This window comes from Pogona vitticeps, chromosome 2 (assembly GCF_051106095.1).
Source record: "Pogona vitticeps strain Pit_001003342236 chromosome 2, PviZW2.1, whole genome shotgun sequence".
NCBI lineage: Eukaryota > Metazoa > Chordata > Lepidosauria > Squamata > Agamidae > Pogona > Pogona vitticeps.
The window spans coordinates 27,872,400-27,944,488 of NC_135784.1; the positions used below are offsets into that span (position 1 = coordinate 27,872,400).

A 72,089-nucleotide genomic window follows, 5' to 3' on the forward strand; every position below is an offset into this window, starting at 1 on the left:
GGATATTTATTTGTTCTTATAAGCAGCTTTTCTCCAAACAGAAGGACGCAAATTAGCCCCCCCCCCCTATACACATTCAAAATCTTAATTCTCTACAGACTTAAGGCCTGTAAGGAACATTATACAACATGGAATCTACTCGCAAGAATTAAATTAAGACGATTGAGAGCATGAAATGCAAATTCTAGGCAACCCCAATGCAGCTCACACACACATGTCCTTTCAGCTCACCACAATACTCACCTGAAACTCTTCTGTTTACACGGATTTATTATTCATTCATTCATTTTATTGCTAACCCGCTTCCCCACCACCCCGAAAGGGATCCATGGGTGGCTAGATTGTTTTAATGTGTTTTAATTTTTGTAAGCCGCCCCGAGTAGACGTTGTTTAGAGGGGCGGGGTAAAAACTAAATAAATAAATAAATAAATAAATAAATAAATAAATAAATAAATAAATAAATAAATAAATAAATAAATAAATAAATAGGTTACTCCAGAAGAAGACAGGGAGGGAAAAACCTAAGCGGCCCATTGCACCTCTCTAGGAGATCCTCCTCTCTCCCCGCACTGCCTCCCTTCCCGTTTTTCATTCCCTGGCCAGCTGTAAGGATAAGCGCCAGCGCAGTATAAATCTTCCCCACAAGTAAGAACAAATCACACATTATGCAGGCGGCAGCTCCTATATTCCTCTATCTAAGGAAAGAAAGGGAACTCACCCAGCCAAAAAGACGCAAACTAAGAGAGAACGAGCCGTTTCTAGTTCCTGAAGACGCGATCAACCTTCACCCGACCAGGTGAGAACTAGAAAAGGGCAAACTCCCACGACGGCTCCAAAGGAAAACTCTGTTTAAAGGCCCCTCTGTTCCCGCCCCTTTATTGCTTTGTGGGGCAAGGGAGGGGCGGGGGACTGAGGTCAGGTGGCCAGAAAGTGTCGCCGGGGAGAAAGCGCAGAGACATACCAACACCTCCCCCCCCCCCCCCGAGAATTCCTCGTGACCTGCCTGACGCCTTGCAAAAGCCGGGCGATCGACGTGCACACGTGCAAAAACCAGCGGGACCAGACCTTGTGGTGGGGATCAAATGCAGCGCCAGAGAGAGAGATCGTTTGGCGGCGCTCGGTGGGCCCCCTTTCCAATGTTCTTACGTAGGTCTGAGAGAACTTCAGTCCATTAAAATAAAAGATGGGTCCTCTTGACTTTGTGTGCTTTGTTGTTTTTACAAAGGATGGCACCGAACCCCTCCATCCATTCAGGCATTTCATGAGGGTCCAACTCCTGGACGAGAAGAACTAAGAAAGGATCTGGTGTTGTTGGGAGCCAGCAAGGTAGCTAAAGCATGGGTTTTTACATGAGACCTCTTCTAAATTCACATTTGATTCACAGATCACATCACATACATATTCGCAAACAGAATGTGGGGTGTGTGTGGAAGACCCAGAACTCCTACTTTATACCACTAGAGTGCAAAAACACAGATTCAAATTTTCTACATTTTTATATCAGATCAATTCCACATCGTGCCAAATTCACAAAACACACCCAGGCCCACAAATTTAATTGTATAGAAAAATCATAATCTGTTATCTTTATACCACTGCCCAGATGCAAACACATGAGTGAGGCACAGGTCGTTATAGATTCATGAAAGTTTTACATCAGATCTCCTATAAGCCATTGTCAAATCCTATGTAGATCACACTTACGGTGATAGACCCCCCCCCAAAAAAAAACCCACAGCTGCTATGATGCACAGCAGCATAAGATGATGCAAAGACACAGATTTTTAGCATAGATCCACAATCCATCAGACCTATTTGAAACTAATTCTGAATGATAGGGAATCTCCATGTGCCCATGTTTTTGCTTGAAAGCTCTCATTGACCTTTATGGATGGGGAGCCAGCTTTAACTCTCATCTTCAAGCAGCAGGCTTTGAAATCACTGAATTATTTTATAGGCATTTAGAACAGATTATTGAAACAAACACACTGTTAAGACAATGACATCACATTTTTAAAGGCCATCAGCACTCTATGGCAAGTCCACTTGTTCTACGATTTTGGACAGCTTCCCTTTGACTAGCCCTCTCAACCCCCCCCCCCTTTCAGTCCTTTCCCAATTTCACCACCACCCTCCACCTCAAGACATGCGGATGAAGACACAGAAGATAAGGTCCCCTTTTGAACTCATGCAGGAGTTCCCTGAGGGTTGCAAATGCAAGGAGTGCCCCAGGCGGCCTGATCTGATCCAGGTGGAGAAAAAGAATCAGAAGCTAAGAAGAAATTATCATCTTCATTGTGATAGGTTAAACCTGATATGATCCTGCCCATTCTGGAAAGCATGCATGTCAATGGTTTTGACCATGGGTGGGCTAGGCGGGAAAGGCAGTAAGAATTTTGCTCTGAGAAAGCCATTGTTTCAGACCTTGGTCTCTGAATGTCTCTGATTACTGCTTCAATGGAGAAAAATGCACAGCCCTATCTCAAAACCCCTAAGAACAACTGTAACTAATCAAGCTAGCTAACCAAAAGGCTTTCAACACATGCAAGAATGTGCTAATCAAAAAGTTATGATCAAAGAAAGAAAAAAGGTTTAGCAACTGCAGTGGTTTCTTTTTCCATGATCCATCAGAAAAAGGGATGGGTCAAAACCCAAATAACATTAAGGATGCCCCAGGAAATAAAAGTACAACAGCTTGTTTGTTTCCATCATATAAGCAAGGTTTTTAAAAGTCACTATCCTCAACTTCATCTACATTCTGAATGCTTGTCCCTTTTTATCAGATATAACCTTCCCTCTTAAAAATGAGCTCTTTGCTAATTATTGATCTAGTTCATGTCACTTTGTAACATAAACTGCCCATGGCTCACAAAAATAATTCTTTGCCACCAAGTTGGTTCTGACTTATGGTGACCCTTTTCAGAGTTTCTGGGCAGAGAATACAGTGGTGCCTCGCTTAACGAGCGCACCGTAGAACGAAGAAATCGCATAGTGATCCCTTTTTTGGGATCACTAATGCGATCGCTTACCAATGCCTAGATAGGGCAAAAATCGCTTGGCGAAGATAGGTAAGCATTTCACTTACCGATCTTCACAAAACGAAGCTGCGCGAAGCCGCGGATCAGCTGTTTGGTGGCTCCAAAATGGCCACCGGAAGCCCCGAAATGGCCGCGCGCAGCGTTTTCGCGCCCTCCCCTCGCTTAATGAGGGCACGAAAATGGCTGCCGGCCATAGGAAGCATCACTGAACGGTGAGTTTTTGGCCCATTTGGAACGCATTAAACAATGTTTAATGCATTCCTGTGGGTTTCCCTGTCCCGTTCAGTGATGCTTCGCCATAGTGAAGATTAATCCGGAACGGATTAACCTCGCTATGCGAGGCACCACTGTACACAGAAGCAGGTTACCCTTTCCCTTCTTCAGGGGGGGCACCCTAGGACTGAACAGTTTGCCCAAGGCCACCCAGGCTGGCTCCACTCCCAGGAGGCCCAGTGGGGGAAATCCAACTCCCAGCCTCTGGCTCCACTGCCAGATGTCTAATTTACTGACCTAGCCAGCCATCTTAATCCCACTGCTCATAATGTTTGTTTGATTATTTATTCCGTCTGCAAGTTTTGCTGAGTGATCATAACTGGTCTAAAGGGCCATAGTGGTGAGTCAAGTGACATTTTGCAGAGGGAGGTTTTGGCTTGTTTTTTCCTTTGACCATGACTAAATCATAGGAAATATAGGAAATATTTGGTACCGAAGAATTGTGATAAGGGAAACTGAATCTTGGGAAGAGGGGGGGTGTTGTAGAAACGATTGCTGGAGAATGGTGGCTGCAAAGAGGCCGGATGCTGAGAGTTTAAAATATCAGAGAAGAAAAAGCAGGGGAAGTGAGACGGAAACAAAGAGAAATTAGGAGAGGAGACATCATCTCAAGTTGTTGGCACAGTGTCTACTCGTGTCAGAAGAACAGTGAACAGATGTCTGAATGCTGTTCACTGTTCTGACACTGTGGCCAACTGCCAAAATCGAGGTAGGCAGCCCAGCTGGCCCTCCACTCTGAAGTTGGTGCTTCTGAATGCCAGGTCTGTATCCAATAAATCCCAGCTTATATAAGACCTTATTCTGGATGAGGATGCAGACCTGGCATGCATAACTGAGACCTGGATGGGTAGGGAAGGAGGTTCAAAAAGGAGTGTTCAAAAACCAACTAAAAACATGGTTATTCCGACAGGCCTTCCCCCCAGTCACCTAAGTTCTTCCCCCCCCCTTTTTTCTGGTTCTTAATGTTGCCATCTTGGATAGTATTAATTATAATAATTGCATTATTTTCTACATTGTTTTAATGTGTTTTAATTTTTGTAAGCCGCCCCGAATAGACGTTGTCTAGAGGGGCGGGGTAAAAACTGAATAAATAAATAAATAAATAAGAGAAAGTTCATGCGTTCTTTGGGCTACCATTTCCCTAATAATGGGAAAAGAACAGCAACAAGGGCACACAATTGGTTCTCAACCTTGAGTCAGTCCACAGATTTTTTGGACTACAGCACCCAGAAATCCGGACCAGGACAGATAGTGGTGAAGACTTCTGGAAGTTTTAGTCCAAGATGATCTAGGGATCTAAGGTTGGCAAACATTGAACTATGTGAACAGGCTTTTCCTGGTATCATAGCCTCTGGATTGGTCAACACGCTTAGAGGGCAGAAGGTGAACCACCACCCCATCATCAAAATGACTCATCTGAAGAGGAGGGGTGGTTTTTTTGCACATGTCTAGGCTCTACCTGTGAGCAAGAAGCCAGATTTTCAAGGGTTCTTTCTACACCTAAACAGAGACCTCTCTTTTTCAGATTCCTCATTGAATAGATGAACAAAGTGGTAACAGAGAGGGTTGGTTGATTTTCTTGCTTGCTTGCTTTATAGGCCATCTTTCTTCCAATAAGGAGATTCAGGGGGCTCACAAAATAAAAAAATAATAGAATTAAAAACATAATAAGTTAAACATTAAAAACAATTAAACTATAAGTTAATTAAAATACAATTGAATAATGAAACGGTTAAGCACTCCACTCTACAAGCACTGATGAACCCAGATGCTATAACACCTTAATATATTGCATCTTCAGTGAGTGGAGTCAAGAAACAAAAAAGGATACATCATTAAAGGGAGGGAAATAATTTTATTGATTTGAAATTCAATAACTCTTACATTAGACTGTTGGTTTAGGCAAGTTCTTCACTGATCCCTTGAACCTTGGTTCTCATTTAAATGAACCCCTGATGCCATTGTGACTGAGCAATGGTTATCAGGTGGCACAAAATGGTCTCCTCTGCATTCCAGGCTCCAGCGCCAGAAACTGTACCTTTCTGTTTAAGCGAGAACAATCAAGTGTGTATCAATTAAAATCTGGTTCAGATTTCTGTATATTGTGTCTGCATAGATTCTTTGCCTGGTATACCATGATTCAAATACAAGTGTAAAAGAACAGAAATTCATAATTTAGAAAAGAGCTGACTGAGGGCAAGAGGGGAAGAAATAGAATACATACAGATATGTCTCATATGGAGAAAGCAGAGAAATCAAACTCCCTCCACACCAATCAAAACTTACGCTTCCCAATGAAACCAAGTGGCAAAAAGGTCAACAAAAGGAAGCATTTCTCAGCAGAACTCTTAACATAGTGCTTCTGTTCCAAATTATGGGGAGGGCTGCTGACCACGTAGGCAGGTTTATGGAAGACCGGGCTACTTATCATGTAAATGACATGTTGCCTCAAAGCTAAATCCTTCTGATTAGGAGTTGCTGGGTAACAGCCCTGGGAGAAGACCACAGGCCTCCTGTCCCAGAAGCATCAGGGACACTCTCTGTGGGAATTAAGATTCATAACAAGATGGGCCTTCAGTCTGGTCTGCTTGAATCCAGTGTTTTATACTATATGGCATTTGAGGAAATGGAGGAGGAGGACATATTAATCCAAACAGGACTTTTAACTAAAACGTTTGCTTTGGGGCATTTTAAAATTCCTTCTATCCTGCACTGTCCTTAATCATTTTTGAATGCCTTTAATTGACAAGGTTGTAAGCCTTGACAATAAGGTATAATAGGAGTAGAACGTTTATGTCATAATCTGAAGTAAATATAAATTTATATAAATATAAATTATTCTCAAAATTTTCTTAGCAAACATGAGGCAAAATTGTACACTACATAACATTTTCCCTCTTGTAGTAAGCCCCTCAGAAACAAAAATGAATAATTTTGAACCTCAGAGAGTAAAATCAGCAACAAAGCCAGGAATGATTTCATACTGTAGGCATCCTTCAGTCTCAAGAGACTATGGTAACGTGCTCTGTATGAGGACTTGGAACAGCGTCTAGTGTGGCTGAGGAGGCCAATTCGAGAGTGATAATCTCTTCCACACTGAAGACAAATCCAATCTGTCCCCTGTCTAGCTCCCTGGTTTTGCTGCTTTTGTAACATCCTCTTTGCCTTGGCCTGCTGGACAAGGGCCTCTTCAATTTGGGAAAGGCCATGAAGCATTGCCTGCCCCTAGGCTGAAAGCTCAGATGTCAGGGTTTCCCATCTGTTGAGGTCTATTCCTAAGGCCTTCAGATCCCGCTTGCAGATATCCTTGTATCGCAGCTGTGGTCTCCCTCTGGGGCGATGCCCCTGCACTAATTGTCCATACAGGAGATCCTTTGGAATCCGACCATCAGCCATTCTCACGACGTGCCCAAGCCAACGTAGACGTCGCTGTTTCAGTAATGTATGCATGCTGAAAATTCCAGCTCGTTCTAGGACTACTCTATTTGGAACTTTGTCCTGCCAGGTGATACCAAAAATCCGTTGGAGGCAACGCATATGGAAGGTGTTCAGCTTCTTCTCCTGCCATGCACAAAGGGTCCAGGACTCACTGCAGTACAGGAGTGTGCTCAGGACACAGGCTCTATAGACCTGGATCTTGGTATATGCCGTCAGCTTCTTATTGAGCCATACTCTCTTTGTGAGTCTAGAGAACATGGTGGCTGCTTTGCCAATGCGTTTATCCAGCTCGACATCTAGAGACAGTGTATCAGGGATCGTTGAGCCAAGGTACACAAAGTCATGAACAACCTCCAGTTCTTGTGTGGAGATGGTAATAGAGGGAGGTGAGTCCACACCCTGGCCCATGACTTGTGTTTTCTTCAGGCTGATTGTTAGTCCAAAGTCTTGGCAGGCCTTGCTGAAACGATTCATGAGTTGTTGGAGGTCTTCAGCAGAGTGGGCAACAATGGCTGCATCATCTGCGAAGAGGAAGTCCCACATGCATTTCAGTTGGACTTTGGTCTTCGCTCTCAATCTAGAGAGATTAAAGAGCTTTCCATCTGATCTAATCCGGAGATAGACACCTTCTGTTGCAGTTCCAAAGGAATGCTTCAGCATGACAGCAAAAAAGATCCAAAAAAGGGTTGGTTCGAGGACACAGCCCTGTTTCACTCCGCTTTTAAATAAGTAAGAATTAACTGGATGTGATTTAACCAAAGCATATTTTTACAGAATCTTTTTCATTCCTCTGTATCAAGAATACATCAACCACTAATCTATGATTTATGGACAGAAGCAAATCTGATTATTAATATAAACTGGAAAAATGCAGAAACAACATTCTAGCAATTATAATAGTTATGCAAAAAGAGTGAGAGTTACACTCATAGTAGGCAGACACCAGAATTTATGAAAGACTGAAGCTTCCTACTACAAATAGATCTGGAAGTATCTCAAAGTGGCTACTGGCTTTTAGGTTTAAAAGAAAACTTCCGAAAAAAAATCAATGATACGAGTTAGCAAAGTGTCCATCTTAGAACTTATTGAAGAAGCATTATCAGTAAGTCTTCTGATCCAACACATCCAAGCCCGAAATAATCTCTTAATTCTTAACCACCAATCCTTCACATTTTTGTTGTACCTGGGGTTTCTCAGGTCATCATCAAAGTCTACGTCCACATTCTCACCTTTACCTTCACTAAAGGGAGAGGTCATCAGGAGGTTTGGGCTGAGGAGTCAGCAATATACTGATGACACTCAGCTCTACCTCTCGTTTTCCACCAATCCAGATGAGGCGGTTTCTGTGCTGAACTCGTGTCTGGACCTGATAATGGACTGGATGAGGGTTAATAAATTGATACTCAATCCAGACAAGACGGAAGTGCTATTAGTGGGTGCTTCGCCGGACAGGTTGGAGGGCCATTTCCCTGCCCTGAATGGGGTTACACTCTCCCTAAGGGACAGGGTCTGCAGCTTGGGGGTGCTCCTGGACCCTAGTCTAACACTGGTAACATCCAGCATAGATTACTGCAATGCGCTCTACATGGGGCTCCTTTTGAAGACGGTCTGGCGACTGCAACTGGTCCAGAATCGAGCTGCGCAGCTGAGTGGTGCAGCCACCAGGGAACATATCAAGCCGATTCTGTATAAGTTACATTGGCTACCAGTTGCTGCCCAGGCCCAATTCAAAGTGCTTGTTTTGACTTACAAAGCTCTAAATGGCTTGGGCCCTGGATACCTGAAGGACTGCCTCCTTCCATATGAACAGTAGTTAAGATCTAGCCAGGGGGCCCCTTTGAAAGAGCTATCCCTCAAGGAGGTAAGAGGGAGGACTTGTAGAGAAAGGGCCTTTTCGGCAGCTGCCTCCAAACTATGGAATGCCCTCTCGACTGAGATTCGTCTGGCGCCGACGCTAATATTTCAGCACCAGGTAATAACCTTCCTGTTCCAGAAGGCTTTTCATTGAAATAATATTAGCTGTGGGTCTGATGGCAATTTTTATATATATTTTTAAGTGCATTTTAATTGTTCTGAATTTTTATTGTATTTTAAATGTTGTAAACCCAGAGACCTTTGGGTAGTGTGGGTGGCATATCAATTAAATAAATAACAAATAAATTAATAGTAAAATTATAACCTCATCACAAATTATGTCCAGTTTCATGTTATTCTGAATATATGAGGGCTCTTCCACGAACTCAATTTGAGCCAAGCTGAAGCAACGCTGCACTCTGTCATTTGAAACTCCCAGGAATTCCAGTTCATTCTGAACCTTTTGGATATTGACTCTGCTGAGAGGTTCCACGTGGCTGCCACGCCATTCAAGGTAAATATCTTTTTGTTTTTATTACACGCCTCCCCCGACGACCTCCATCAAAATTCCAAATCGCTAATTCACATATCTCCTCCATATATAAGAGCTCCAGTCTATCTCCACCACACTGACGTTCATGCTTGTCACCTAACTCTAACAAGCTTTGATGGCGAAGTAAATTTCAAAAATAAATAAAAATAAAAATAAATCTGTTTTTGATTTTTGTTTGGAAGAGGATAATGGTGCTGATCTGAGGTGGATGATGACTCTGGTCTTGGAACACTTTCCTCTGTTGTTTCCGGGCAGGAAACGTAAGAGGACCCTTCTGAATCAGATGGAGAGTTTGCTCTTGGATCATTGCGGGTTTCTTCTTCTGCTTTGCCCTTATTCGGCATCGGCAATAATTCCACTTCTGAGATCTTTTGGGGGTTCTCCCCAGATCTATTTTCACCAATGGCATCATCTTCCTCTGTTGAGTCAGGACATGAATAGTAAGAGCACCCTTCTGAATCAAATGGAGAGTTTTGTCTTCGATCATTACTAGTTTCTTCTCCTGCTTTGCCCTTATTCAGCATCAGCAACAATTCCACTTGTGAGATCTCTTGGGGGTTCTCTCCAGATCTATTTCCATCAATCGCATCATCTTCCTCTGTTGACTCAGGACCTGAATAGTGAGTGGACTCTTCTGAATCAAATGGAGAGTTTGCCTGAAAGTTTGCGGCCATTTCCTTGTGATTCTCGGGTCTTCCTCTTTGAGAGTTTTTCAAAGTCCTTTCCCCCCTTCTGATGTTTCACGTCTGTTGGTGAGCTGGCCTCAGGTACTGGCAAGCCTTTTTTCATTGAGAAACAAAAAGGTAAAATGCCATCAGTTCGCTGTTTGGCATTTTTGAGTTTTTGATGCATGGATATGAAGATTCCTGAATCAAAGCCAAAAACATTGAGGCCAGTTACCTTTCTGAGATTTTGTTGAGCAGAAAGACCCACCAGCACGGTGAGGTGGGATCAATCTGACAGCACAAGCCCACCTGTGGCACAGATGAGGATCTCCATGGAGAAAGCCAATGGCCACACTTCAATAACTATTTTTATTATTACAGTGGTGCCTCGCTTAACGGGTGCCCCGTTTAACGACAAATCCGCATACTGATGCGGATTTTGCGATCGCAAAAGCGATCGCATTGCGATGTTGCTTTGCGATTTTCCCCCATAGGTCCCATATTCCCCCAGCTGACCGGCGGGGGCATCGGAAGGACTGCCAGGGAGGGCTCCCCCACGGTCCTTCTCAAGCTCCCGCCGGTCAGCTGGGGGAAAATGCAGGTGGGAGCTTGAGAAAGACTGCGGGGGAGCCCTCTTCCTCCGAGGAGGCGGCGGTGGCCGCTCATCCGAAGGCCGGCGGCGAGTGGCGCTTTGGCTGGCTCGCTCCTCCCGGGCCGTGCAGGGGGAAGAGAGAAGAAAGAGCCCCGGGCCCGGGTGCCTGGCTCCGCCTCCCCCTTCACCTCCTCCTCTTCTTCTTCAAGCCGGCACCCGGCCGGCTTGTTCCTCCCAGGGCGGCGGCGGCAGGGGAAGGGAAAGGGCCGGGCGCGTGACTCCCCATCTCCCGCTTCACGTCCTCCTCTTCCTCCTTTTCCTGGGGGGGGGAATGCCAGCTGATCGGCGGTTCCAAAATGGTGCCCCCTGTTTTCTGGACGGATTCCTCGCTTACCGAGGCAGGGAAAATGGCCGACCCTATGGAGGATCCTCGCTGAACGGTGAGTTTTTGCCCCATAGGAACGAATTAAACAGGGTTTAATTCGTTCCTATGGGGTTTTTCTTTCCGTTTAGCGATGTTTTCGTATAGCGACGTTAATCCTGGAATGGATTAATGTCGCTATGCGGGGCACCACTGTATTTATTTATATACTGCCTATCTGGTCTTGTGACCAATAAGCCAAGTGATCCCATTTTATAATGCAATAAAATGGACTTTCTGCCCAGTGGAAATTCTGGAAGGTAGTGGCCTCACGGCTGGGTTATTGACTGGTGAAAAATGGACAGTGCTTCTGGAATTCACCCTTGAACATGTTGGACTTGGAAAGGATAGGTTGCCCTGTTGAATGAACCCAAAACATACACCTATGGCCTGGCACTACAGCACAAGTTCTGGTGTGCTGATTCAACTTCACTGTGTACGTGCATGGATGTGCATGCACACACACCAGTTTGTTCTCCTCCTGATGGTGACAATGGAAGGTCTGAACGTTCTAGCCCTGACTGGCGATCCTAATTGATGTGCAAACTGTAGTTTGTGCATAACAATTATAACTGTATGCCGCCAAGTAAATTCTGACTTAGGGTGACCACTTCACGGTTTTCCAGGCAGAAAATAAACAGGTGTGTTTACCATCCTCTTCTCCCATCCTGGAACTGTGCAGCTGGCCCAAGGCCACACAGGCTGGCTCTACTCCCAGGAAGCCCAGTGGGGAATTGAACTCCCAACCTCTGGCTCTACAGTGAGATCCCTAAACCACTGAGCTACCCTGCCAGCTCAGTTTGTGCATACCGAGATGGAAAACATGATGCTGGTGACATCTGATGGAAGTGGCACTCCAAGAACATTTGGAGGGTCACACAAATGCTTGTCCCTGACCTAAAGCCAGCCCCTGCATTCACCGCAGAGGCAGGATTTGAAGAACTGCCATGCTAATTCACAAAAGCCCACACCGAAATGAACGCCTTCCTCCTAACGATGCCCCAAAACTTTTTTGCTTTCAATCAAAGGATTAATCTTAACCCCAAAGGAAATCGAGCAGGAGTGGCGTCACTCCCTTCACCCTCCATGTTTGGGGCACAAAATTGGAGGAGGAGGAGAGCCGTCTGCCTCTGTACAACCAGAACACTTTACAAGATGCAGATTTCCTTATCATGCAAGGAAGCTCCGGGCATAACCGAGGGCAACACCTCTGACGCTGCTCTCTCTCTGCGCTCAGTCACGATCTGCCTTCAGCTTGTCTTTCGATCGTCAGGCGAGGAGGTCTCTTTTAAGTCACGCAAATAATTGCATGGCCTATCAATTAACATATACAAGTCTAGGGTCCTTTTTAGAGTTGACGTTTACAGCTGACTTCTAACTGGCACTGGGTCCAGGAATATCACATTTCCTCCTTTTAAGATCAGCCCTCCATCTCCCCCGCCCCCGGCCAACTCCTGTATGATAATCGGAATGGGGAGTCCCGGAAAATCAGGCAGGGACACTTTGTTAAAAAAAAAGCCACGTTTGACTGGCATGAATCTTTCACCATATGTCGGGTGGAGACCTCAATCCCAGCCGCTCTCCAGCACGTTGGGACCAATTCCGTCTCTACCCGGTCTCCAGAAAGGTTTTTTCCCCCTCTCTACCGAGGGTGGATCCTAACATTTTAAGTTTCGGTTTTCCCAGAAATGATGCTTCTGAGCGGAATTCTCCCCCGCCGCCTCCTTGCACCTGCCCCCATCGGACACTAGGAAAAACAAAGCCGGGAGGCTAAAAATAAATAAATAAATAAATAAATAAATAAATAAATAAATAAATAAATAAATAAATAAATAAATGAATGAATGAATGAATGAATGAATGAATGAATGAATGAATGAATGAATGAATGAATGAATAAATAAATAAATAAATAAATAAATAAATAAATAAATAAATAAATAAATAAATAAATAAAAAACACCTAGGAAGCGAGAGACGAGGGCGGTCCAGTTCTGCTGGAAGACGGGAGGCCGGATCCTTCTGGCGGGGGAGCAGAAGCTTGGGAGAGAAGAGAAAAGAAAAGCTTGGGAGAGAAGAGAAAAGAAGCCGGGCAGAAATCGCCTGCGGCTACATGCTGGAGAAAGACCGGGACTGGCGTCTCCTTCAGACCAGTTTTAAAACCAGGTAAAGGGATTCTGAATTCGGCGTCAATCTCATTGGGCCGCGCTTAAGGGAGCGCCTGCAGAAGGTGTCCCTGCTTGTCAAGGATTCCCCTTGCCTTTTCGTTCCATTCAACAGGTTGCTTCCCAGCCATTCGGGAGCATTTGGAGAGGGAAGGGGGGAGGCTGCTTTTAGAAAGAAAATATTTAGCTCCGATTCGGCCAATCACCTGCTTTTGGAGCTGGACCCAATGCCGCTTAGATGTCAGGCATAATGGTCACACACCCCCCCCAAAAAAAGAACCCTAGCCGGGATATGTTCAGTTCTAGATCACAAAATTGTTTTCTTGAGTTAAAACGGAAGTCAGACGCGTCTCGCTAGACAAGCTCCATGCCAGCCACCAGTGAACGTCAACAGAGAGAGCTAGCTTAGGCCTCCGAAGCGGCTTTACAGGAAAATGATGTTGAGGTTGAGTGTAAATAGAGCATCTTTCCCCGATGGGGAAGCCTGCTTTTCCAGGTTTGCTCACTGCCTAGACAGCCACCATGGGTGGAGATTGCTGGTCTGGATCAGAACCTTGTTTGTTTCACTTTCGGTTCTGAAGCAATGCACTATAATAATCCACAGAAGGTCATCGTGAAATATATTTGGTTGTCTTGGTAGTGATGCAAGAATCCTGCATACGCTGTCTCTATACGCCCCTCCATCATGAAAACCAGAAAGGGTTTGGGAGGAGATACTGTATCAAGAAAAGCTGCTCTTTCCTTTTCTGTCTCTGATCGCTGCTCCCTCCAACCTGTCACGGGGTGATTTTCTTAGGGGCTATTCTGATCTTCCTTTCTGTCCCCCTACCCCAGAGAAGAGACCTCCTGTCCCTACATGAACAGTGCAATTTTCTCAGTAAAGCTATTTTTGTTTTAATTGTTTCATCCATTATTATCACTGCACAAGAGTGCAGTGATGTTATTGTGCAGCAGAGCAAAACAACATTCTACAAGGGAATTCTAAAATCGGGGACAGTCCGAACCACAAATCGTAACTCTTAAACCAGGTTTTGGATTGCCAAAGTAGGACTAGACCGTCTGGTATTGCTCTGTGCCAGATTTGGTGACATATGGCCAAGTAGTTTTAAAAATTATGATTTTTCAAAAATTATAAATATTTTACTCTCCCTCCAACAGTAGTGACATTTTTCTCCAGCAGATAAGCAATCACTGAAGTATACTGCAAACAATTAACATTTTATTTTAAAAGGACATTAATTATCTCAGCCCCTTTTATTTTATGAGAAGCAAATCCATTCAGGAGTTATTGAAAAATTAATAATTTAAAATAGCTGCTACAAACAGGAAACAGGTCATTTCCTGAAAGTCAATACTTTGAAAAAGAATTCACTACCATTAATACTTGTTGAAACACAGCCCTTGGTTTATTTTTGGGTAAGAAGTGGTTAAATGATAATAAAAAAAAAGGAACTAGCTTCTGAGATTGCCCTTTGCTGTGGCATCAGTTTGTGAATGGCAGGGAGCAGAAGAGGGTATCCTGTAGACCATCTTGACTGCTACCATTGGTGTTGTCAACATTCAGGCTGCCCTTTATGTAAAGCTTGGTAAAACTTTTCCTGCTGGCAATCTGAGCACAGTATTGTGCAGCAATATTGGACCATTTCCTGACACATTGAAATTGTGGGTACCAAAGCACAATATCCCACATTCATAAACCAGAGCTTTGTTCAATTGAATATAGTCATAAAGTAGAAATTCTGGGCTGCTGGTTGTGAGAAAAAAGGAATTATGGAAGGCAATCTGTGGTGCTTTCGATGTTGAGAATTTTGGTTAAACATGCATTCTCAGAACATTAGCAGAGTTAGGAGCTATTAGTTTGCATTGACACTATGACACTGAGAGAGTAAAATATCAACTTAGTCTGTTAACATATATACAGAGAGAATGGACATTCATCTGCCAGCATAACATGACATGATGCAACATATAGCATAGAGAAAAGTGATCTGACGTACAGTAAATGAAATGTTCTCTTCAGACATGACTTACACAGTGGTGCCTCACATTACAACGTTAATTCGTTCCAGCGAAATCGCTGTAGAGCGAAAACGTAATGTGAAAATAAAAAACACATTGAAATGCATTAAAACCTGTTTAATGCGTTGCAATGGGCTAAAACCTCACCGTCCAGTGAAGATCCTCCATAGGGAGGCCATTTTCGGTGGCTGTCTTGTGATGAATCAGTCCCAGAAAACAGCGGGGAGCCATTTTATTTACCCAGTAGCCATTTTGAAACCGCCAATCAGCTGTAGGAAAATTGTCATTTTGTGAAGAATTGGTTCCTGAAGCAGGGAACCGATCATGACGAAGCGAAAAAAGCCTATTCAGACAATCGTTTTGCGATCGCAAAAGCGTCGTCATAATGCGGTTTTGTCGTAATGCGGTTTTGTCGTAATGAGGATTCGTTGTAATGCAGGGCACGACTGTATACATTCCTGGGACCAATCAGAAAATACATCACTTGATTTTCCTGTTACATAAAGTTTCATCATGTAGCACAGCTGTACAATATTAAGTATCAAACCTTGGTAACTACACCTGAATACAATCAATACATGACTCAGGTAAAATCAGCCATTTTATTTTCAACTATACAACATTTATACTTAATACATATTCCTATCAAAATCTTAACAAGAACACCCTCTTTGAATTCTTTGGTTTTACCCATCAGGACACAATAAGAATCATCTGGTCCTCAGCAGGTCTGAAAATTAGATAATTACAACCACATATGAACAATATACAGTGGTGCCCCGCATAGCGAGATTAATCCATTCCGGATTAATCGTCGCTATCCGGAAACATCGTAAAACGGAATGGAAAACCCCATAGGAATGCATTAAACTCAGTTTAATGCATTCCTATCGGGGGGAAACTCACCATTGAGAGAAGATTCTCCATCTGGCCGCCATTTTCGTGCCCTCGATAAGCGAGGGCAGGGTGCGAAAATGCTGCGGGCGGCCATTTTAGGCACCCGGTGGCCATTTTGGAACCGCCGATTAGATGTTTTTAAAAAATTGCAATGCGAAGATCGGTAAGCGAAACGCTTACCGATCATCGCAATGCAATGTTTTTTTCTCTTTTTTTATTTCTATAACTATAACAAAAACAAAATCATATACATAAAACATATAAACTCAAATACAATAACTGTGTTCCCCACCACCATGTATGGGACCTCTTGCCATATTCTTCTTCTTCTTCCTCTTCTTCTTCCTCTTCTTCTTCTTCTTCTTCTTCTTCTTCTTCTTCTTCTTCTTCTTCTTCTTCTTCTTCTTCTTCTTCTATTGTCTTCTTCTCCAGAACTGCATAGATTCTTGATTTGGAGCTTTCCCTTTCCCCCTTATTAGCACATATTCCAAAAATTTGCCCCATATTACATAAAAATTATTCTTTTTCAACTCTCCTTTCTTCATCTTTAAATTACAAGTTAATTTATCATTTATTGCTATATTCCATATTTCTTTATACCATTCTTCAATTTGCAATTCAGTCTTTAATTTCCATTGCCTAGCAATAATCAATCTAGCTGCTGTTATTAGATTAGTTAACAGTTCTTTAGTCATTTTGTCATATTCCACGTTCTCATATATTGATAACAGAGCAATCTCAGCCTTACATTCTATATCTTTTCCACACATATAGCTTAATTCTTTGAAGATTTGTTTCCAAAATCTTTGTACCTTTTCACATTCCCAGCACATATGAAAGTATGTACCAACTTCTTTCTCACATTTCCAACAGACATTCAGATGACTGGTATTAATTTTGTTTAATTTTACCGGTGTTAAATACCATTTTTAACTAAGTTTAAAGAAATTTTACTTTATTCTTACCGACAGAAATCTTAAAACCCTCATTTTCCATATCTTCCTCTATTCTCCTTCATTTATTCTTTTCCCAATGTCTTGTTCCCACACCATTTTCAATCCCTCTTTCTCACTTTCTTCTTCCTCTAAATTAAGAAGTGAATAAATTTTACTCACTGTACCTTTTACTGAGTCAGTAATCTGAATGTCCTCATATGAGAATAGAAATTGCTCATATTTTGTATGTTCTCTATCTTTATTATATTTATTTACTCATTCTTTAGTCCATCTTTCTAGTTGTACATAATTCAACCACGAAATAGTCTTGTTTTGAAATATTTGTTTCATTTGGTCTATCAATATCATTTTATACAACCAATCTTTCAATCTAATCACTTTTTTTTCTTTAAATAAATCCGCATACACTTTCATATTGGTAGGAAAATTTTCTATTTCTGTCACTAATCCAAATGGAGAGTATGATGAACATAAAATATTTTTATATTTATACCATATATTTAACAATGTCTTTTAAAAAGGATTATTAATTTCACTTATTTTATCTTTCTTGCCTTTACCAAATAAATATTTTTCTATATTTCCTTGTAATTCTGATGATTCCATTTCCCACCAAATTAGCCTTTCCGGATTATATATAATTTCACCAATGAACCTCAGTTGGTTAGCTAAATAATAGTTTCTTGTATTTGGTAAACCTATACCACCTTTTTTGTTGTTTTATACCAATACTTTTTATTTATTCTAGATTTCTTCCCTTCATTACAATATTTGTTAACTATTCCTTGCCAATATTTCAAATCATCCTCTGTTAACTGCATTGGTAACATTCTAAATAAAAAAAATAATTTTTGGTAGAATTTTCATTTTTACTAATGCAATCTTTCCGAACCAAGATAACTTAAATTTACCATATTCCTGTAGTTTCTTATTAATTACTTCCTTTAGCTTATTATAATTATACTCCTTTATTTTTTGAATATTTTTGCTAAATCTATTCCTAAGTATTTAATTGTTTTACATATTTTAAAATCATGTTTTTCAGCAAACCTTTCTTGTTCCATTCTACTATAATTAAACAACATTAATTCAGATTTTTGCCAATTTATGTTTAATCCGGTTATTTTTCCAAATTTTTCTAAGTGGGTTTTTAATTTTATCTATACATTCTGACGGATTTTTCACTGTCAATAAGGAATCATCCGCAAATAAATTAATCTTTGTCTTCTTTTCTCCCATACCTTCAATTAAGTCATCATTCCTAATTACATTTGCCAACATTTCAATAACCAAGCAAAACAGAACTGGAGAGAGAGGGCAACCTTGTCTAGTGCCTCGGCCTAGAGCTATTTGTTCCGTCATCCCATCGTTAACTATTACTACAGAGGTATTCTCTAAATATAATTGATCTATTATCCCCCTAAACATCTTTCCAAAACCCCAACCCTTTAACAAAGTCTTTAGTGTTGGCCATTCCACACAGTCAAATGCTTTTAATATATCTAATGATAAAATGCCTGCCTTCAATTTATTTTTTCTGTATTGTATATAATGTTCAAGACCCTCCTAGTTAAGTTTTCCATTTGCCTACCTTTCAAAAAAACATTCTGATCCTCTTTGATATATCTTGTAATAAATTTATTAATTCTGTTTGCAAGTATTGCTGTAAATATCTGATATACGCCAAGAGGAATTTTTTAAAATATAGTAATAAAAATTCAAAACTTTTAGCCAGAATGGTCCAAACCAAAAGAGTAAAAAATATAATTGGTGTGATTAAAGATAAAACAGGAAAAATTTTAGTTTAATGAAAGAAAAATTAAAGATTATACAAGATTTTTATCAAAATTTATACAAAGGTAATAGTGCATCGAAAAAAGATATAGAAACTTATATTAAAGAAAATGTTAAGAGTAAAATATCAGAGAATGACAAAAAAGACTTAGATAAAGAAATAAAAGAGGAAGAGATTATAGAGATTATTAATAAACTAAAATATGGTAAAACTCCAGGTTTTGATGGATTAGGTTCGGAATACTATAAAACTTTTAAATCAATATTGATCCCTAAACTAAAAGTGCTCTATAATGAAATACTGGAAGGAGAGAGAATACCAGATTCATGGAAACATTCATTGATAACTCTTATCCCAAAACCTAATAAAGATCTAACAGACCCAAGTTCATATAGACCTATTTCTTTACTAAATCAAGACGTAAAGATACTGTATTTACAGCAATACGATGTTTTGCCACTTAAAACATCTCAATGCGATCTCATTAGCGATCCCAAAAAACTGATCGCTATGCAGATTTGTCGTTAAACAGTCCGCTCGTTATGCAAGGCACCACTGTACATGACATACTACACCATGTCATGGTTTATTTTACAAAACTAAGGCCAAAATGGAGATACCATGTGTGAAAAACTAACTCCCTTACTGCTTCCATAGGAATTAAGAAGCTAAGCATCAGCCAGGTGCTGTGTTCCTGCACTGAGCAGGGGGTTGGACTTGATGGTCTTGTAGGCCCCTTCCAACTTCACTTTTCTATGATTCTATGATTCTAACCAAATGCCCTACAGCAGTGGTTCCCAACCTTTTCCCAACCGTGGACCAGTTGAGGGGGCAGGGTCTGTGAGCAGGGATGCTGGGCAACCCTGCATTCACAGGTGGGTGTGGCATGCTCAAAGGTGGGCAGAGTGTGCTTGTGTGCATTTGTGGATGAGTGGGGTGTGCTCGCACTTCTGCAGATAGGCAGGGTGTGCTTTGCTAGGAGTCTCTCAAAGAGCCTGCAAGTTGTACTCACTAGGACAGGCTTTGTATGTGGCTAGAGCTGTCCGCTTATCCTCGATGGCTGGCATCAACTCCTCCGAACGGGCTTCGAACCAGTCCGCCATCTTTTTGCTCTTCTTCCCAAATGTGGACAAGGCAATGTTATAAACAGCGTTCTTGAAATGTTCCCATCATTTAGGTGCATTTGCATCGGCCGGGCCTGCAAGGGTTTCCTCAGGCGCTTGGGCAAATTCCTCCACTTTTCTTTGACCATGAATCTTGCTGATGTCAATATGTGGTCTTCCTTTCTTTTTCATGTGATACAATCTCTTTGTTCACAATTTTAGTCTACTACACACCAGAGTGATCAGTACCGCAGTCAGCACTGGTAACTACGTGTGATCTTAATACAGTGGTGCCTCACTTAACGGGTGCTCCGTTTAGCAACGAAACCGCATAGCGATTAACTTTTTGCGATTGCAAAAGCGATCACATTGCAATGTTTCCTATGCGATTTTATCGCTTTGCGATGATTGGTTCGCTGTTTCACTTACTGATCATCGCAAAGCGATGATTTTTTAACAGCTGATCGGCGGTTCCAAAATGGCCGGCGGGTAACAAAATGGCCGCCTGCAGTGTTTTCGCTCTGAATCCTTGCTTAAGAGGCATCGAAAATGGCCGCGCTATGGAGGATCTTCGCTTAAAGGTCAGTTTTTCGCCCATAGGAACGCATTAAACAGGTTTTAATGCATTTCTATAGGCGTTTTAAAATAACATAGTGATGAAACCACTTTGTAGCAATTTTTGCTGCACGGATTAATGTCGCTATGCGAGGCACCACTGTACTAAGAGGACTGGAGCATCTATTGAGGATAAGTGAAAGGTAGGGTGTTTATAAATAGTGGTTAGCATTAGTTTTATCACAGTTGAAATTTATTTGCTTTAAAGCAAATCCCTGACTACAATAGTTTTAAAAAAGAGTAACTTTTCTAAGCTCTGCAAACTACAGGGAAGCTTGCACATCAACATTATCTGAGAACTCTATTTACAATAACGGTTGATTTGAGGTGGTTGCTATTGTTTAAAAAACATTTCCTTCTTCCTTTTAGGTTGTAGAAGACAAGATTATCTTGACTTTTGGAGAAAAAGAAATAATCCATTAACACAGTTAAAAGGCCCTGAAAAAAACAACCAGAAAGGATGATGAAGATTACCTATGACAACTATCCTGTAGAGACACCAGAGAATGCTGTAGAAAATCAAAATGTCATCAGTGGGAACAGATCAAGAAAGAACCCCCAAGAGATCTCAGAAGTGGCATTATTGCCGATGCCAAATAAGGGCAAAGCAGAAGAAGAAACCCGCAATGATCCAAGAGCAAACACTCCATCTGATTCAGAAGAGTCCACTTACTATTCAGGTCCCGAGTCACCAGGGGAAGATGATGCCATTGGTGAAAATAGATCAAGAAAGAACCCCCAAGAGATCTCAGAAGTGGCATTATTGCCGATGCCGAATAAGGGCAAAGCAGAAGAAGAAACCCGCAATGATCCAAGAGCAAACACTCCATCTGATTCAGAAGAGTCCACTTACTATTCAGGTCCCGAGTCACCAGGGGAAGATGATGCCATTGGTGAAAATAGATCAAGAAAGAACCCCCAAGAGATCTCAGAAGTGGCATTATTGCCGATGCCGAATAAGGGCAAAGCAGAAGAAGAAACCCGCAATGATCCAAGAGCAAACACTCCATCTGATTCAGAAGAGTCCACTTACTATTCAGGTCCCGAGTCACCAGGGGAAGATGATGCCATTGGTGAAAATAGATCAAGAAAGAACCCCCAAGAGATCTCAAAAGTGGAATTATTGCCGATGCCGAATAAGGGCAAAGCAGAAGAAGAAACCCGCAATGATCCAAGAGCAAATGCTCCATCTGATTCAGAAGAGTCCATTTACTATTCATGTCCCGAGTCACCAGGGGAAGATGATGCCATTGGTGAAAATAGATCAAGAAAGAACCCCCAAGAGATCTCAAAAGTGGAATTATTGCCGATGACAAATAAGGGCAAAGCAGAAGAAGAAACCCGCAATGATCCAAGAGCAAACGTTCCATCTGATTCAGAAGAGTCCACTTACTATTCATGTCCCGAGTCACCAGGGGAAGATGATGCCATTGGTGAAAATAGATCAAGAAAGAACCCCCAAGAGATCTCAGAAGTGGCATTATTGCCGATGCCGAATAAGGGCAAAGCAGAAGAAGAAACCCGCAATGATCCAAGAGCAAACACTCCATCTGATTCAGAAGAGTCCACTTATTATTCAGGTCCCGAGTCACCAGGGGAAGATGATGCCATTGGTGAAAATAGATCAAGAAAGAACCCCCAAGAGATCTCAGAAGTGGCATTATTGCCGATGCCGAATAAGGGCAAAGCAGAAGAAGAAACCAGCAATGATCCAAGAGCAAATGCTCCATCTGATTCAGAAGAGTCCACTTACTATTCAGGTCCTGACTCAACAGAGGAAGATGATGCCATTGGTGAAAATAGATCTGGAGAGATTCCAGAAGTGGAATTCTCGCCGATATTCCATGAGGGCAAAGAAGAAAAGAAAAGTGGTGATGATTTAAGATCAGATGCCCCACCCACTTTAGACGAGACTCTTTATCTTTTGCACCCTGACAAAAGTGTTTCAAGAGCAGCGTCACCATCAGCATCTCACCAGTCCCATTATGATCTTCCAACCAACCAGCAAAAACAGATTTTTTTTCAAATCCTGAAGGATTTACTTAAAAACTCATTAGGGCAGTGGTCTGCGGTTGGGAAAAGGTTGTGGACCCCTGCATTAGTGTATGGCAACACAGGTGTACGTCACAGTGGTGAACATATCCTGGAGCTCATATACATGAACAAGAAGTGTGAATTAAGGATCCTGAATTCTGATAGAATTTGCCAATGGAAGCAAACATTGAAGACAGGTGATATTTACCTTAAATGGCGTGGCAATCATGTGGAACATCTCAACCTAGAGACTATCCAGAATGTTCAGAATGAGCTGGAATCCCTGGGCATTCAGGATAATAGAATACAGAGTTGCTTCTCCCTGGCTAAAACTAAGTTCATGGAAGAGCTCTCATATGTTCAGAGTAACATGAAACTGGACATAATTTGTGACAAGGTTATAATAGCTTTTAGTGAAGGTGAAGGTGAGAATGCGGCCAAAGTTTTGTATGATGATGTCCTAAGTAGCCCCAAGTACTTCATGAAAGTGAAGGATGTGTGGGTAATGATTTTGAGATACTTATTTTTTCATCTTTCAGAGATTGAGCATTTCCTAACTTCGCATGTTAAAACGCTGTTTGAGAAGTTATTTGACAAATTGATGAGGGTTGTGGGCTTATCAGTCTCTTTGGCCTGAAATATTTAACTATAAATACTCAACTCTCCAAACAAACTACACAGAGTTCTGACTCCAGTCCTCTGAAGATGCCCATGGCCACAGAGACTGGCAAAACGTTTGTAAGAACAGCCTTCAGAAAACAGCCAAAGATCCTGAAAAACCCACAACAACCATCAGATCCCGACCGTGAAAGCCTTCGCGAATAGATTAATATTCTTTAGCCAGTTTTATTCCCAGGTTTCATAGGTAGAAGGCCCCAGCTTTTTAGAAATTCTGGAGTCTCCTTACTATTAGTGTACCAAGCGAGAACATTGCTTTTGCATTTTTCCAGTATATATTAAAATCAGATTTGCTTCTGTCAATAAGCTGGAGAGTATGATGTATTTTTGATAGAGAGGAATCAAAAGGATTCTTAAAATTGACTCTTAGATTAAATCACATCCAGTTAATTTTTACTAAATCAGGTAGTCCATGAACTCAATAAATAAATAAATAAATAAATAAATAAATAAATAAATAAATAAATAAATAAATAAATAAATAAATAAATAAATATCATCCTTTTTTTGTTTTAAGTATTTAAGCATCCACTTTGTAAGTACAGTGGTGCCTTGACTTATGAACTTAATCTGTCCCAGAAAATGTATGTAAATCAAAATGTTCATAAATCAAAGCACCATTTCCCATTAAAATGCATGGGAACAGGATTAATCCGTTCCAGCATTTAAAAAAACAAACCAACCAACAAATAATAATAATAAACAGAGCAAGTCCCACGCTGGGACTGCAAAAAAACAAAAACAAAAAAACCCCACAAATCTAAAAAAAAAAAACAATATAGCACAGAAATACAACCCCCCCAGTCCAAACCCACCCAGAACAGTTTTTTTAAAAAAAGAAAAGGCAGCCTCCTCAGCTGCCGCTGCCAAGATGCCTCCGGGAGGCCTCTTGGACTTCCATCGCTGCTGCCAGGAGGCTTCCAGAACCGGCACCAGTGGCCTTGGCTCTTGACGCCTTTGCTCCATCTCCTCATTATCAGGTGTTCCAGTCAGCCCTCTTTGCCCCAATGGCTCAGCACAGACTCCCCTCAAACGCCGCCAAATCTTCTTCTGTGTCTTGCCAGCGTTCCTCCTCCTTTGAGTTTTCCAATTTGCCTTTTATCTCTAGGTCAGCCATCCCCACAGCTTTTACTCCCTGGAAAGGTTGGTGGGCAATTTGTTTTCCAGTTTTGAGGGCCTTCAGCAGTGCTGGAGTCCCCCATCCACCCCCATTTTAATTGTTTATTTATTTATTTTTTTTGGACATTAGAAGTGTCACAAGGGTGATTTTTAGATTTAAAACCCCCCCAATGTTTGTAAAAAACATTGTGGGAATGGGCATCGTCTTTCAAAGTCCATGGATGGGTACGCGGGCCTCTGAAGATTACCAACCCTGCTCTAGTTGATAGATTTTGGGCTTCTAGGTTATAAAGTGCTTGGTCCAACCAACCAACCCACCCAGCCCCCAAAACTGTCTTCTGAACTGTGAGCAACATCCAATTTTAAACATCCAACACTATCAGATTGTGATGATTCTACCAAACCATTGCTCCAGCTTCTATTGCTAGTCCATCCCTTTGGGAATGTTTTTGTCATAGGCCAAAACCCAGCTGGGTTTATCTGCCCGCCCAACAAGATTGATGTCATCGTCATAAACAGATTTGCACGGATTAAAGACTCCTTTGTTCAATTTTCAGGTGTGCACAGCTTTGTCTCATTATGTGTGATCCAAGTACATCTTAAGATATGGAAGCAGAATCTTTCCCATTGTTCAGACAGAGCTTTGCAACAAGATTTTGGCCACTATATTTAAAACAAACCTAACTCCCTTGTGTATTTTTGTATCTGCTCTTCCTAGAACTCTAATAAAGAATTAGATGCAGTTCCTTGTGGGAATTTCTCATCTTTTGAACAAAAACAACAGTTAGGAAAAGTTCCACAGTGTTGTATTGAGACAAATTAGGGTTATGACAAAGGCCACCATGGTGGAAATTTCACTCCTGACTCAGACGTGTTGAGGTGGATTCTCTCGGGGAAGCCATGCTTATATTTTGAATAAGTGTTCATAAACTGTTTCATGGGGCTCAATGTCTTAACTATGGGCAGATCTCCACTGCCTGAATAAACTGGCAGACTTTTGGAGTTTTGAGTTGGTGTGTCCATTCACATATGCTGACCCCACTGGCCATCAAAAGAAGACAAAAGAAAGGTAAGTCATGGGTGGCGGGTGGTGATTGGGAGAAAGGGGCTCGCAGTGCGGGGGCAAACTGCCTGGTGGCGAGAATCAGATAGGTGATCAGGCAAATGTTCAGGGAGGGGGTGTGAGTGATTCTGCTGGTGGAGGTGGTGATCATGTGATTGGGGGAGGAGACAAGCACAATGCTTTAATATTTGATAATTCCTGCTATCTGATATAGCGCTGTATCAGATAGTCAGATTTTTTTTAAAGCAGCAGGGGTGTGCATACACCTGGAATCGATTCCATATGCACCTCAAAATAAGTGGACCTCTCCCAGAGGAGCAGAAAAGCTTGCTCCCCTGGCACACCAGCCTATGTGTGTGTCCACGTTTGCCCATCAAAAGCAGCAAAGAATTCACTGGCACCGACATCCTCTTATGCCTTTTGAAGTAGGACCTCTGGATTATATTATAGACAAATAGTTACCCTCTCAGAACAGAAGAGGTAGAGAAAAAGAAAATGTATCAGCTTCACTTTTCTTCTCCACACAGACCTTTTTAAATGTCACATAAATAAGTGAATTATGTCTATTGTTAAAGTGTACAAAATTTTATTTACAGTATTTTATTTATTGGATTTCTATCCTGCCCATGTAGACCATATTTGTTTGTTTAAATTACTTCTATCTTGCATCTCTCCTCGAAAAGACTAAGGCAGCTTTCATCGTTAAAAGGACAATATTTAAAAGCTAGAAACAGTAAATATATAAAAAAAATTAAAGAAGGATCATATTTAAAATGGCAAATAGTCAAGACTAAAAACACATTTAAAACCAAGAGAGCACAAAACCCCTCTCAGACTGCCAGTCACTAAGGAAAAAATAGAAAAGTCTTTGCCTGTTTTAGGAAGGACAGCAAAGAGGAGGCCTGCCTGGTCTCCTGTGGGAGGGAGTTCCAAAGTCTGGAAGCAGCAACAGAGAAGACCCTCCCCCATATCTCCACCAAGCGCTCCTGTGAGGGTGGTAGGACCGAGAGATAGGCTTCGGTCATTGTAATTCTCTATCAAATAGGCATGAAAGGTGAGGAACACCTGAGAAAAAGGTGGCGACCAAACACTACTGCTTCTTTGTGAATGTTTGCCATGTAGTCTCTGTAGTATACTCACAAGCCTGAAGAAGGGGGTGATGTTCCATGAAAGCTTACATTAAATTATAGCAGTTAGTTTTTAAAATGCCTCAATGTCCTTTGTTATTGCCTTTGTTTTGTTTTATGTTTTTTGTTCAAAAACTCTGCTTAAGGTGACCTTTTCTAGTGCGACCAGGCATGCCTTTGCAGTCACCTGATCACACTCCCAGTTTAGCTCTTAGATCATCTTCTGGGAAAAGGGTGATGTTGAGAGGAAGCTTGAAAGGCAAACCACAAGAGAGAGAACAGCCTCAGCAGTCTTGCAGAAGATTTTTCTAAGACTGTAGCAAATTAGACTTGAGTTTGCCACCTCTTGCTGGCTAGAAAAATAAGGTAAAAGCAAAAGACTGCTTGTTTTGTGAGAGCAACCTTCAGCATTGTCTAAGTGAAAAAGTAAACAACAAAATTAGTAGAGGAGGAAAAAAGAAGCCTAATGATTATATCAGTACAAGCAAAGAAAAATTACTTAAGGCAGTGGAAATGGGGAATATTTTGAAAACAATAGTAACAAAGGCTCAATATAAGAAACAACAATTTGAAAACAAATTAAACAGCTGGAAAAATAAACCACTACATTGACAACACCTGAGAAATATTGATAGAAAGCATGATCATAATTCAACGTGGGCATGGCTAAAACTGGAGACCCTTAGAAAGAAACTGAAGAGCCTCAAGGTGCAGTGGTTAAACTGCTACACTGCAGCCAAAACTGTGTTCTTGACCTGGGGCTCAATCCCAGGTAGCTGGCTCAAGGCTGACTCAGCCTTCTATTCTTCTGAGGTTAGTAAAATGAATGCTCAGCTCTCTAGGGGGCAATGTGTAGCCTGCATAATTAACTTGTAAACCGCTCACTTGTAAACTCGAAGCACTATGGGGCGGTATATAAGCAGCACACTTTGCTTTGATTTTTGCTGCACAAGAACAAGCACTCCAAACCAATGTGATGAAAGCTAAGATCCAAGGAATTAGTGCTAACAGCAAATGTTGACTCTGCCGAGAAAAGGATGAAACGGTCACACCTCATCTGTGAATGTCCAAAGATTCCACAAACAGATTACAATGTTAGGCATGATAGAGTGGCAAAGTTAGTGCACTGGTCATTAAGCAAAAAATATAACTTGCCAGCCTCCAAAAACCCATGGGGACATCAGGTAGAGAAAGTGTCAGAAAATGAGGAAGTCAAGATCTTGTGGGATTTCTGGATCCAAACGGACAGATCCCTTGAACATAGTACTGTACACCAGACATAGTAGTAATAGAATAAAGAAATGTCTGGATCACTGACATTGCAATTCCAGGGGATGCCAGAGTTGAAAATAAATAATTGGAAAAAGTAACAAAATACAGAGACCCGGCCATTGAAACATCTCACCTCTGGAAGAAACACACTTTATTGGTTGCCATGGTCATTGGGGCTTTGGAAACATTATCGAGAAATTTCACACAGTAGAATAAGCAGTTTGAAAGGTGGCAGTGCCCTCTGTCCAAAACCGATGGTAAATAATATCATTTTTGGACTCACAAAATACAGTAAACAGGCAACCTTTCAAGTTCTGCAGGTAGGGTGGATTTGATTTAGAGCAAATTGGTTTAAATCACAGTTTAAATCACAATTTAAAGCTTGATTAGAAAATTTAAATCATGATTTAAAACAATTTGAATTGTTTTTTTTAAAATAATTTTTGTTTTAGGAGAAGGAAAACTCCGATTTCAAACCTCCACTGCCTTGTGGCTATATCCACTCATGGAAAAGGCTTCAGGAGTTAACCTCGAGGCAAAATCCGGCGCTGGAGTCCTGAAGGCAGCACGTGTCGTTCTGCCAACTCCTGCGACGTTGCTGGAACCAGTTGTATTGGCTCTTGCCTTTCCATTGGACCATTTCAGGCTTCATGCTCTGGAGAGGACACTCCTTGATTCAGAGCATGTTACCATAGTCTCTCGAGACTGAAGGACGCCTATGCCAATGCAGATCTCAGAAATTAAACCATTAGAGCTACAATAAATGGCAATATTAGGAACAGCATACATACTGTGCCAATATTTAACATATACTTAGGTTTTTGGTTAAAACTTGTATCTGTTCTATAATACCACTCCATGTTTTTATCATGTCAAGTATGCCTGGTGTTTCTGAATCATCATGATCATCACCACTCCCACCACCCTAACATTAAAACTAACAAGTGTAGTAGCAGCAGCCGGGGGACAGCAAGTGAGAAACATTTCATTTCCCATGTACTCCTTTTCATCTCTCCTGGGGTGTGTGTGTGTGTGTGTGTGTGGACTTTCCCAGAATTTAGTCTCAAGCCTTTCTTGTCTTCACGGCCATCCTCACTCTCTAAACTTTTGGAAGAAAAATCTTATGGAAGGAAATTGATGGAGCAAAGAAGAACTTTAAAAGTCAGGTGGTGCTAGCTTGAGAAACTGGCCATCTCATGTGTAGCCAAAAAAAAAAAAAAAAAAACCCGCAAAAAAACAAAAACAAAACAAAACGGTGGTACTTTTCAGAGTCAATCATGCATTTCACTGTGACCTTTCTTGGGCTACAGCCCACCTCATACTTTCCCATGGATGCTAATCCAGAAAAACTCCCATTGAAATAAATGTGTCTGTCTCAAAGGGGCCCTAAGTCCCAACAGCACTATAAGATGAGATCACACTGCTTATAGAAGTGTGGCCATTGGCAAATGAACCATTGGCTTTCTCCATGGAGATCCTCCTCTGTGCCACAGGTGGGCTTGTGCTGTCAGATTGATCCCACCTCACCGTGCTGGTGGGTCTTTCTGCTCAGCAAAATCTCAGAAAGGTAACTGGCCTCAATGTTTTTGGCTTTGATTCCAGAATCTTCATATCCATGCATCAAAAACTCTAAAATGCCAAACCCCGAACTGATGGCATTTTACCTCTTTGTTTCTCCAGAGAAAAAGGCCTTCCAGTACCTGAGGTCACCTCACCAACAGACGTGAAACATCAGAAGGGGGAAAAGTCCTTTGAAAAACTCTCAAAAGAGGACACCCAAGAATCACAAGGAAATGGGCGAAAACTTTCAGGCACAGAAGGTTGAACCAGTGAGAAAACCTGCAGAACACTGTCAACTGTGCTGCGATCAAAAGCGCACCTTTCACAGAATCTTGAAACGTCTCCTTGCAAATCCCTGTTCTTTACAGGAAGGCGAATGGGCTGAAGAACATCTTCGGTATGAAAAGCAAACATGCAGGCTTGTTTATGGGAAGAAGAGTTGTGAATTCAGTGTTTTAGATGAGAGAAGGAATGTTCAGCTATCAGGGGTAGTGGCTGCACTCGATATCTACCTGAGATGGAGGAATGGAGAACCTGAAGAGTGTGTCAGCCTTTCTGGGAATTCACAGTACAGAAGTGAAAGCTTGTTTTTTTCCTGGCCAAACGTGAGTTAATTAAGGAGCCTTCCTGTAGGGTGAGGGACGCCTGCAAGCTGCAGATCCTTTGTGACGAGGTCATTCTGGCCTTTCGCTCTGGTTCAGGTGAGAACGCGATCACCGTTCTGTACGATGACCAGAAAAACACAGCAATGTGTCACATAGCAGTGTGGGAAAACAGTCAACGCACGGATGAAATTTGGAGCGGTTAGGGCTGTTTTTGGAGCCATTCCAGTTCCAAGCATCCTTGGAGACTTTACGGGAGGAGGATGGCCATATGAAAAGGGAAAACAGGACTCCTGCACTAGAACCATAAGGAGGAAATTTTGGTGCCTGGGAGACCAGTCCAAGATGCCCCCGTCGCCTCCTGCTGCTTCTCGCCCCTGCAGGGCCCCGTTCGCCTTTGCCAGGGGCTGTTTCCCCCCAGAACGACGCTGGCACAGGTGGGAACAAGTGGGGGAGCCAGCAAGGCAGCATCGTCATCTCCCTTGGCTCCCTCCTGGGGCCCTGGCAAGGTGGTAGGGCTGCCCCATCTTACTTGCTGTCCTTGGCGCCCCTCGCCCCCGCCCCCTGCCACAGTGGGTTTGCAGGCAGTGGGTTTGCTGCATGGGGGAGCCCAGTGTGAGTCAACTTTGCCAAGATGGAGAGGGGGAGAGGGAAGGAGCTGAGGGCAGCCACGGGTGTAACATCGGGCCTTGGGGGCGGGGCAGAGACATGGACACGGTTCCCTGAACTGTTGGTGGCCGACTTGTGGATGGAGGGTGAGCTTCACTAAGATGGGAGCAGCCACTTGGGGGGCAAGGATTCCTCTACCCTCTCCTTTTCGGCCTTCTGGGTCAACGTCCCACTTCAGTTGCAGCTCTTGCCCGTTGTCTCTAGTGGTGGTGTGAGTGAAAGCACTGTGGGACGTGTGCCTCGCATGACACACCGGCTGAAATGCCTTCTCCTGCGCAACCGTTGAAAGTGCAGTGTCCTGTGCCTCCTTTTCCTGCAGCCGTCCCTAACCGGAAGGTGAAACCTGTACTTCGCTCTCTTTATTTGGGATCCTAAATGATGAAGGATTTGGGCAGCCTCTGGTCCCCAAATGATGATATTGGACTGGAACTCCTCTGGGAGTATAGTCAGGATTGAGGTGGATGATGAGACACAATCCTCTAGAACAGTGGGTCCCAGCTGCGGTGACCAGGATTCTGGGAGTTGTAGTCCAGGAACATCCGGATACCCAAAGTTGGGAACCATGCTCTCAAGGGCCCAGCTTTGAAACAAAAGAAAGAACACCATTCAGCGCCTTCACAAAATTGCTCCCAACAGTCCCACATATTCTGAAGAAGTAAAAATACCATGAAACAAGCTGAGTGGACAATTAATTTATGCTTGGAGCTCATCAATCACTCCTAGGATCCAATACCTTGACTACATATGTGAATGGACTTTATATTTAACACTTCCAGACTCTAGACTTTGATTTTCTATGATTAGAGACACTGGACTGCACATATTTGTATTGGAGAACTTTATTATATACATTTACTTGCTCAGTATCAGAAAGAACACTGTTAATATACATTGTTTGATGGTTTGATATACAGTGGTGCCTCGCTTAACGGGCGCTCCGTTTAGCGACGAAACTGCATAGCGACGAAGATTTTGCGATCGCTTTGCAATGTTTCCTATGTGGTTTTTTTGCTTTGCGATGATCGGTTCTATTTTGCTTACCGATCATCGCAAAGCGATGATTTTTTTGACAGCTGATCGGCAATTCCAAAATGGCCGTCGGGTAAAAAAAATGGCCACCCGCTGTGTTTTCGCACGGATTCCTCGCTTAAGAGAATGGCCGCCGTATGTAGGATCTTCAATTTAAGGTTAGTTTTAAGCCCATAGGAATACATTAAACAGGTTTTAATGCGTTTCTATGGGCTTTTTAAAATCGCATAGTGACAAAATCGCTTAGCAGCGATTTTTGCTGCACGGATTAATGTCGCTATGCGAGGCACCACTGTAGTTGTTGATACTTTTGCATATCGCATAGTAATGCTCTGATTTTTTGTTCAGCTGCAATACAGAGTATCCTGTGTTTGTTTGTTTCTCTTCTATTCTGTACTCCCTAGATTTTGCAGATCAGCAAGGATTCCTGATTTCTGTTTTGTTTGCAAAAAACACATATTGCCTTCTCTAGCCGAAACATGTATTACAAGAAGACAGTTTGGAATAGCCAGGAGTGGCTTTCTGTCTGAAAACAGTGAGAGCTCCGTCTATTTCTTACATTTAAAACAAACCATCCCCCCCCTCTCTCTGTGTGTGTGTGTGTGTGTGTTTTGTGTGTTTTATTTTGTTTTGGTGTTTTTTTAACATCAACTGCTGGTCTAGAGTTTTGTACTATTTGGCCCCCAGATCACATGAGTACCTCAGCGGCCAAACGGAGCTCCCCAGACGCTGACCCCTCCAGCACCCTAACAAAACACCACTATAGTTAATTTTTTTTAAAAAAATTGAGGGGGACATGGGCCTAGGAAGTTTCCCTTTACCCTCTGAAAGGCATAATGGGCAATTTGTTTCTACGCTTGAGTTCCTTCAGCAGTGATGGAGTTCCCACACACATCCCATTTTAATTGTTTTCTTTTTCTTTGGACACTAGAAGCCACAAGGGTATTATTTTTTAAGTTGAAAAATTACATATTTTTGTTTAAAAAATTATAATGAAGAGGGAATAATGGGGAATGAGCATAGTCCTTCAAAGTCCTTCGATGGGCATGAACTCTGACACTTGCCAACCCTCCTCTGGTCGATAGATCATGGGCTTGTAGGTCATAAAGGGCTTGGCCAACGACCGTCAATCAGCCCTGATCCCAAACCTGTTTTCTCAATCAAGTGGGAGCAGCATCCAATTTTAATCACAATCAGGTTGTGATGATAATACCAAACCATTGTTCTAGCTTCTACTGCTAGTCCATCCATGTGGGAATGTTTTTGTCATAGGCCAAAACCCTGCTAGTTGAGTCCGGCAGCCCAACAAGAGTGATTTCATCATCAGAGGCAGATTTCCACTGATTAAAGACTTCCTTTGTTCTGTTTTGGGGTGCACACAGCTTTGTCTCATTATCTGTGAACCATGCATACCCTGATACAAAAGTGGATGTCTTTTCCATCACTCAAGTAATGGCCACCATACTTAAAGCAAACCTACTTCCCTTGCGTTTCATGGGGCTCAATGTCTTAACTACAGTATCTCCAAAAAATACTTCCAGATGCCAATATGTTAGACTTTTAATTTCCCCCCCACCCCAGTTATGAAGGAATTGGCAAGGATTGGTAAATCTTGAATGTGGTGATGATGTTCCATAATCCCAGTTGACCTTCACATATATCCATGTTTGCCCATCAAAAGCAGCAAAGAATTCATTGGCACCGACGTGCTCTCGTGCCCTTTGAAGCAGGACCTCTGGATTATATTATAAGCACAGCCAATAGTTACCCTCCCAGAACAGAAGAGGTAGAGAAACAGAAAATGGGTCAGCTTCACCTTTCTTCTGCACTCAGAACCTTTTTAAACATCACACAAATAAGTGAATTATGTCTATTGAAAAAGTATACAAAAATGAATTGAGATGAGATTTTCTTGCCACCACCCTAATCAAATTTGACAGTGAATTTCAGTATGGAAAAGACCCTTGTTTGTTTGTTTAAAATATTTGTACCTATCCTTTCTCCTTAAAGGACCCAAACCAGCTTGCACCATTCAAAGGGCAGGATTTAAAAGACAAAACCAGAAAGTGTACAAATATTAGAGGAACAAGGATCATATCTAAAATGGTAAATAGTCAAGAATAAAAATCCATTTAATAGCAAGAGAGCACAAAACCCCTCTCAGACTGCCAGTCAATAAGGAAAAACCTGTCTGAAGAGAAACGTCTTTGCCTGCATGAGGAAGGCGAGCCTTGCCTCTTGTGGGAGGGAGTTCCAAAGTCTGGGTGCAGCAACAGAGAAGGCCTTCTTCCATGTCCCCACCAAATGTGCTTGTGAGAATGGTGGGACCAAGATGTTGGTGGGGCCTCCCCTGATGTTGTAATTGTCTATCAAATAGGTATGAAATTTGAGGAGCACATGAGAAAAAAAAAATGGCAACCCTAATTCCACATCAACATGGTGTTTCACACCGGGATTCAAATTCATACTTTCAGAATTAAATGCTCTCACATGTCCTGGCTCCAGATAGTGACATCTTTCAGTGTTTGTTTCCTTGGTTGCATTCAGTTTCAAAACAATAATAATCTCAAGTTCTTCCTACCCCATACAGTACTTTTCAAAAATGAATCAAAACAAGATTCTCACCCATACCGGGAGTGAAGTGCTTTGTACCTCTTCTGATGGCAGAAGCTCCTGGCTGTTGTTGCATCGTCCGAGTTTATGCATGGATCCACCTTTGTAGTCTGAGAGAAAAAAAGAAACTGCCTTTTCTGTCCCCCTTCTTCCTTGTCCAGGTGAGGCAACACTCCTCTGTGAGCTGTTTTTATTTCGCACACCTGAGTTGTAAAACAAACACATTCTTCTCTTGTTTCCCATGCTTACCTGCCTTGTTTGAGGGCTCATAGAAGGGAAGGAGAGGCAGTGTGTCTCTGGGGCCTTTGAAAAGAATCAGCTGAGATTAACCTTTTTTGGTGGAGCTAAGTTACAATGCTCTCTGTTCCTCAGAAAAGTTACTTTCTGGACCTTCTGCTCCTTGAATCTGCCAGGCAGAAGAGCCAACATATATGTAGCCCTGATGTAAATTACAAATATCCCCGTTTCATCTTGTTTGAACACTTTTTTCCAAAGCCAAAGCAAACCCTTTCCTACATTTCCTCAGCCTCTGTTGGGAAACGAGATAAGAACGAGAAAAGAATTTCAGTCTTTCCTAACCTGTAAGGCTATGATCAAATAGGATGGCTATGATCAAACTTCAGGGCCCATGGCTGGACTTCCATGTGTCAAGATGTGAAATGTACCCACAGGATCAGTATTCACAGATTCACTTATCCACAGTCTGATTTTTTCCCCATAATATCAAAAAGAAAAAAATCCAGAAAAACCTGTTTCCATTTGTGTTACCAGAACCAGCACAACATAGCACGGTCTCTGTCACCCTCTAGTGGCCAATTGTAATAATGCATGTGAAAAAAAATTTTTTTTACTGTGCTATATAGAGTTTGCTATTATCCACAGTTTTCAGTATCCCTGGGGCTTGGAACCAAACCCTAATAGATATGTAGGTCCTACGATCTAAATTGAAAGGGAGTTGTAGAAATAGTAGCCTTGAAAATGAAAGTGCTTTTAAAATTGAGGCTCACTAAAGTCATTGAAGAACAATAACCCAGCTCTCCAACTAAGCAAGATCATTCTGCAGCAGTGATTCTCAGCTTTGGGTTCCCAGATGTTCTTGGCCTACAACTCCCAGAAACTCCAGCCAGCGCAGCTAGTGATGAAAAGCTCTGGGAATTTTAGTCCAAAAACACCTGGGGACTTTAGGAACCACTGCTCTACAATAACATTCCTGATCGTTGAATGTGTTTATGTTACAGTGTGTAAATATGAAGGTACGGTTTTCATGCCCTGTAGCTTACGTTCTGTGAAAGTACAGCATCCCGGTCTTCCAGGACTCTGATCTTCCAAGACTTTGGTTTAACAGATGATTCATGCTATAGGCTGTTATTTCTCTAGGCTCTGAAAAACTTTAGTCAATGACATTATCGCCGTTGCGATACGATTGCCAGATTCTGAGTCACAAGCCCTGCGAGTTACAGTAGATGCAACAATTATTTGTATTATGTGTTTTTAAGTCAGAATCAACTTATAGCGACCCTAATGATGCTTTTGAGGTGAATGAGGCATGCCCAGGACAGCAAACCTCTGGATTCTGAATACAGTACTTTGAATCTTGGTGTTTGAGGGTTGTTGTGTTGTTGTTGTTGTTTGTTGCACTGTGAGCCACTGCCACCACCCCCACAATGATGAAAGGGTGAGTCTTTGCAGAAGAAGCAGTTTTATTCACGGGGGGGGGGGGGGGGGGGAGAAGGGAGAAAAACAATTTGGTACCAAATCTTTTTGCAGGATTAGGCCCGGCCCGGCCCAGCCCAGGCTTTGGCAGATCCAAGCCCCAACAGGCAGCCCTTTACAGACCCAGGCCCTCCTCGGCTGCTAACTGACATGTCCTTAGCAGGACTGGGCCCCTTGGAGAGGGGGGGCTCAGGGACAACAAAGTTCTTGTCAGAGCCAGGCTCTGTCAAGTCCTTGTGGACTCAGGCCCCGCTGGGCAGGTAGCAGACAACCCAGGTCCAGCTCCTACAAGGAGCCACAGGCCCTGATCCAATGGCAAGAGAGTTTAATGGGCACCAGGAAGTTACTTCACTCCCAGAATTAGTAAGTCCAGCTTGATCAGATTGTCTCTTAAGGAAAACTGCCAGGGTGTTGGAGGCAGGAGGGACACTACCCTTCTGGGGTCACGCCCCATAGTCCCTGGTCCCTCCTGGGTGGCACAACGAGAGACTGGATGCAGGGCATGGAGGCAGGGATAAGGCTGAATGTGGGAGCCAGAGAATCAGGGCTCAAGGCAGGTGGGCAGGGGACCGGCTGCTTGCCTGCTTTGTCCCTAGCAGTACCTGATGTTTCTCTAGCTTTCAAAATGCCTTGTCTCTTGACGCCTTTGCTCCATCTCCTCATTATCCTGGCCGTCCCTTCGGGTGTTCCAGCCAGCCCTCTTTGCCCCAATGGCTCAGCACAGACTCCCCTCTTCTTCTGTGAATCTTCTTCTGTGTCTTGCCAGCGTTTCTCCTCCTTTGAGTTTTCCAATTTGCCTTTTATCTCTAGGTCAGCCATCCCCACAGCTTTTACTCCCTGGAAAGGTTGGTGGGCAATTTGTTTTCCAGTTCTGAGGGCCTTCAGCAGTGCTGGAGTCCCCCACCCACCCTCATTTTAATTGTTTTTTTTCCTTTGGACATTAGAAGTGTCACAAGGGTGACTTTTAGATTTACCCCCCCCCCCCAATGTTTGTAAAAAAAATTTTTTTTGTGGGAATGGGCATCGTCTTTCAAAGTCCATGGACGGGTACGTGGGCCTCAGACGATTACCAACCCTGCTCTAGTTGATAGATTCTGGGCTTCTAGGTTATAACGTGCTTGGTCCAACCAACCAACCCACCCAGCCCCCAAAACTGTCTTCTGAACTGTGAGCAGCATCCAATTTTAAACATCCAACACTATCAGATTGTGATGATTCTACCAAACCATTGCTCCAGCTTCTATTGCTAGTCCATCCCTTTGGGAATGTTTTTGTCATAGGCCAAAACCCAGCTGAGTTTATCTGCCCGCCCAACAAGATTGATGTCATCATCATAATCAGATTTGCACAGATTAAAGACTTCCTTGTTCAATTTTCAGGTGTGCACAGCTTTGTCTCATTATGTGTGATCCACGTATATCTTAAGATATGAAAGCAGAATATTTCCCATTGTTGAGACAGAGCTTTGCAACAGGATTTTGGCCACTGTATTTAAAACAAACCTAACTCCCTTGTGTATTTTTGTATCTGCTCTTCCTTGTACTTAAACAAAGAATTACGGTAGATGCAGTTCCTTGTGGAAATTTCCCACCTTTTGAACAGGCAAAAACAACAGTTAGGAAAAGTTCCACAGTGTTGTATTGAGACAGATTAGGGTTATGACAAAGGCCACCATGGTGGAAATTTCACTCCTGACTCAGACATGTTGAGGTGGATTGTCTCGGGGAAGCCAGGCTTATATTTTGAATAAGTGTTCATATACTCTTTCATGGGGCCCAATGTCTTAACTATGGGCAGATCTCCACTGTCTGAATAAACTGGCAGACTTTTGGAGTTTTGAGTTGGTGTGTCCATTCACATATGCTGACCCCACTGGCCATCAAAAGAAGAAAAAAGAAAGGTAAGTCATGGGTGGCGGCTGGTGATTGGGAGAAAGGGGCTCGCAGTGCGGGGGCAAACTGCCTGGTGGCAAGAATCAGATGGGTGATCAGGCAAACGGTCAGGGAGGGGGTGTGAGTGATTCTGCTGATGGAGGTGATCATGTGGTTGGGGGAGGAGACAAGCACAATGCTTTAATATTTTGTAATTCATGCTATCTGATATAGCGCTGTATCAGATAGTCAGATTTATTTTTTAAAGCAGCAGGGGTGTGCACACACCTGGAATCGATTCCACATGCACCTCAAAATAAATTGATCTCTCCCAGAGGAGTAGAAAAGCTTGCTCCGCTGGCACACTAGTCTATGTGCGTGTCCACGTTTGCCCATCAAAAGCAGCAAAGAATTCACTGGCACCGACATCCTCTTATGCCTTTTGAGGTAGGACCTCTGGATTATATTATAGACAAATAGTTACTCTCTCAGAACAGAAGACGTAGAGAAAGAAAAAATGTATCAGCTTCACTTTTCTTCTGCACACAGACCTTTTTAAACATCACATAAATAAGTGAATTATATCTATTGTTAAAGTGTACAAAATGAACTGAAATGAGATTTTCATGCATGGAGAAGACCATATTTGTTTGTTTAAATTACTTCTATCCTGCATCTCTCCTTGAAAAGACCAAGGCAGTTTTCATCGTTAAAAGACAATACAGTATTTAAAAGCTAGAAACAGTAAATATAAAAAAAAATTAAAGACGGTTCATATTTAAAATGGCAAATAGTCAAGACTAAAAACACGTTTAAAACCAAGAGAGCACAAAACCCCTCTCAGACTGCCAGTCACTAAGGAAAAAATAGAAAAGTCTTTGCCTGTTTGAGGAAGGACAGCAAAGAGGGGGCCTGCCTGGCCTCCTGTGGGAGGGAGTTCCAAAGTCTGGAAGCAGCAACAGAGAAGACCCTCCCCCATTATCTCCACCAAGCGCTCCTGTGAGGGTCGTAAGACCGAGAGATAGGCTTCTCCGGTCATTGTAACTCTCTATCAAATAGGTATGAAAGGTGATGAGCACCTGAGAAAAAGGTGGCGACCAAACACAACTGCTTCTTTGTGAATGTTTGCCATGTAGTCTCTGTAGTATACTTATATGCCTGAAGAAGTGGGTGATGTTCCATGAAAGCTTACATTAAATTATAGCAGTAAGTTTTTAAAATGCCTCAATGTCCTTTGTTATTGCCTTTGTTTTGTTTTATGTTTCTTGTTCAAAAACTCTGCTTAAGGTGACCTTTTCTAGTGCAACCAGGCATGCCTTTGCAGTCACCTGATCACACTCCCAGTTTAGCTCTTAGATCATCTACTGGGAAAAGGGTGAGGTTGAGAGGAAGCTTGAAAGGCAAATCACAAGAGAGAGAAAAGCCTCAGCAGTCTTGCAGAAGATTTTTCTAAGACTGTAGCAAATTAGACTTGAGTTTGCCACCTCTTGCTGGCTAGAAAAATACGGTAAAAGCAAAAGACTGCTTGTCTTGTGAGAGCAACCTTCAGCATTGTCTAAGTAAAAAAGTAAACAACAAAAAAATTAGTAGAGGAGTAAAAAAGAAGCCTAAATGATTATATATCAGTACAAGCAAAGAAACATTACTTAAGGCAGTGAAAATGGGAAATATTTTGAAAACAATAGAAACAGAGGCTCAATATAAGAAACCACAATTTGAAAATAAATTAAACAGCTGGAAAAATGAACCACCACATTGACAACACCTGAGAAATATTGATAGAAAGCATGATCATAATTCAACGTGGGCATGGCTAAAACTGGAGACCCTTAGAAAGAAACTGAAGAGCCTCAAGGTGCAGTGGTTAAACTGCTACACTGCAGCCAAAACTGTGTTCTTGACCTGGGGCTCAATCCCAGGTAGCTGGCTCAAGGTTGACTCAGCCTTCTATTCTTCTGAGGTTAGTAAAATGAATGCCCAGCTCTCTAGGGGGCAATGTGTAGCCTGCATAATTAACTTGTAAACCGCTCACTTGTAAACTCGAAGCACTATGGGGCGGTATATAAGCAGCACACTTTGCTTTGATTTTTGCTGCACAAGAACAAGCACTCCAAACCAATGTGATGAAAGCTAAGATCCAAGGAATTAGTGCTAACAGCAAATGTCGACTCTGCCAAAAAAGGATGGAATGGTCGCACCTCATCTGTGAATGTCCAAAGATTCCACAAAGAGATTACAATGTTAGGCATGATAGAGTGGCAAAGTTAGTGCACTGGTCATTAAGCAAAAAATATAACTTGCCAGCCTCCAAAAACCCATGGGGACATCAGGTAGAGAAAGTGTCAGAAAATGAGGAAGTCAAGATCTTGTGGGATTTCCGGACCCAAACGGACAGACCCCTTGAACATAGCACACCAGACATAGTAGTAATAGAATGAAGAAATGTCTGGATCATTGACATTGCAATTCCAGGGGATGCCAGAGTTGAAAATAAATAATTGGAAAAAGTAAAAAAAATACAGAGACCTGGCCATCGAAACCTCACCTCTGGAAGAAACACACTTTATTGGTTCCCATGGTCATTGGGGCTTTGGAAACATTATCGAGAAATTTCACACAGTAGTATAAGCAGTTGCAGATCTCAGAAATTAAACCATCAGAACTACAATAAACGGCAATATTAGGAACAGCATACATACTGCGCCAATATTTAACATATACTTAGGTTTTTGGTTAAAACTTGTATCTGTTCTATAATACCACTCCATGTTTTTATCATGTTGAGTATGCCTGGCATTTTTGAATCATCATGATCATCATCACTCCCACCACCCTAACATTAAAACTAACAAGTGTAGTAGCAGCAACCGGGGGAAAGCAAGTGAGAAATATTTCATTTCCCATGTACTCCTTTTCATCTCTCCTGGGGGGGGTGTGTGTGGACATTCCCAGAATTCAGTCTCAAACCTTCCTTGTATTCACAGCCATCACCACTCTCTAAACTTTTGGAAGAAAGATCTTATGGAAGGAACTTGGTGGAGCAAAGAAGAAGTTTAAAGGTCAGAAGGTGTTGGCTTGAGAAACTTGCCAACGTATGTGTAGCAGAAAAAAAATTGTGGCTCTTTTCAGAGTAAATCATGAATTTCACTGTGACCTCTCATGGGCCACAGCCCACTTTTTCATACTTTCCCATAGATCGTAGTCCAGAAAAGCTCCCACTGAAATAAATGTGTCTGTGTTAAAGAGGCCCTAAGACTTCCGATTTTATTTGGGGTTCTGATTTTACTGAAACAGAGCAGGGAACCTTCTCTGAAAACAGCTGCAACATGGGTTTGCTGCAAAACAAAATCCCACCCCATTTCAGGATAATTATTTTGAGGTAAGATATGGCTGCACCTAAATTGTCATCACTGTTCTGGAAAGGAAAAGGTTTGCAAAGGATGAAGTAATTTTTTAAAAAAATTAAGGAAGTGATGAATACTTTTTTAAAAATTAAAAAAAAAACCTAGAGCCTTGATATTGGAAAACTTGAACAGAGTTGTGACAGGATAATCATTAATTGACAAAGAGGACATATCTTGGAAATGACAGCACATCACATGCAAACAGCTGCTATCATTTGCCACTAAAACTGGACTCATTCCTTTGCATATTATTCAGGCAATATGAATTTGCTATGTGTGTACTATTCCATGAAGGACAGTCAGCGTACACTGTTCTCTCTGTGCAGCTAGAAGAAATGGTCAAGAAGACCCTACTCTTAGAGCAACATGAATTAAAAAAAAAAAAAACAGAAGCAGATCTTCTTTAACCTGGGGTTGGGGACCTCTGCTGTAACCTATCTCGACAGGATCAGGGCCTTTTGCACATGCTCATTGGCACTCTTGTCCTCCTTAACAGGGGTTTTCAGATGTTTCTCTTCTCTGGCCTGAGGACATCCAGTCTTTATGAAGAAACTGGACCGCCCCTCCCCTCTCGCTTCCTGATTTTTCCCCCCTCCCGGCTTTGTTTTTCCTACCCGGAGCTCCCCCTAGTGTCCGATGGGCGCAGGTGCAAGGAGGCGCCGGGGAGGATTCCGCTCGGAAGCATCATTTCGGGGAAAACCGAAACTTAAAATGTTAGGATCCGCCCTCGGGGAAGCGGAGGAGAGACTACGGGGAGGAAACCTTTGTGGAGGCCGGGTAGAGACCGAATTGGTCCCAACGTGCTGGAGAGCGACGTGGATTGAGGTCTCCTTCCGACGAGAAAACATATGGTAAAAAATTCTTACCAGTTAAATGTGGCTTTTTTTTTACAAGGTGTCCCTGCCTGATTTTCGAGAATCCCCCTTCCGTTCAAAAGGGATCCGCCCAGGCCTCTTATAGACCCTTTTGCCGGCGGTCAGGGCGCCTGGAGGGCCGCTCTTAAAAGCAGGGAGTTGGGCAATGTGTTGCTCCGATTTTGCCCATGGCTTGTTCCTAGACCTGGACCCAGTGCCTGTTAAAAGTAAGGCATCAGGTTACTTCAAAAGAGGACCCTAAACATCTGTATGTTAATTTATAGACCGTGAAATTATTTTCTTGAAAGAAAACTAAGGCGCATCTCGCTAGACAAGCGAAAGACGAGTGTGATCCTTAGGGAACCGTGAAAAAGAGCCGCCCAGCTCCGCACCCTCCCAAGAAAGGCATTGGAAAAGGGCATTTGCCTTTAGCTGAGCCTGGAACAGGATAGCGAAGCCTGCTTTCCTGAGTTTCCCATCGTATAGGCACAGCCTGCTCTCCTTCTCCGCTTTTGTTGTTGTCGTTTAGTCGTGTCCGACTCTTCATGACCCCATGGACCAGAGCACGCCAGGCCCTCCTGTCTTCCACTGCCTCCCGGAGTTGGGCCAGATTCACGTTGGTCGCTTCGGTGACACTGTCCAACCATCTCGTCCTCTGTCGTCCCCTTCTCCTCTTGCCTTCACAATTTCCCAACATCAGAGTCTTTTCCAGGGAATCTTCTCTTCTCATGAGATGGCCAAAGGATTGGAGCCTCAGCTTCAGGATCTGTCCTTCCAGTGGGCACTCGGGGGTTGATTTCCTTCAGAATTGATAGATTTGATCTCCTTGCAGTCCAGGTGACTCTCAAGAGTCTCCTCCAGCAGTACAGTTTAAAAGCAGTAATTCTTCAGCAGTTAGCCTTCTTTATGGTCCAGCTCTCACTTCCATACATCGCTACTGGAAAAATCATAGCTTTGACTATGTGGACCTTTGTCAGCCAGGGGATGTCTCTGCTTTTTAAGATGCTGTCTAGGGTGGAGGGAGAGATGCCCCTTCTGCTGTATGACATCTAGGGTTAAGATTAATCTTTTGGTTGAAACAAAAACCAGGGGTTTTGGGGCATCATTAAGATGAATGCATTTATTTTATTTTATTTTATTTTATTTTATTTATACATACCCCGCCCATCTAGTCTATTGACTACTCTGGGCAGCTTTCATTTTCGCATCGTCATTTGTGGATTAGCAGGGGACTTCTTCAGGCACCGGATCAGAAATTGTTTCCAGTTTTTCATTCTGAAGAGGTGGGCTGTACTAATCCACCGAGGCTCACAGTGAAATTTCTTGAGTAGCCTTAAAGGGCCCTGCTGACACTTTTTGTTGGCATTTTGTTGAAGCGAATGCCTGATGTTGGCTAAAACAGGCCAGCCCAGCTACCTCTCGGAGAACCTGGAGCAACTATGCAACATCAGGCGTTTGCTTCACACATCAACAGAAAGGAGGACAAAAGAGGACATGGGTGTGCATGAAAACTGAACAAAAATATGACTAAAATTGCATCTGCTGTTTGACTGATGCAGATGTATGGTTAGAAGTGAACTGGTGGCCTTGGCAGACGTCATTTCCCATTGTTGAGTCCGGGCTGGCCCCTAGATTTTTCAAGCCAAAATTAATTGCCAATAAATCTTGACTTGAGAGAGATTTCAAAAGGCTTTTGTTTATTTGATATATATCAGACAAAGAGTGAGAGCCTGGCAGAACGGTCCCCCTTCAAGCAAGAGGCAAAATGTCCACGCTAAAGAATGGTGGCAGGGTTTTTATACCTTCTGTATTCTGGAATCAAAGGTTGGGGTGCTGCATACGTGACCAGGAAATAGTTAACAAAAAGATTCTATAGGATGTGCATAGAAGAGCGGAGTTTTTCTTGCCATAGCTAGACAAAGAGTTTGGGCTGTGGAAGTCTGGCACTATTCTATACGATTATCACTAGCTGTATTGTTTCACTTGGGCACAGCTGTTAAGCGACATCATGGGGAAACATCTGCTTCCAAACCTTTCGCCATTCTCTGTAGTCAGAATCTTCAGAGGACAGGTGTTAGAACTCTGTCTGTGTTCTGGTGTAGTTTGTGGGACTGTTGAGTATTTGTAGCTGTGGGATCAGGGTTTTTTGTTGTTGTTGTTCTTTTCAGGAGATTGGGTGTTTCCTAGTCTTTTTTTGTAGTCAGCGACACCCATCAATCATAATGACAGATCATGCCCTCCCTTATCACAACAAAAAACCAATAACAAAAAAAACACACCCTGATCACAGGAAACACCCAAACACATTTTCCATCTGTGCCGGCTAGTGGTTTAGGTATCTCACTGTAGAGCCAAAGACTGGGTGTTCAATTCCCCACTATGCCTCCTGGGAGTAGAACCAGCCTGTGTGGCCCTGGGCAAGCTGCTCAGTCCCAGCATGTCCCCAGAAGACGGTGATGGTAGACCACATCTGTGTATTTCCCACTTTGAAAAAGTGTGACCAAAAATCAGAATTGGCTTGACGGCATATAGGCATAATTATTGTGGACAAACTTCGTTCGTTCGTTCGTTTAGTCATTTAGTCATGTCCGACTCTTCGTGACCCCATGGACCAGAGCACGCCAGGCCCTCCTATCTTCCACTGCCTCCCGGAGTTGGGTCAGATTCATGTTGGTTGCTTCGGTGACACTGTCCAACCATCTCATCCTCTGTCGTCCCCTTCTCCTCTTGCCTTCACACTTTCCCAACATTAAGGTCTTTTCCAGGGAGTCCTCTCTTCTCATGAGATGGCCAAAGTACTGGAGCCTCAGCTTCAGGATCTGTCCTTCCAATGAGCACTCGGGGTTGATTTCCTTTAGAATTGATAGGTTTGTTCTCCTTGCAGTCCAGGGGATTCTCAAGAGCCTCCTCCAGCACCACAATTCAAAGGCATCAATTCTTCGGCGGTCAGCCTTCTTTATGGCCCAGCTCTCACTTCCATACATCACTACAGGGAAAACCATAGCTTTGACTATTCGGACTTTTGTTGGCAAGGTGATATCTCTGCTTTTTAAGATGCTGTCAAGGTTTGTCATCGCTTTCCTCCCAAGAAGCAGGCGTCTTTTAATTTCATGGCTGCTGTCTCCATCTGCAGTGATTATGGAGCCCAAGAAGGTAAAATCTGTCACTGCCTCCATATCTTCCCCTTCTATTTGCCAGGATGTGATGGGGCCAGTGGCCATGATCTTAGTTTTTTTGATGTTGAGTTTAAGACCGTTTTTTGCACTTTCCTCTTTCACCCTCATTACAAGGTTCTTTAGTTCCTCCTCACTTTCTGCCATCAGAGTGGTATCATCTGCATATCGGAGGTTGTCGATATTTCTTCCGGCAGTCTTCATTCCGGCTTGGGATTCCTCCAGTCCAGCCTTCCGCATGATGTATTCTGCATATAAATTAAATAAGCCGGGGGACAATATACAGCCTTGTCGTACTCCTTTCCCAGTTTTGAACCAATCAGTTGTTCCAAATCCAGTTCTAACTGTTGCTTCCTGTCCCACGTATAGGTTTCTCAGGAGACAGATAAGGAGGTCAGGCACTCCCATTTCTTTAAGAACTTGCCATAGTTTGCTGTGGTCCACACAGTCAAAGGCTTTTGCATAGTCAATGAAGCAGAAGTAGATGATTTTCTGGAACTCTCTGGCTTTCTCCATAATCCAACGCATGTTAGCAATTTGGTCTCGAGTTCCTCTGCCCCTTCGGAATCCAGCTTGTACTTCTGGGAGTTCTCGGTCCACATATTGCTGAAGCCTACCTTGTAGGATTTTGAGCATAACCTTGCTAGTGTGTGAAATTAGTGCAATTGTGCGGTAGTTGGAGCATTCTTTGGCACTTCTCTTCTTTGGTATTGGGATGTAGACTGATCTTTTCCAGTCCTCTGGCCACTGCTGAGTTTTCCAAACTTGCTGGCATATTGAATGTAGCACCTTAACAGCATCAGCTTTCAAGATTTTAAATAGTTCAGCTGGAATGCCATCACCTCCACTGGCCTTGTTGTTAGCCAGGCTTTCTAAGGCCCACTTGACTTCGCTCTCCAGGATGTCTGGCTCAAGGTCAGCAACTACTTTGTCTGGGTTGTCCGGGATATCCAAATCTTTCTGATATAATTCCTCTGTGTATTCTTGCCACCTCTTCTTGATGTCTTCTGCTTCTGTGAGATCCCTTCCATTTTTGGAAGGGACCTCACAAGACCTGGACAAACTACAGTTTGTTTATGGATCACTAATCAGGACTGGAAGCTTCAGATCTTTTGTTGTTCAAGACAGGGGGAGAACACTGGTGTTTGTGTGCATGTGCATACATAAATTCACAAATGCAGCGAGGTTGACATGGTACTTGTGTAGTAATGCCTGGCCATAGCCCTCTGTTTTGGGTTTGCTCATTGAGGCAACCTATCTTTTCCAAGCCCGACACTTTATTTATTTATTTATTTATTTATTTATTTATTTATTTATTTATTTATTTATTTATTTATTTATTTATTTATTTATTTATTTATTTATTTAATACCGCGCCCATCTGGTCTTGCGACCACTCTAGGCGGCTTCCAGATACATAAATAAAAACATACAAATATACATAAGAATTATAACATCAGCTAATAAATTAATAAATATTCAAGATGGCAAAAAAGAGAAAGAAGAGGTAATCAAGGATTAACTGGAGGGAAGACCTGTACAAACATCCATGTTTTTAGTTGGTTTTTGAAGATGCCCAGCGAAGGGGCCGCATGAATCACCGGAGGGAGTTTATTCCAGAGGCGAGGAGCCACCGCCGAGAAGACCTGGTTTCGTGTCTTTTCCTTCTGGGCCTCTCTCAGCATCAGGCTTTACAGCCTCACCTCCTGACTCGCGCGGGTGATACGGGTAGACCTTGGTGGGAGTAGGCGTTCCACCAAATATCGAGGTCCTAGGGTGTTCAAGGGTGAATTCCGGGAGCTCTGGCCATTTTTAGCAGTCTCTGGAGCTGGTACCTCGCAGAATTTCCACTGGGCAGAAAGATCCAACAGTACTATAAGATGAAATCACACTGCTTATAAAAGTGTGGCCATTGGCAAATGAACCATTGACTTTCTCCATGGAGATCCTCCTCTGTGCCACAGGTGGGCTTGTGCTGTCAGATTGATCCCACCTCACCGTGCTGGTGGGTCTTTCTGCTCAGCAAAACCTCAGAAAGGTAACTGACCTCAATGTTTTTGGCTTTTATTCCAGAATCTTCATATCCATGCATCAAAAACTCTAAAATGCCAAACGGCGAACTGATGGCATTTTACCTTTTTGTTTCTCCAGGGAAAAAGGCCTTCCAGTACCTGAGGTCACCTCACCAACAGATGTGAAACATCAGAAGGGGGGAAAGGCCTTTGAAAAACTCTCAAAGAGGAACACCCGAGAATCACAAGGAAATGGCCGCAAACTTTCAGGCACAGAAGGTTGAACCAGTTAGAAAACCTGCAGAACACTGTCAACTGTGCTGCGATCAAAAGCGCGCCTTTTACAGAATCTTGAAACGTCTCCTTGCAAATCCCTGTTCTTTACAGGAAGGCGAATGGGCTGAAGAACATCTTCGGTATGGACGGCAAATATGCAGGCTTGTTTATGGGAAGAAGAGTTGTGAATTCAGTGTTTTAGATGAGAGAAGCAATGTTCAACTATCAGGGGTAGTGGCTACACTCGATATCTACCTGAGATGGAGGGATGGAGAACCTGAAGAGTGTGTCAGCCTGGCAAATCTCCAGAGAGCGCAGAATGAGTTGACCTTTCTGGGAATTCACAGTACAGAAGTGAATGCTTGTTTTTTCCTGGCCAAACATGAGTTAATTAAGGAGCCTTTCTGTAGGGTGAGGGACGACTGCAAGCTGCAGATCATTTGTGACGAGGTCATTCTGGCCTTTCGCTCTGGTTCAGGTGAGAACGAGATGACCGTTCTGTACGATGACCAGAAAAACACAGCAATGTGTCACATAGCAGTGTGGGAAAATGGTCAACGCACGGATGAAATTAGGAGCGGTTAGGGCTGTTTTTGGAGCCATTCCAGTTCCAAGCTTCCTTGGAGACTTTATGGGAGGAGGATGGCCACATGAAAAGGGAAAACAGAACTCCTGCACTAGAACTGTAACGAGGAAATTTTGGTGCCTGGGAGACCAAGATGCCCCCGTCGCCTCCTGCTGCTTCTCGCCCCTGCAGGGCCCCGTTCACCTTTGCCAGGGGCTCTTTCCACCCAGAACGACGCTGGCACAGGTGGGAGCGAGTGGGGGAGCCTGCAAGCCAGTGTCTTCATCTCCCTTGGCTCCCTCCTGGGGTCCTGGCAAGGTGGCAGGGCTGCCCCATCTTACTTGCTGTCATTGCCGCCCCTCGCCCCGCCCCCTGCCACAGCGGGTTTGCAGGCAGAGGGTTTGCTCCATGGGGGAGCCCAGTGTGAGTCAACTTTGCCAAGATGGAGAGGGGGAGAGGGAAGGAGCTGAGGGCAGCCACGGGTGTAACATCGGGCCTTGGGGGGGGGCAGAGACATGGACACGGTTCCCTGACTTGTGGATGGAGGGTGAGTTTCACCAAGATGGGAGCAGCCACCTGGGGCAAGGATTCCTCTACCCTCTCCTTTTCGGCCTTCTGGGTCAATGTCCCACTTCAATTGCAGCTCTTGCCCGTTGTCTCTAGTGGTGGCGTGGGTGAAAGCACTGTGGGAGGTGCGCCTCGCATGACACACCGGCTGAAATGCCTTCTTTTGCGCAACCGTTGAAAGTGCAGGGTCCTGTGCCTCCTTTTCCTCTGGCCGTCCTAACCGGAAGGTGGAACCTGTACTTCGCTCTCTTTATTTGGGATCCTAAATGATGAAGGATTTGGGCAGCCTCTGGTCCCCAAATGATGATATTGGACTGGAACTCCTCTGGGACCAAGACAGTATAGCCAGAATTGGGGGGGATGATGAGACACAATCCTCTAGAACAGTGGGTCCCAGCTGCGGTGACCAGGATTCTGGGAGTTGTAGTCCAGGAACATTCGGATACCCAAAGTTGGGAACCACGCTCTCAAGGGCCCAGCTTTGAAACAAAAGAAAGAACACCATTCAGCACCTTCACAAAATTGCTCCCAACAGTCCCACATATTCTGAAGAAGTAAAAATACCATGAAACAAGCTGAGTGGACAATTAATTTATGCTTGGAGCTCGTCAGCCACTCCTAGGATCCAATACCTTGACTACATATGTGAATGGACTTTATATTTAACACTTCCAGACTCTAGACTTTGATTTTCTATGAGTAGAGACACTGGACTGCACATATTTGTATTGGAGAACTTTATTATATACATTTCCTTGCTCAGTATCAGACAGAACACTGTTAATATACATTGTTTGATGGTTTGATATACAGTGGTGCCTCGCTTAACGGGCGCTCCGTTTAGCGACGAAACTGCATAGCGACGAAGATTTTGCAATCGCTTTGCAATGTTTCCTATGTGGTTTTTTTGCTTTGCGATGATCGGTTCTATTTTGCTTACCGATCATCGCAAAGCGATGATTTTTTTGACAGCTGATCGGCAATTCCAAAATGGCCGTCGGGTAAATAAAAATGGCCACCCGCTGTGTTTTCGCACGGATTCCTCGCTTAAGAGGCAGTGAAAATGGCCGCCGTATGGAGGATCTTCAATTTAAGGTTAGTTTTAAGCCCATAGGAATACATTAAACAGGTTTTAATGCGTTTCTATGGGCTTTTTAAAATCGCATAGTGACAAAATCGCTTAGCAGCGATTTTTGCTGCACGGATTAACGTCGCGATGCGAGGCACCACTGTAGTTGTTGATACTTTTGTATATCGCATAGTAATGCTCTGATTTTTTGTTCAGCTGCAATACAGAGTATCCTGTGTTTGTTTGTTTCTCTTCTATTCTGTACTCCCTAGATTTTGCAGATCAGCAAGGATTCCTGATTCCTGTTTTGTTTGCAAAAAACACATATTGCCTTCTCTAGCCGAAACATGTATTACAAGAAGACAGTTTGGAATAGCCAGGAGTGGCTTTCTGTTTGAAAACAGTGACAGCTCCATCTATTTCTTACATTTTAAACAAACCTCCCCCCCCTCTCTGTGTGTGTGTGTGTTTTGTGTTTGTTTGTTTTTTAACATCAACTGCTGGTCTAGAGTTATGTACTATTTGGCCCCCAGATCACATGAGTACCTCAGTGGCCAAACGGAGCTCCCCAGACGCTGACCCCTCCAGCACCCTAACAAAACACCACTATAAGTAATTTTTTTTAAAAAAATTGAGGGGGACAGGGCCTAGGAAGTTTCCCTTTACCCTCTGAAAGGCATAATGGGCAATTTGTTTCTACGCTTGAGTTCCTTCAGCAGTGATGGAGTTCCCACACACATCCCATTTTAATTGTTTTCTTTTTCTTTGGACACTAGAAGCCACAAGGGTATTATTTTTTAAGTTGAAAAATTACATATTTTTGTTTAAAAAATTATAATGGAGAGGGAATAACGGGGAATGAGCATAATCCTTCAAAGTCCTTCGATGGGCATGAACTCTGACACTTGCCAACCCTCCTCTGGTCGATAGATCATGGGCTTGTAGGTCATAAAGGGCTTGGCCAACGACCGTCAATCAGCCCTGATCCCAAACCTGTTTTCTCAATCAAGTGGGAGCAGCATCCAATTTTAATCACGATCAGGTTGTGATGATAATACCAAACCATTGTTCTAGCTTCTACTGCTAGTCCATCCATGTGGGAATGTTTTTGTCATAGGCCAAAACCCTGCTAGTTGAGTCCGGCAGCCCAACAAGAGTGATTTCATCATCAGAGGCAGATTTCCACTGATTAAAGACTTCCTTGTTCTGTTTTGGGGTGCACACAGCTTTGTCTCATTATCTGTGAACCATGCATACCCTGATACAAAAGTGGACGTCTTTTCCATCACTCAAGTAATGGCCACCATACTTAAAGCAAACCTACTTCCCTTGCGTTTCATGGGGCTCAATGTCTTAACTACAGTATCTCCAAAAAATACTTCCAGATGCCAATATGTTAGACTTTTAATTTCCCCCCCACCCCAGTTATGAAGGAATTGGCAAGGATTGGTAAATCTTGAATGTGGTGATGATGTTCCATAATCCCAGTTGACCTTCACATATATCCATGTTTGCCCATCAAAAGCAGCAAAGAATTCATTGGCACCGACGTGCTCTCGTGCCCTTTGAAGCAGGACCTCTGGATTATATTATAGGCACAGCCAATAGTTACCCTCCCAGAACAGAAGAGGTAGAGAAACAGAAAATGGCTCAGCTTCACCTTTCTTCTGCACTCAGAACCTTTTTAAACATCACACAAATAAGTGAATTATGTCTATTGAAAAAGTATACAAAAATGAATTGAGATGAGATTTTCTTGCCGCCACCCTAATCAAATTTGACAGTGAATTTCAGTATGGAAAAGACCCTTGTTTGTTTGTTTAAAATATTTGTACCTATCCTTTCTCCTTAAAGGACCCAAACCAGCTTGCACCATTCAAAGGGCAGGATTTAAAAGACAAAACCAGTAAGTGTACAAATATTAGAGGAACAAGGATCATATCTAAAATGGTAAATAGTCAAGAAAAAAATCCATTTAATAGCAAGAGAGCACAAAACCCCTCTCAGACTGCCAGTCACTAAGGAAAAACCTGTCTGAAGAGAAACGTCTTTGCCTGCATGAGGAAGGCGAGCCTTGCCTCTTGTGGGAGGGAGTTCCAAAGTCTGGGTGCAGCAACAGAGAAGGCCTTCTTCCATGTCCCCACCAAATGTGCTTGTGAGAATGGTGGGACCAAGATGTTGGTGGGGCCTCCCCTGATGTTGTAATTGTCTATCAAATAGGTATGAAATTTGAGGAGCACATGAGAAAAAAAAATGGCAACCGAAATTCCGCATCAGCATGGTGTTTCACACCGGGATTCAAATTCATACTTTCAGAATTAAATGCTCTCACATGTCCTGGCTCCAGATAGTGACATCTTTCAGAGTGTTTGTTTCCTTGGTTACATTCAGTTTCAAAACAATAATAATCTCAAGTTCTTCCTACCCCATACAGTACTTTTCAAAAATGAATCAAAACAAGATTCTCACCCATACCGGGAGTGAAGTGCTTTGTACCTCTTCTGATAGCAGAAGCTCCTGGCTGTTGTTGCATCGTCCGAGTTTATGCATGGATCCACCTTTGTAGTCTGAGAGACAAAAAGAAACTGCCTTTTCTGTCCCCCTTCTTCCTTGTCCAGGTGAGGCAACACTCCTCTGTGAGCTGTTTTTATTTCGCACACCTGAGTTGTAAAACAAACACATTCTTCTCTTGTTTCCCATGCTTACCTGCCTTGTTTGAGGGCTCATAGAAGGGAAGGAGAGGCAGTGTGTCTCTGGGGCCTTTGAAAAGAATCAACTGAGATTAGCCTTTTTTGGAGGAGCTAAGTTACAATGCTCTCTCTTCCTCAGAAAAGTTACTTTCTGGACCTTCTGCTCTTTGAATCTGCCAGGCAGAAGAGCCAACATATATGTAGTCTGGATGTAAATTACAAATATCCCCGTTTCATCTTGTTTGAACACTTTTTTCCAAAGCCAAAGCAAACCCTTTCCTACATTTCCCCAGCCTCTGTCAGGAAAGGAGAAAAGAACGAGAAAAGAATTTCAGTCTTTCCTAACCTGTAAGGCTATAATCAAGTAGGATGGCTATGATCAAACTTCAGGGCCCATGGCTGGACTTCCATCTGTCAAGATGTGAAATGTACCCACAGGATCAGTATTCACTGATTCACTTATCCACAGTCTGATTTTTTCCCCATAATATCAAAAAGAAAAAAATCCAGAAAAACCTGTTTCCATTTGTGTTACCAGAACCAGCACAACATAGCACGGTCTCTGTCACCCTCTAGTGGCCAGTTGTAATAATGCATGTGAAATAATTGGGTTTTTTGTTATCCTGTGCTATATAGAGTTTGCTATTATCCACAGTTTTCAGTATCCCTGGGGGCTTGCAACCAAACCCTAATAGATATGTAGGTCCTACGATCTAAATTGAAAGGGAGTTGTAGAAATAGTAGCCTTGAAAATGAAAGTGCTTTTAAAATTGAGGCTCACTAAAGTCATTGCAAAACAATAACCAAGCTCTCCAACTAAGCAAGTTCATTCTACAGCAGTGATTTCTCAGCTTTGGGTCCCCAGATGTTCTTGGCTTACAACTCCCAGAAACTCCAGCCAGCGCAGCTAGTGATGAAAAGCTCTGGGAATTTTAGTCCAAAAACACCTGGGGACTTTAGGAACCACTGCTCTACAATAACATTCCTGATCGTTGAATGTGTTTATGTTACAGTGTGTAAATATGAAGGTACGGTTTTCAGGCCCTGTAGCTTACGTTCTGTGAAAGTACAGCATCCCGGTCTTCCAGGACTCTGATCTTCCAAGACTTTGGTTTAACAGATGATTCATGCTATAGGCTGTTATTTCTCTAGGCTCTGAAAAAATTTAGTCAATGACATTATCGCCGTTGCGACAGATTGCCAGATTCTGAGTCACAAGCCCTGCGAGTTACAGTAGATGCAACAATTATTTGTATTATGTGTTTTTAAGTCAGAACCAACTTATAGCGACCCTAATGATGCTTTTGATGTGAATGAGGCATGCCCAGGACAGCAAACCTCTGGATTCTGAATACAGTACTTTGAATCTTGGTATTTGAGGGTTGTTGTGTGTTGTTGTTGTTGTTGTTGTTGTTTGCACTGTGAGCCACTCCCACCGCCTCCTCCATGATGAAAGGGGGAGTCTTTGCAGAAGAAGCAGTTTTATTTACAGGGGGGGAAAGGGAGAAAAACAATTTGGTACCAAATCTTTTTGCAGGATTAGGCCCGGCCCGGCCCAGCCCAGGCTTTGGCAGATCCAAGCCCCAACAGGCAGCCCTTTACAGACCCAGGCCCTCCTCGGCTGCTAACTGACATGTCCTTAGCAGGACTGGGCCCCTTGGATGGGGGGGGCTCAGGGACAACAAAGTTCTTGTCAGAACCAGGCTCTGTCAAGTCCTTGTGGACTCAGGCCCCGCTGGGCAGGTCGCAGACAACTCAGGTCCAGCTCCTACAAGGAGCCACAGGCCCTGATCCAATGGCAAGAGAGTTTAATGGGCACCAGGAAGTTACTTACTTCACTCCCAGAATTAGTAAGTCCAGCTTGATCAGATTGTCTCTTAAGGAAAACTGCCAGGGTGTTGGAGGCAGGAGGGACACTAACCTTCTGGGGTCACGGCCCATAGTCCCTGGTCCCTCCTGGGTGGCACAACGAGAGACTGGATGCAGGGCATGGAGGCAGAGATAAGGCTGAATGTGGCAGCCAGAGAATCAGGGCTCAAGGCAGGTGGGCAGGGGACCGGCTGCTTGCCTGCTTTGTTCCTAGCAGTACCTGATGTTTCTCTAGCTTTCAAAATGCCTTGTCTCTTGACGCCTTTGCTCCATCTCCTCATTATCCTGGCCGTCCCTTCGGGTGTTCCAGCCAGCCCTCTTTGCCTCAATGGCTCAGCACAGACTCCCCTCTTCTTCTGTGAATCTTCTTCTGTGTCTTGCCAGCGTTCCTCCTCCTTTGAGTTTTCCAATTTGCCTTTTATCTCTAGGTCAGCCATCCCCACAGCTTTTACTCCCTGGAAAGGTTGGTGGGAAATTTGTTTTCCAGTTCTGAGGGCCTTCACCAGTGCTGGATTCCCCCACCCACCCCCATTTTAATTGTTTATTTTTTTTCCTTTGGACATTAGAAGTGTCACAAGGGTGATTTTTAGATTTAAAAAACCCCCAATGTTTGTAAAATAATTTTTTTGTGGGAATGGGCATCGTCTTTCAAAGTCCATGGATGGGTACGTGGGCCTCTGAAGATTAACAACCCTGCTCTAGTTGATAGATTTTGGGCTTCTAGGTTATAAAGTGCTTGGTCCAACCAACCAACCCACCCAGCCCCCAAAACTGTCTTCTGAACTGTGAGCAGCATCCAATTTTTTCGTCATAGGCCAAAACCCCGCTGGGTTTATCTACCCGCCCAACAAGATTGATGTCATCGTCATAAACAGATTTGCACGGATTAAAGACTCCTTTGTTCAATTTTCAGGTGTGCACAGCTTTGTCTCATTATGTGTGATCCAAGTACATCTTAAGATATGGAAGCAGAATCTTTCCCATTGTTCAGACAGAGCTTTGCAACAAGATTTTGGCCACTATATTTAAAACAAACCTAACTCCCTTGTGTATTTTTGTATCTGCTCTTCCTTGTACTTAAACAAAGAATTACGGTAGATGCAGTTCCTTGTGGAAATTTCCCACCTTTTGAACAGGCAAAAACAACAGTTAGGAAAAGTTCCACAGTGTTGTATTGAGACAAATTAGGGTTATGACAAAGGCCACCATGGTGGAAATTTCACTCCTGACTCAGACATGTTGAGGTGGATTCTCTCGGGGAAGCCATGCTTATATTTTGAATAAGTGTTCATAAACTGTTTCATGGGGCTCAATGTCTTAACTATGGGCAGATCTCCACTGCCTGAATAAACTGGCAGACTTTTGGAGTTTTGAGTTGGTGTGTCCATTCACATATGCTGACCCCACTGGCCATCAAAAGAAGAAAAAAGAAAGGTAAGTCATGGGTGGTGGCTGGTGATTGGGAGAAAGGGGCTCGCAGTGCGGGGGCAAACTGCCTGGTGGCGAGAATGAGATAGGTGATCAGGCAAATGTTCAGGGAGGGGGTGTGAGTGATTCTGCTGGTGGAGGTGGTGATCATGTGGTTGGGGAAGAAGACAAGCACAATGCTTTAATATTTTGTAATTCCTGCTATCTGATATAGCGCTGTATCAGATAGTCAGATTTTTTTTTAAAGCAGCAGGGGTGTGCATACACCTGGAATCGATTCCACATGCACCTCAACATAAATGGACCTGTCCCAGAGGAGCAGAAAAGCTTACTCCCCTGGCACACTAGTGTATGTGTGTGTCCACATTTGCCCATCAAAAGCAGCAAAGAATTCACTGGCACCGACATCCTCTTATGCCTTTTGAAGTAGGACCTCTGGATTATATTATAGACAAATAGTTACTCTCTCAGAACAGAAGAGGTAGTGAAAGAGAAAATGTATCAGCTTTACTTTTCTTTTCCACACAGATCTTTTTAAACAGCACCTAAATAAGTGAATTATGTCTATTGTTAAAGTGTACAAAAATTTATTTACAGTATTTTATTTATTGGATTTCTATCCTGCCCATGTAGACCATATTTGTTTGTTTAAATTACTTTTATCTTGCATCTCTCCTCGAAAAGACTAAGGCAGTTTTCATCGTTAAAAGGACAATATTTAAAAGCTAGAAACAGTAAATATAAAAAAAAATTAAAGACGGGTCATATTTAAAATGGCAAATAGTCAAGACTAAAAACACATTTAAAACCAAGAGAGCACAAAACCCCTCTCAGACTGCCAGTCACTAAGGAAAAAATAGAAAAGTCTTTGCCTGTTTTAGGAAGGACAGCAAAGAGGAGGCCTGCCTGGTCTCCTGTGGGAGGGAGTTCCAAAGTCTGGAGGCAGCAACAGTCTGGAAGGCCCTCTTGTGTCCCCACCAAGCACTCCTGTGAGGGTGGTAGGACCGAGAGATAGGCTTCGGTCATTGTAATTCTCTATCAAATAGGTATGAAAGGTGAGGAACACCTGAGAAAAAGGTGGCGACCAAACACTACTGCTTCTTTGTGAATGTTTGCCATGTAGTCTCTGTAGTATACTTATATGCCTGAAGAAGGGGGTGATGTTCCATGAAAGCTTACATTAAATTATAGCAGTTAGTTTTTAAAATGCCTCAATGTCCTTTGTTATTGCCTTTGTTTTGTTTTATGTTTCTTGTTCAAAAACTCTGCTTAAGGTGACCTTTTCTAGTGCAACCAGGCGTGCCTTTGCAGTCACCTGATCACACTTCCAGTTTAGCTCTTAGATCATCTTCTGGGAAAAGGGTGATGTTGAGAGGAAGCTTGAAAGGCAAACCACAAGAGAGAGAAAAGCCTCAGGAGTCTTGCAGAAGATTTTTCTAAGACTGTAGAAAATTAGACTTGGGTTTGGCACCTCTTGCTGGCTAGAAAAATATGGTAAAAGCAAAAGACTGCTTGTTTTGTGAGAGCAATCTTCAGCATTGTCTCAGTGAAAAAGTAAACAACAAAAAAATTAGTAGAGGAGTAAAAAAGAAGCCTAAATGATTATATGAGTACAAGCAAAGAAACATTACTTAAGGCAGTGGAAATGGGGAATATTTTGAAAACAATAGAAACAAAGGCTCAATATAAGAAACAACAATTTGAAAATAAATTAAACAGCTGGAAAAATAAACCACTACATTGGCAACACCTGAGAAATATTGATAAAAAGCATGAATTCAACGTGGGCATGGCTAAAACTGGACACCCTTAAGAAAGAAACTGAAGAGCCTCAAGGCGCAGTGGTTAAACTGGTATACTGCAGCCAAAACTGTGCTCATGGCCTGGGGTTCAATCCCAGGTAGCTGGCTCAAGGTTGACTCAGCCTTCTATCCTTCCAAGGTCAGTAAAATAAATACCCAGCTCGCTAGGGGGGCAATGTGTAGCCTGCATAACTTGTAAATCAAGCTCAGAGAGTGCTTGAAGCGCTATAGGGTGGTATATAAGCAGCACACTTTGCTTTGATTTTTGCTGCACAAGAACAAGCACTCCAAACCAATGTGATGAAAGCTAAGATCCAAGGAATTAGTGCTAACAGCAAATGTTGACTCTGCCGAGAAAAGGATGAAACGGTCACACCTCATCTGTGAATGTCCAAAGATTCCACAAAGAGATTACAATGTTAGGCATGATAGAGTGGCAAAGTTAGTGCACTGGTCATTAAGCAAAAAATATAACTTGCCAGCCTCCAAAAGCCCATGGGGATATCAGGTAGAGAAAGTGTCAGAAAATGAGGAAGTCAAGATCTTGTGGGATTTCCGGACCCAAACGGACAGACCCCTTGAACATAGCACACCAGACATAATAGTAATAGAATGAAGAAAGGTCTGGATCATTGACATTGCAATTCCAGGGGATGCCAGAGTTGAAAATAAATAATTGGAAAAAGTAACAAAATAGAGAGACACGGCCATCGAAACATCTCACCTCTGGAAGAAACACACTTTATTGGTCCCCATAGTCATTGGGGCTTTGGAAACAATAGTGAGAAATTTCACACAGTAGTATAAGCAGTTGCAGATCTCAGAAATTAAACCGTCAGAGCTACAATAAACGGCAATATTAGGAACAGCATACATACTGCACTGATAGTTAACATATACTTAGGTTTTTGGTTAAAACCTGTATCTGTTCTATAATACCACTCCATGTTTTTATCATGTCGAGTATGCCTGGTGTTTCTAAATCATCATGATCATCATCACTCCCACCACCCTAACATTAAAACTAACAAGTGTAGTAGCAGCAGCCGGGGGACAGCAAGTGAGAAACATTTCATTTCCCATGTACTCCTTTTCATCTCTCCTGGGTGTGTGTGTGTGTGTGTGTGGGTGGACTTCAGAATTCAGTCTCAAGCCTTTCTTGTCTTCACGGCCATCCTCACTCTCTAAACTTTTGGAAGAAAAATCTTATGGAAGGAAATTGATGGAGCAAAGAAGAACTTTAAAAGTCAGGTGGTGCTAGCTTGAGAAACTTGCCATCTCATGTGTAGCCAAAAAAAAAAATATATATATCCGCAAAAAAAAACCACACAAAACGTTGGCGCTTTTCAGAGTCAATCATGCATTTCACTGTGACCTTTCATGGGCTACAGCCCACCTCATACTTTCCCATGGATGCTAATCCAGAAAAACTCCCATTGAAATAAATGTGTCTGTCTCAAAGGGGCCCTAAGTCCCAACAGCACTATAAGATGAGATCACACTGCTTATAGAAGTGTGGCCATTGCCAAATGAACCATTGGCTTTCTCCATGGAGATCCTCCTCTGTGCCACAGGTGGGCTTGTGCTGCCAGACTGATCCCACCTCACCGTGCTGGTGGGTCTTTCTGCTCAGCAAAACCTCAGAAAGGTAACTGGCCTCAATGTTTTTGGCTTTGATTCCAGAATCTTCATATCCATGCATCAAAAACTCTAAAATGCCAAACCCCAAACTGATGGCATTTTACCTCTTTGTTTCTCAAGGAAAAAAGGCCTTCCAGTACCTGAGGTCAGCTCACCAACAGACGTGAAACATCAGAAGGGGGAAAAGGCCTTTGAAAAACTCTCAAAAGAGGACATCCAAGAATCACAAGGAAATGGGCGAAAACTTTCAGGCATAGAAGGTTGAACCTGTTAGAAAACCTGCAGAACACTGTCAACTGTGCTGCGATCAAAAGCGCGCCTTTTACAGAATCTTGAAACGTCTCCTTGCAAATCCCTGGTCTTTACAGGAAGACGAATGGGCTGAAGAACATCTTCGGTATGAAAAGCAAACATGCAGGCTTGTTTATGGGAAGAAGAGTTGTGAATTCAGTGTTTTAGATGAGAGAAGGAATGTTCAGAAATCAGGGGTAGTGGCCACACTCGATATCTACCTGAGATGGAGGGAAGGAGAAGATTGTGTCAGCCTTTCTGGGAATTCACAGTACAGAAGTGAAAGCTCGCTTTTTCTGGCCAAACGTGAGTTAATTAAGGAGCCTTCCTGTAGGGTGAGGGACGACTGCAAGCTGCAGATCCTTTGTGACGAGGTCATTCTGGCCTTTCGCTCTGGTTCAGGCGAGAACGAGATCACCGTTCTGTACGATGACCAGAAAAACACAGCAATGTGTCACATAGCAGTGTGGGAAAACGGTCAATGCACGCATGAAATTAGGAGCAGTTACGGCTGTTTTTGGAGCCATTCCAGTTCCAAGCATCCTTGGAGAATTTACGGGAGGAGGATGGCCACATGAAAAGGGAAAACAGCACTCCTGCACTAGAACCATAAGGAGGAAATTTTGGTGCCTGGGAGACCAGTCCAAGATGCCCCCTTCGCCTCCTGCTGCTGCTCGCCCCTGCAGGGCCCCGTTCACCTTTGCCAGGGGCTCTTTCCACGCAGAACGACGCTGGCACAGGTGGGAGCGAGTGGGGGAGCCCGCAAGCCAGCGTCTTGATCTCCCTTGGCTCCCTCCTGTTGCCCTGGCAAGGTGGTAGGGCTGCCCCATCTTACTTGCTGTCCTTGGTGCCCCTCGCCCCGCCCCCTGCCACAGTGGGTTTGCAGGCAGAGGGTTTGCTCCATGGGGGAGCCCAGTGTGAGTCAACTTTGCCAAGACAGAGAAGGGGAGAGGGAAGGAGCTGAGGGCAGCCACGGGTGTAACATCGGGCCTTGTGGGGGGGGGCAGAGACATGGACACGGTTCCCTGAAATGTTGTTGGCCGACTTGTGGATGAAGGGTGAGCTTCACCAAGATGGGAGCAGCCACTTGGGGGGCAAGGATTCCTCTACCCTCTCCTTTTCTTCCTTCTGGGTCAATGTCCCACTTGAGTTGCAGCTCTTGCCCGTTGTCTCTAGTGGTGGTGTGGGTGAAAGCACTGTGGGAGGTGCGCCTCGCACGACACACCAGCTGAAGTGCCTTCTCCTGCGCAACCGTTGAAAGTGCAGGGTCCTGTGCCTCCTTTTCCTGCGGCCGTCCTAACCAGAAGGTGAAACCTGTACTTCGCTCCCTTTATTTGGGATCCTAAATAACGAAGGATTTGGGCAGCCTCTGGTCCCCAAATGATGATATTGGACTGGAACTCCTCTGGGACCAAGACAGTCTAGCCAGGATTGAGGGGGATGATGAGACACAATCCTCTAGAACAGTAGGTCCCAGCTGCAGTGACCAGGATTCTGGGAGTTGTAGTCCAGGAACATCCGGATACCCAAAGTTGGGAACCACACTCTCAAGGGCCCAGCTTTGAAACAAAAGAAAGAACATCATTCAGCACCTTCACAAAATTGCTCCCAACAGTCCCACATATTCTGAAGAAGTAAAAATACCATGAAACAAGCTGAGTGGACAATTAATTTATGCTTGGAGCTCGTCAACCACTCCTAGGATCCAATACCTTGACTACATATGTGAATGGACTTTATATTTAACACTTCCAGACTGTAGACTTTGATTTTCTTTGAGTAGAGACACTGGACTGCACATATTTGTATTGGAGAACTTTATTATATACATTTACTTGCTCAGTATCAGGCAGAACACTGTTAATATACATTGTTTGATGGTTTGATATACAGTGGTGCCTCGCTTAACGGGCGCTCCGTTTAGCGACAAAACTGCATAGCGACGAAGATTTTGCGATCACTTTGCGATGTTTCCTATGCGGTTTTTTTGCTTTGCGATGATCGGTTCTGTTTTGCTTACCGATCATCGCAAAGCGATGATTTTTTTGACAGCTGATCGGCAATTCCAAAATGGCCGTCGGGTAAAAATCTGGCCACCCGCTGTGTTTTCGCACGGATTCCTCGCTTAAGAGGCAGTGAAAATGGCCGCCGTATGGAGGATCTTCAATTTAAGGTTAGTTTTAAGCCCATAGGAATACATTAAACAGGTTTTAATGCATTTCTATGGGCTTTTTAAAATCGCATAGTGACAAAATCGCTTAGCAGCGATTTTTGCTGCACGGATTAACGTCGCTATGCGAGGCACCACTGTAGTTGTTGATACTTTTGTATATCGCATAGTAATGCTCTGATTTTTTGTTCAGCTGCAACACAGAGTATCCTGTGTTTGTTTGTTTCTCTTCTATTCTGTACTCCCTAGATTTTGCAGATCAGCAAGGATTCCTGATTCCTGTTTTGTTTGCAAAAAACACATATTGCCTTCTCTAGCCGAAACATGTATTACAAGAAGACAGTTTGGAATAGCCAGGAGTGGCTTTCTGTCTGAAAACAGTGAGAGCTCCATCTATTTCTTACATTTAAAACAAACCTCCCCCCCCCCCTCTGTGTGTGTGTGTGTGTGTTTTGTGTGTTTTATTTTGTTTTGGTTTTTTTTTAACATCAACTGCTGGTCTAGAGTTATGTACTATTTGGCCCCCAGATCACATGAGTACCTCAGTGGCCAAACGGAGCTCCCCAGACGCTGACCCCTCCAGCACCCTAACAAAACACCACTATAATTAATTTTTTTAAAAAAAAATTGAGGGGGACATGGGCCTAGGAAGTTTCCCTTTACCCTCTGAAAGGCATAAGGGGCAATTTGTTTCTACGCTTGAGTTCCTTCAGCAGTGATGGAGTTCCCACACACATCCCATTTTAATTGTTTTCTTTTTCTTTGGACACTAGAAGCCACAAGGGTATTATTTTTTAAGTTGAAAAATTACACATTTTTGTTTAAAAAATTATAACGGAGAGGGAATAATGGGGATTGAGCATAGTCCTTCAAAGTCCTTCGATGGGCATGAACTCTGACACTTGCCAACCCTCCTCTGGTCGATAGATCATGGGCTTGTAGGTCATAAAGGGCTTGGCCAACGACCGTCAATCAGCCCTGATCCCAAACCTGTTTTCTCAATCAAGTGGGAGCAGCATCCAATTTTAATCACAATCAGGTTGTGATGATAATACCAAACCATTGTTCTAGCTTCTACTGCTAGTCCATCCATGTGGGAATGTTTTTGTCATAGGCCAAAACCCTGCTAGTTGAGTCCGGCAGCCCAACAAGAGTGATTTCATCATCAGAGGCAGATTTCCACTGATTAAAGACTTCCTTGTTCTGTTTTGGGGTGCACACAGCTTTGTCTCATTATCTGTGAACCATGCATACCCTGATACAAAAGTGGACGTCTTTTCCATCACTCAAGTAATGGCCACCATACTTAAAGCAAACCTACTTCCCTTGCGTTTCATGGGGCTCAATGTCTTAACTACAGTATCTCCAAAAAATACTTCCAGATGCCAATATGTTAGACCTTTAATTTTTTCCCCACCCCAGTTATGAAGGAATTGGCAAGAATTGGTAAATCTTGAATGTGGTGATGATGTTCCATAATCCCAGTTGACCTTCACATATATCCATGTTTGCCCATCAAAAGCAGCAAAGAATTCATTGGCACCGACGTGCTCTCGTGCCCTTTGAAGCAGGACCTCTGTATTATATTATAGGCACAGCCAATAGTTACCCTCCCAGAACAGAAGAGGTAGAGAAACAGAAAATGGCTCAGCTTCACCTTTCTTCTGCACTCAGAACCTTTTTAAACATCACACAAATAAGTGAATCATGTCTATTGAAAAAGTATACAAAAATGAATTGAGATGAGATTTTCTTGCCGCCACCCTGATCAAATTTGACAGTGAATTTCAGTATGGAAAAGACCCTTGTTTGTTTGTTTAAAATATTTGTACCTATCCTTTCTCCTTGAAAGGACCCAAACCAGCTTGCATCATTCAAAGGGCAGGATTTAAAAGACAAAACCAGTAAGTGTACAAATATTAGAGGAACAAGGATCATATTTAAAATGGTAAATAATCAAGAATAAAAATCCATTTAATAGCAAGAGAGCTCAAAACCCCTCTCAGACTGCCAGTCACTAAGGAAAAACCTGTCTGAAGAGAAACGTCTTTGCCTGCATGAGGAAGGCGAGCCTTGCCTCTTGTGGGAGGGAGTTCCAAAGTCTGGGTGCAGCAACAGAGAAGGCCTTCTTCCATGTCCCCACCAAATGTGCTTGTGAGAATGGTGGGACCAAGATGTTGGTGGGGCCTCCCCTGATGTTGTAATTGTCTATCAAATAGGTATGAAATTTGAGGAGCACATGAGAAAAAAAATGGCAACCGAAATTCCACATCAACATCGTGTTTCACACCAGGATTCAAATTCATACTTTCAGAATTAAATGCTCTCACATGTCCTGGCTCCAGATGGTGACATCTTTCAGAGTGTTTGTTTCCTTGGTTGCATTCAGTTTTAAAACAATAATAATCTCAAGTTCTTCCTACCCCATACAGTACTTTTCAAAAATGAATCAAAACAAGATTCTCACCCATACCGGGAGTGAAGTGCTTTGTACCTCTTCTGATGGCAGAAGCTCCTGGCTGTTGTTGCATCGTCCGAGTTTATGCATGGATCCACCTTTGTAGTCTGAGAGAAAAAAAGAAACTGCCTTTTCTGTCCTCCTTCTTCCTTGTCCAGGTGAGGCAACACTCCTCTGTGAGCTGTTTTTATTTCGCACACCTGAGTTGTAAAACAAACACATTCTTCTCTTGTTTCCCATGCTTACCTGCCTTGTTTGAGGGCTCATAGAAGGGAAGGAGAGGCAGTGTGTCTCTGGGGCCTTTGAAAAGAATCAACTGAGATTAGCCTTTTTTGGAGGAGCTAAGTTACAATGCTCTCTCTTCCTCAGAAAAGTTACTTTCTGGACCTTCTGCTCCTTGAATCTGCCAGGCAGAAGAGCCAACATATATGTAGTCTGGATGTAAATTACAAATATCCCCGTTTCATCTTGTTTGAACACTTTTTTCCAAAGCCAAAGCAAACCCTTTCCTACATTTCCCCAGCCTCTGTCAGGAAACGAGAAAAGAACGAGAAAAGAATTTCAGTCTTTCCTAACCTGTAAGGCTATAATCAAGTAGGATGACTATGATCAAACTTCAGGGCCCATGGCTGGACTTCCATGTGTCAAGATGTGAAATGTACCCACAGGATCAGTATTCACTGATTCACTTATCCACAGTCTGATTTTTTCCCCATAATATCAAAAAGAAAAAAATCCAGAAAAACCTGTTTCCATTTGTGTTACCAGAACCAGCACAACATAGCACAGTCTCTGTCACCCTCTAGTGGCCAGTTGTAATAATGCATGTGAAATAATTGGGTTTTTTGTTATCCTGTGCTATATTGAGTTTGCTATTATCCACAGTTTTCAGTATCCCTGGGGGCTTGGAACCAAACCCTAATAGATATGTAGGTCCTACGATCTAAATTGAAAGGGAGTTGTAGAAATAGTAGCCTTGAAAATGAAAGTGCTTTTAAAATTGAGGCTCACTAAAGTCATTGCAAAACAATAACCCAGCTCTCCAACTAAGCAAGATCATTCTACAGCAGTGATACTCAGCTTTGGGTTCCCAGATGTTCTTGGCCTACAACTCCCAGAAACTCCAGCCAGCGCAGCTAGTGATGAAAAGCTCTGGGAATTTTAGTCCAAAAACACCTGGGGACTTTAGGAACCACTGCTCTACAATAACATTCCTGCTCGTTGAATGTGTTTATGTTACAGTGTGTAAATATGAAGGTGCGGTTTTCAGGCCCTGTAGCTTACGTTCCGTGAAAGTACAGCATCCCTGTCTTCCAGGACTCTGATCTTCCAAGACTTTGGTTTAACAGATGATTCATTCTATAGATTGCCAGATTCTGAGTCACAAGCCCTGCGACTTACAGTAGATGCAACAATTATTTGTATTTTGTGTTTTTAAGTCAGAACCAACTTATAGCGACCCTAATGATGCCTTTGAGGTGAATGAGGCATGCCCAGGACAGCAAACCTCTGGATTCTGAATACAGTACTTTGAATCTTGGTGTTTGAGGGTTGTTGTGTTGTTGTTGTTGTTGTTGTTGTTGTTGTTGTTGTTGTTGTTGTTGTTTGCACTGTGAGCCACTCCCACCACCCCCTCCATGATGAAAGGGTGAGTCTTTGCAGAAGAAGCAGTTTTATTCGGGGGGGGGGGAGGGAGAAAAACAATTTGGTACCAAATCTTTTTGCAGGATTAGGCCCAGCCCGGCCCAAGCTTTGGCAGATCCAAGCCCCAACAGGCAGCCCTTTACAGACCCAGGCCCTCCTCAGCTGCTAACTGACATGTCCTTAGCAGGACTGGGCCCCTTAGATGGGGGGGGCTCAGGGACAACAAAGTTCTTGTCAGAACCAGGCTCTGTCAAGTCCTTGTGGACTCAGGCCCCGCTGGGCAGGTAACAGACAACCCAGGTCCAGCTCCTACAAGGAGCCACAGGCCCTGATCCAATGGCAAGAGAGTTTAATGGGCACCAGGAAGTTACTTACTTCACTCCCAGAATTAGTAAGTCCAGCTTCATCAGATTGTCTCTTAAGGAAAACTGCCGGTGTGTTGGAGGCAGGAGGGACACTGACCTTCTGGGGTCACGCCCCATAGTCCCTGGTCCCTCCTGGGTGGCACAACGAGAGACACGGCAGGGCATGGAGGCAGGGATAAGGCTGAATGTGGCAGCCGGAGAATTAGGGCTGAGGGCAGGTGGGCAGGGGACCCACCGCTTGCCTGCTTTGTCCCTAGCAGTACCTGATGTTTCTCTAGCTTTCAAAATGCCTTGTCTCTTGACGCCTTTGCTCCATCTCCTCATTATCCTGGCCGTCCCTTCGGGTGTTCCAGCCAGCCCTCTTTGCCCCAATGGCGCAGCACAGACTCCCCTCAAACGCCGCCAAATCTTCTTCTGTGTCTTGCCAGCGTTCCTCCTCCTTTGAGTTTTCCAATTTGCCTTTTATCTCTAGGTCAGCCATCCCCACAGCTTTTACTCCCTGGAAAGGTTGGTGGGCAATTTGTTTTCCAGTTCTGAGGGCCTTCAGCAGTGCTGGAGTCCCCCACCCACCCTCATTTTAATTGTTTATTTATTTATTTATTTTTGGACATTAGAAGTGTCACAAGGGTGATTTTTAGATTTAAACCTCCCCCCCCAATGTTTGTAAAAAACATTGTGGGAATGGGCATAGTCTTTCAAAGTCCATGGATGGGTACGCGGGCCTCTGAAGATTACCAACCCTGCTCTAGTTGATAGATTTTGGGCTTCTAGGTTATAAAGGGCTTGGTCCAACCAACCCACCCACCCAGCCCCCAAAACTGTCTTCTGAACTGTGAGCAGCATCCAATTTTAAACATCCAACACTATCAGATTGTGATGATTCTACCAAACCATTGCTCCAGCTTCTATTGCTAGTCCATCCCTTTGGGAATGTTTTTGTCATAGGCCAAAACCCCGCTGGGTTTATCTGCCCGCCCAACGAGATTGATGTCATCGTCATAAACAGATTTGCACGGATTAAAGACTTCCTTGTTCAATTTTCAGGTGTGCAAAGCTTTGTCTCGTTATGTGTGATCCACGTACATCTTAAGATATGAAAGCAGAATCTTTCCCATTGTTCAGACAGAGCTTTGCAACAAGATTTTGGCCACTATATTTAAAACAAACCTAACTCCCTTGTGTATTTTTGTATCTGCTCTTCCTAGAACTTTAAGAATTAGATGCAGTTCCTTGTGGAAATTTCTCATCTTTTGAACAAAAACAACAGTTAGGAAAAGTTCCACAGTGTTGTATTGAGGCAAATTAGGGTTATGACAAAGGCCACCATGGTGGAAATTTCACTCCTGACTCAGACATGTTGAGGTGGATTCTCTCGGGGAAGCCATGCTTATATTTTGAATAAGTGTTCATATACTCTTTCATGGGGCCCAATGTCTTAACTATGGGCAGATCTCCACTGCCTGAATAAACTGGCAGACTTTTGGAGTTTTGAGTTGGTGTGTCCATTCACATATGCTGACCCCACTGGCCATCAAAAGAAGACAAAAGAAAGGTAAGTCATGGGTGGCGGCTGGTGATTGGGAGAAAGGGGCTCGCAGTGCGGGGGCAAACTGCCTGGTGGCGAGAATCAGATAGGTGATCAGGCAAATGTTCAGGGAGGGGGTGTGAGTGATTCTGCTGGTGGAGGTGGTGATCATGTGATTGGGGGAGGAGACAAGCACAATGCTTTAATATCTGATAATTCCTGCTATCTGATATAGCGCTCTATCAGATAGTCAGATTTTTTTTAAAGCAGCAGGGGTGTGCACACACCTGGAATCGATTCCACATGCACCTCAAAATAAGTGGACCTCTCCCAGAGGAGCAGAAAAGCTTGCTCCCCTGGCACACCAGCCTATGTGTGTGTCCACGTTTGCCCATCAAAAGCAGCAAAGAATTCACTGGCACCGACATCCTCTTATGCCTTTTGAAGTAGGACCTCTGGATTATATTATAGACAAATAGTTACTCTCTCAGAACAGAATAGGTAGTGAAAGAGAAAATGTATCAGCTTTACTTTTCTTTTCCACACAGATCTTTTTAAACGGCACATAAATAAGTGAATTATGCCTATTGTTAAAGTGTACAAAAATTTATTTACAGTATTTTATTTATTGGATTTCTATCCTGCCCATCTAGACCATGTTTGTTTGTTTAAATTACTTTTATCTTGCATCTCTCCTCGAAAAGACTAAGGCAGTTTTCATCGTTAAAAGGACAATATTTAAAAGCTAGAAACAGTAAATATATAAAAAAATTAAAGACGGGCCATATTTAAAATGGCAAATAGTCAAGACTAAAAACACATTTAAAACCAAGAGAGCACAAAACCCCTCTCAGACTGCCAGTCACTAAGGAAAAAATAGAAAAGTCTTTGCCTGTTTTAGGAAGGACAGCAAAGAGGAGGCCTGCCTGGTCTCCTGTGGGAGGGAGTTCCAAAGTCTGGAGGCAGCAACAGAGAAGACCCTCCCCCATATCTCCACCAAGCGCTCCTGTGAGGGTGGTAGGACCGAGAGATAGGCTTCGGTCATTGTAATTCAGGAACACCTGAGAAAAATGTGGCGACCAAACACTACTGCTCCTTTGTGAATGTTTGCCATGTTGTCTCTGTAGTATACTCACAAGCCTGAAGAAGGGGGTGATGTTCCATGAAAGCTTACATTAAATTATAGCAGTTAGTTTTTAAAATGCCTCAATGTCCTTTGTTATTGCCTTTGTTTTGTTTTATGTTTCTTGTTCAAAAACTCTGCTTAAGGTGACCTTTTCTAGTGCAACCAGGCGTGCCTTTGCAGTCACCTGATCACACTCCCAGTTTAGCTCTTAGATCATCTTCTGGGAAAAGGGTGATGTTGAGAGGAAGCTTGAAAGGCAAACCACAAGAGAGAGAACAGCCTCAGCAGTCTTGCAGAAGATTTTTCTAAGACTGTAGAAAATTAGACTTGGGTTTGCCAATCTTGCTGGCTAGAAAAACAAAGTAAAAGCAAAAGACTGCTTGTTTTGTGAGAGCAATCTTCAGCATTGTCTCAGTGAAAAAGTAAACAACAAAAAAATTAGTAGAGGAGTAAAAAAGAAGCCTAAATGATTATATGAGTACAAGCAAAGAAAAATTACTTAAGGCAGTGGAAATGGGGAATATTTTGAAAACAATAGAAACAAAGGCTCAATATAAGAAACAACAATTTGAAAATAAATTAAACAGCTGGAAAAATAAACCACTACATTGGCAACACCTGAGAAATATTGATAAAAAGCATGAATTCAACGTGGGCATGGCTAAAACTGGACACCCTTAAGAAAGAAACTGAAGAGCCTCAAGGCGCAGTGGTTAAACTGGTATACTGCAGCCAAAACTGTGCTCATGGCCTGGGGTTCAATCCCAGGTAGCTGGCTCAAGGTTGACTCAGCCTTCTATCCTTCCAAGGTCAGTAAAATAAATACCCAGCTCGCTAGGGGGGCAATGTGTAGCCTGCATAACTTGTAAATCGCTCAGAGAGTGCTTGAAGCGCTATAGGGTGGTATATAAGCAGCACACTTTGCTTTGATTTTTGCTGCACAAGAACAAGCACTCCAAACCAATGTGATGAAAGCTAAGATCCAAGGAATTAGTGCTAACAGCAAATGTCGACTCTGCCAAGAAAAGGATGAAATGGTCAGACCTCATCTGTGAATGTCCAAAGATTCCACAAAGAGATTACAATGTTAGGCATGATAGAGTGGCAAAGTTAGTGCACTGGTCATTAAGCAAAAAATATAACTTGCCAGCCTCCAAAAGCCCATGGGGATATCAGGTAGAGAAAGTGTCAGAAAATGAGGAAGTCAAGATCTTGTGGGATTTCCGGACCCAAACGGACAGACCCCTTGAACATAGCACACCAGACATAATAGTAATAGAATGAAGAAAGGTCTGGATCATTGACATTGCAATTCCAGGGGATGCCAGAGTTGCAAATAAATAATTGGAAAAAGTAACAAAATAGAGAGACACGGCCATCGAAACATCTCACCTCTGGAAGAAACACACTTTATTGGTCCCCATAGTCATTGGGGCTTTGGAAACAATAGTGAGAAATTTCACACAGTAGTATAAGCAGTTGCAGATCTCAGAAATTAAACCGTCAGAGCTACAATAAACGGCAATATTAGGAACAGCATACATACTGCGCTGATAGTTAACATATACTTAGGTTTTTGGTTAAAACCTGTATCTGTTCTATAATACCACTCCATGTTTTTATCATGTCGAGTATGCCTGGTGTTTCTAAATCATCATGATCATCATCACTCCCACCACCCTAACATTAAAACTAACAAGTGTAGTAGCAGCAGCCGGGGGACAGCAAGTGAGAAACATTTCATTTCCCATGTACTCCTTTTCATCTCTCCTGGGTGTGTGTGTGTGTGTATGTGGACTTTCCCAGAATTCAGTCTCAAGCCTTTCTTGTCTTCACGGCCATCCTCACTCTCTAAACTTGTGGAAGAAAAATCTTATGGAAGGAAATTGATGGAGCAAAGAAGAACTTTAAAAGTCAGGTGGTGCTAGCTTGAGAAACTGGCCATCTCATGTGTAGCCAAAAAAAAAAAAATCCGCAAAAAAACAACAACACACAAAACGGTGGCGCTTTTCAGAGTCAATCATGCATTTCACTGTGACCTTTCATGGGCTACAGCCCACCTCATAATTTCCCATGGATGCTAATCCAGAAAAACTCCCACTGAAATAAATGTGTCTGTCTCAAAGGGGCCCTAAGTCCCAACAGCACTATAAGATGAGATCACACTGCTTATAAAAGTGTGGCCATTGGCAAATGAACCATCGGCTTTCTCCATGGAGATCCTCCTCTGTGCCACAGGTGGGCTTGTGCTGTCAGATTGATCCCACCTCACCGTGCTGGTGGGTCTTTCTGCTCAGCAAAATCTCAGAAAGGTAACTGACCTCAATGTTTTTGGCTTTGATTCCAGAATCTTCATATCCATGCATCAAAAACTCAAAAATGCCAAACCCCACACTGATGGCATTTTACCTTTTTGTTTCTCCAGGGGAAAAGGCCTTCCAGTACCTGAGGTCACCTCACCAAGAGACGTGAAACATCAGAAGGGGGGGAAAGGCCTTTGAAAAACTCTCAAAAGAGGACACCCAAGAATCACAAGGAAATGGGCGAAAACTTTCAGGCACAGAAGGTTGAACCAGTTAGAAAACCTGCAGAAAACATTGTTCTAACAGAACCTGTTAGAAAATATTGTCAACTGTGCTGCGATCAAAAGCGCGCCTTTTACAGAATCTTGAAACGTCTCCTTGCAAATCCCTGGTCTTTACAGGAAGACGAATGGGCTGAAGAACATCTTCGGTATGAAAAGCAAACATGCAGGCTTGTTTATGGGAAGAAGAGTTGTGAATTCAGTGTTTTAGATGAGAGAAGGAATGTTCAGCTATCAGGGGTAGTGGCTGCACTCGATATCTACCTGAGATGGAGGGAAGGAGAACCTGAAGAGTGTGTCAGCCTTTCTGGGAATTCACAGTACAGAAGTGAAAGCTTGTTTTTTTCCTGGCCAAACGTGAGTTAATTAAGGAGCCTTCCTGTAGGGTGAGGGACGACTGCAAGCTGCAGATCCTTTGTGACGAGGTCATTCTGGCCTTTCGCTCTGGTTCAGGTGAGAATGAGATCACCGTTCTGTACGATGACCAGAAAAACACAGCAATGTGTCACATAGCAGTGTGGGAAAACAGTCAACGCACGTATGAAATTAGGAGCAGTTAGGGCTGTTTTTGGAACCATTCCAGTTCCAAGCATCCTTGGAGAATTTACGGGAGGAGGATGGCCACATGAAAAGGGAAAACAGCACTCCTGCACTAGAACCATAAGGAGGAAATTTTGGTGCCTGGGAGACCAGCCCAAGATGCCCCCGTCGCCTCCTGCTGCTACTCGCCCCTGCAGGGCCCCGTTCACCTTTGCCAGGGGCTGTTTCCACCCAGAACGACGCTGGCACAGGTGGGAGCGAGTGGGGAAGCCCGCAAGCCAGCGTCTTGATCTCCCTTGGC

The 72,089-nt window shown here is 43.1% G+C and overlaps 1 protein-coding gene and 1 long non-coding RNA gene across 2 annotated transcripts; both read left to right on the top strand.

Moving 5' to 3' along the window:
- The first annotated feature begins 10,580 nt into the window (after positions 1 to 10,580).
- On the top strand, positions 10,581 to 28,677 carry LOC144587558 (uncharacterized). The gene is made up of 2 exons (XM_078388666.1): positions 10,581 to 13,001; positions 20,755 to 28,677. The coding sequence occupies exon 2, from the start codon at positions 20,846 to 20,848 to the stop codon at positions 23,054 to 23,056; it is 2,211 nt and encodes a 736-aa protein (XP_078244792.1). The 5' UTR covers positions 10,581 to 13,001; positions 20,755 to 20,845; the 3' UTR covers positions 23,057 to 28,677.
- Positions 28,678 to 41,741: 13,064 nt separating this feature from the next.
- LOC144587561 (uncharacterized) lies at positions 41,742 to 50,107 on the top strand. The gene is made up of 2 exons (XR_013542705.1): positions 41,742 to 41,990; positions 47,318 to 50,107. It is a non-coding gene; the product is annotated as an uncharacterized LOC144587561 (long non-coding RNA).
- The last annotated feature ends 21,982 nt before the right edge of the window (positions 50,108 to 72,089 follow it).

Coding starts and splice junctions, on each gene's coding strand:
- LOC144587558 (XM_078388666.1), top strand. CDS start 20,846: ATGATGAAGATTACCTATGACAACTATCCTGTAGAGACACCAGAGAAT.